This window comes from Myripristis murdjan, chromosome 21 (genome assembly GCF_902150065.1).
Source record: "Myripristis murdjan chromosome 21, fMyrMur1.1, whole genome shotgun sequence".
Classification (NCBI taxonomy): domain Eukaryota; kingdom Metazoa; phylum Chordata; class Actinopteri; order Holocentriformes; family Holocentridae; genus Myripristis; species Myripristis murdjan.
Window position 1 is genome coordinate 7439110 of NC_044000.1, and position 60948 is coordinate 7500057.

General features: G+C 42.4%; 1 protein-coding gene across 2 annotated transcripts; it reads left to right on the forward strand.

The window, feature by feature from the left end:
• The first annotated feature begins 32726 nt into the window (after positions 1-32726).
• Positions 32727-60271, forward strand: wars2 (tryptophanyl tRNA synthetase 2, mitochondrial). Of its 2 annotated transcripts, XR_003930307.1 has the most exons (7): positions 32727-32848; positions 46432-46692; positions 51080-51160; positions 53327-53409; positions 55089-55207; positions 58704-59403; positions 59456-60271. XR_003930307.1 is itself a non-coding variant. In XM_030081372.1 (6 exons), the coding sequence occupies exons 1-6, from the start codon at positions 32744-32746 to the stop codon at positions 59150-59152; spliced, it is 1098 nt and encodes a 365-aa protein (XP_029937232.1). In that variant the 5' UTR covers positions 32727-32743; the 3' UTR covers positions 59153-60271. The 2 variants fall into 2 exon arrangements, 1 of the variants encoding a protein (XP_029937232.1); XM_030081372.1 differs by having other exon boundaries at positions 58704-60271.
• The last annotated feature ends 677 nt before the right edge of the window (positions 60272-60948 follow it).

A 60948-nucleotide genomic window follows, 5' to 3' on the forward strand; every position in this document is an offset into this window, starting at 1 on the left:
CCAATCGCCACATTTTACCCACAAAAGCCTTTATGTTCTCTTTAAGAAAGAGACCTCACAAATCATCACAGTCTTACCACAATAAATGGTCTAATCAAAGCGCTTGTCAACAAGCAAATCAGCCTAATTTGACCTTCCAGTTTCATCAGACGTTTTATTTCACCACAAATAAACATAGAAATCGCAGCAGAAAGTCTTTTGCTAGTATGGCTTCACAGTGGTCGAGATGAAATGCCTGCCCATGTACCTTTGGGCAAAGCAAACACCTGTGTGTGTGTGTGTCTGTGTGTGTGTGTGTGTGTGTGTGTGTGTGTGTGTGTGTGTGTGTGTGTCTGGGAAAAGTTTTTTATTCACATGAAACAGGTAATATAATGACCTACATTGTCTCAGGTATTACAGTTAAAATGTATGATTTATATAATTTTCAACTTAAAATTGAGCTGCATCTAAACCATTACAAAATAACCAAAACAGTAGCACCACTGAATTGGAATACATCAAAGCTAAAACACCATTTTCGACTACAAGGAACCGTCTCGATATCCAAATATTTTTGCGACTGGGAATATTGCCAAATGGAAATATTGGATAGAGGGTAAAAGTTGAAATTTAAAACATAGCAGGTTGTTTCTTTATGGATCAAAAGTACAGTATTTTTCCAGTTATTTATAAGGCATTTTTCGCTGGCGCTCTTATCCAGATGGGTTTTGGCTAAGGCTTCCACTTCCTCACTCAGACTTTAGCAGGATGTTTTCATGGACACATTGGCTCTTGCTGGGATCAAACCTGCAATCCCTCTGTCATGGGACAGCCAATCAAACCACCAGGCCCAACACCAGGCTCTGAAACGACAGCTGACTGATATGTCTTGCACAGGCTGACTTGACTTGACTTGCGTTGGATTGGGTTTGAAATGATTAGGCCTCTCATGTGTTGACCAGATCTGTGATTTTGACTTGATGCCCGCTGTGTGGCGGGAGGGATATTATTCATTGAGTTGGTATTTATGGGCGGAAGGAAGGCGGCTTTGATAGAGCGGTTCTCGAGCGTTCACGGAGATGAGATGTACTCATGTCCCCAACCTCTTGCCTCTTCCCCTCTTCATCTTTATCTTTATTCCCCATCAAACAGTGTTGGAAACTCCCCTCTCTGAAGCTCTGATCTGATGTCTGATGTATGTGCATATGTGTGTGTGTGTGTGTGTGTGTGTGTGTGTGTGTGTGTGTGTGTGTGTGTGTGCGTGTGAGTGTGTGTGGGAAAACCCAAGAAAAGAGAAATACAGATGCAAAATGCTCCAAAAGAACTTCTATTAAAATGTTATAGGGCTCAAAAATCCCATTGAACTGCTTCATAAAACTCTAACAACCCTTTTGGACCATCCAATACGACAAGTTATCAGAGATCCAAGACGTGAAGAGTGAATGAGCAAGACTTCCAACTTGGTCAAATTCAAATGAACCCACAGAGTATTGACCTTATGCGCCCTCATTTTTTCAAACTTACTTCACACCAGTATTGCATCATCGTAATGACGGCGTCCACATTAGTTTTCCTAAAAGCAGCAGCACTGCTCTGATGTAATGACTTGAAATTGGGCGAAGTGAAATGGTCTCTTCTCGGGAAAATATTCTGCGGGGAAAAATTTACTTTACATTTACTTTACACAGTCTGGTATCAGTACTGGATTTCTGTCTCTCCATTCACGTCCATTGTGCAGGGAAACAGCTCCCAAAATAAAACTTTTGGTGTACAAATGAACACGAAGGGAAGAGAATATGCCAGTATATAAAAAAAAGCAAGTCTTGAAACCTGTTTTTTATTTTTATGTGTAATTTCATTGTTTGTGATTATACTATACTAATTGTTTCTTCCTGCTGAAAGTTTACAATGAAGTTTCCTGCAGACATCACCTGATCTACTTTCCAATCCAAATAGGAAAATAACAAGAACTTAGCTCATTAATTTAAAAAAAAAAAAAAAGGAATACTGACACTGGTTGTATTTTCAGCTTTGTTTGCATTCTTTTGACTACAACAGTGTTATATTGGGAACTGTCCTGTGGAAGTGAATGGAGACACACATACAGTATTGTGGATTATCAGTCTAGGGGAGCACATAGCCACTAATGAGGATTTTTCACCACCATGTGGACTCATGTAACACCCAGGTGCTGATGGCCAAAAGCTGACGGATTTGGAAACCTTACAGCTCGTTTGCTACTCATTGCACTGGAAATGGAAGCAGCGGACTGGTGGCGTTGGTGTTGCCTAGAAACATAACATGGATAGAGGTGCTTTCTCAGCACCTTCATCTCTGCGTCCTGAATTTCACATTACTGTCACATTACGCCAGTCACAAGTTTAATGCCGAGTTGGCGCTTTGAAAAGGGGATGGATCCAGTCACGAATCAATCATCTGTTGCTGTTACTGTTGCTGTTGTTGTCGCCGCTGAAATTGAACTCAAATATGTATGCCACATAGAAGTCAGACAAAGAGCCAGCGCTGTCTGCATGCCAGTTGTTGTCTGTTATGGAGCCAACTCTTCAGGGGTTCTTCTCAGTGGGAGTCAGCGCTGCCACGGAAAGCTTTAGGGGGAAGTACTGAGGTCTTCACACTGTTCACAGCGTGACTCTTTTAACTACAGATGTAGCCATCATACCAGTTCCACATTTTACTGCATGCACTGCATGGAGCATAGTTACGGCTAGACTGCAGCGCTGCCCTCGAGAGGAATTGTTTGGAAGGGCAAGTTCTGTCCGCTTTCCGGCCATTAGAAGGTGCAAGAAATAATATGGTAAACAGCTGACGGCTTACATTTCACCATATTATTTCTGTTAATGTGAATATAGATGGTTGCATGTGCCAGCTTTCTGATGTTAGCCCAGACCTCTCCTCAGATCTTCTCTTTATCTTTTTCTCTATCGGAGTCTGAGGTTTTTATGGCCAAGCTCACAAAAGTGTCAGACACTGCAAAACTGCCAGAAAAACTTCATATCTCTACATTTTTCCCTGTCTGTTATTTTACTGTGCTGTTTTTTTCCCCCTCTGAATACCACTCCTGCTGCTGTAACTGGCTTTTTCTGTATGGCTCTCTCCTCTCTCTCTTTATCTTTCTCTCTCTCTGCCTCTCACTCACTCTCTCACTTGCACAAACACACCAGCATCCATACATCTGTACAGCAGGTTAAGTATCGGCCTGCGCTGCAACATGTGGAACATCAATCTGCCTTAGAAGTCTGTCCGACATGTGTGAGTAAGCTGTATCGGGTGGTGTAATGTGTGTGCGTGTATGTTTGTGAATATTATTAGGAGAGTGCATGCATCTGTGTGTGTGTGTGTGTGTGTGTGTGTTACTGAAAGGGAGAGAGGAAAAAGAGGATCGAGATTGTGTAAATTTCATTGTGATGGAGTGTGTCAAGACAATAGTCTGTCACCTCAGAACAGGCTACCTGATACACGAGTGTCACCACTACTTAGATCTTGGTTGAGACAGAAATTTTTGGAAATTTTGATCACATAACCACTTTTCCTCAACAAAATCTAGGGATTTTAATAGTCGAGGCATCATAATACAGCTATTTATTTTGTAACATTTTGTGAATCCATAAATATAATAGGCTGCTATTAACATAAGTTAATACAGTTTTTTTCAATTGCTTACACACTAAGAACATACACTTAAACCAATGTGACAAAACTTTAACTCATTGTAACTAAACCTTAAACACAGCGTGGCCATACCTTAGACACATGTGCTGCTTTGAACTGTGTTTCCAATTCTGTAACACACTTCCTCCTGAACACTAGACACTATTTCATACAGAAGACACCTCGCTCAAAAATGAAATCATGTGGTTTCCACTGGGGAAACACTTATGTTCAAAATACAAAACACATCGGGTAATTAGAAAACCCGAGACACACACATGAGAGCACTTACTTAGAAAACTGAACACCAACCAGTCAGGGCCTAAGCTCTACAAACAGACCCCAGGTCAGCCATGTTGACTACTTTGCAAGCATGGAGGCGGTGAGAGAAAGAGGCACAGGAGGACATTGTATGTGATGTGGATGAGATTTGGTGGCCATGTGTAGTTTGATTTGGTTGTATTGTTTTTTTTTTGTTTTTTTTTGCTTTACATACTATGTATGATATTTATGTTTGTCAACTCAGAAACCATGGTATCAAAACAGTAAATACATAGGCCTAATGAGAGGCTCTGTGCCCAAAATAACACATTTTGTTTGCAAAAGGCTCCATGACAAAACATTTCAAACAGCAAACGCACATATTGGGCTCTAGTTTCCCGGCGCAGCGCGGGGTGGCGCAGTGAGGCGAACCCCGCGCAGAGCTAGTTTCGACCGGCGAAACGGGAGAGGCGGACAGTTTCCAAGTTTCGCAGGCCGATGTGCGCCGAGATGGGAGTGGCGGCGCAGCGGGGGGAGGTGCCGACAGATTCGGCTTGGCGCAGTGACAGTTTCGTGCCAAAAGGCTTCGCCGAGGTGCGCCAAAAGCTCGCCATCTGAAACCAGGTCTACGTTCAGCGCAAGGCGGAGCGGGGCTGGCGCAGTGGAAGTTTGGCTGGCTGGCGCACATCACCAAAACCTCACAATCAGCACAAACGGTGCCAATCTCCTTTGATCTGACATCAGCTGTGACGGGACAGTTGATATGGAGATATATGTATGTGCTGATTGTGATCGTAGCATTGAATAGTGGTTTTTTCGGTATTTATTGCATCGTTCATGTGCCTGACATTCCGGAAGCCTGCCTGTGAGGTTTTGGTGACGTGTCCGCACTGCGCGCTGGTCTCCGCTCCGCGCCGGTCTCCTGGGCTCCGCTGTGGCAGTAGACCTCCCTGTCAGTTGTGTAAACTTTCATTACGCCTTCACGCAGCGCATTTTAAAGGCGAGGACAGGGGCTCATTTGATTGGTTACATGTGAATCGGCTGTGTCAAACCCACTCCACGCCTTCTCTCCTCACTTGCGCCGGTAGGAGGGACGGCGGAGTACTTGCGCCACCGAGAACGGCGTGCCAAACTTGGAAAATCCGCCTGGCCACACCCAGTTGGCGAAGCGCATCTGCGCTACGCCCCCGCCTCGCCAGGTCTGCGAAACTAGAGCCCAATGTCACCGCCCAATACAACTTGCAGTCAGGTGAGTAAATCCAGCCACTCACTCACTTCATACTCAACACCAAAATGCAACATGCAGTTTTCAGTCTGAGCAGGTTCAACCTTACTTTATCCGGTGTGTATTGCAGTCATATTTTTTTGATAATTTACATAGTTATTGTAAAGCAAGTAGCAAAAGCCAATATTTCCCTCAAACAACTCAACTTCTGCCCAAATTAGTAGATTCCTTCAATCAGCTCTACTGTACTGTAACACAGTTGACAACACAATACAAAATACAGCTACCAGTTTGAACAAGGCTCTCCTGTGTGCTACACATTCAAATGTGAACTCACAGTAAAGAATTGCATCCAAACTCAGAAAGACTTTGAAGTGAAATTTTACTGTATTGATGGCAAATACTGAAATACTGTAATTCACATACAGTATTACACAGAAAAACTCAAAGGAATTGAAAAAAAAAAATAGAATACAATTTATAGGCCCCTTTTTTGTAGGTGCATACTGATTGATTGGTGATTGGTGATTTGTGGAAAGGGTAGTGATGCAGGTGCACTAGTGATTTCACAGTGATGCAGGTCATTTCTATCAGCTGTGAGCAGATGTTTTGCTTTTGACTACCACAGTGAAGTCAATGGAGTCAGGGCCATGTAAATGACACGTGAGAGGTGTTGTGCAAAAGAGCCTGAAAAATGTGTGAATCCAATGAAAAGGTATGAACACATTTGCAAAAGAAAACTTCTGCTGTGGTTTGGAGGTGAAGATGACCTTTCTTATTTATTTTCATTTTTTGGTTATTTTGGAAACAGTTGTTACTGTGAAAAAGATGCTTGATTTCTATTTTGAGCTTTGCAGAATTCTTTTTGAAGAAATAAATGAAAAGCAGTAAAAAAAAATGCAGTGTTTTGTGTTAAGTATGTTATTGTGTTGCTGCTGGCGTGAAAGTGTGTTCATATGATGGAAATGTGTATCCTTTTGTCATCAGAGTTCCGTTTTGACAAAGGATTTTTAAGTTTTGATGACAGTGTTTCAGTTTGCCATAAATGTGAATGGTTTATTTCCAGGTGTTGTGTCTTATTTGCGTTGTGTTTAGAGTTTTGGCACAGTGAGCAAAGCATTTGCAAAATGAGTTCAACTAATTGAAAAAAACTGTAATAATCCATTAATTAACCCCCAGCTGTCTTGTTTTCTAGTTCAAATTATTTTGTTTTGCCAGGAACTGGGCCAGTTTAAAATAATGTGACATAAACTGATTAACTGTGATATATGCTTGTTATTATTCAGATTCAGGAAAGAGAAAAAACACACCCACTTACATTCTTACATATAAATGTAGATACAGAGACAGAGAATTTTGTTAGCTGAACAGATACAGATACAGAAAATAACATCTCCACACATCCCTAGTAAATATGAAAATATCCAGCATGTTCTATGCTCTAATACTTTATTATGGATTAATTACTTGTCCTTACCTATGGTGAGTCTCATGATATTATAGTTCCCTGCACATGTATGGACTTCACAGGCTCTGGATCAGAAACATCTCTCTCTCCTAGTCATTTCTCTGTCAGCACAAAGGCGTCAAATTAACAAGTTGGCACATAATGCAAGCCAGGGGGAGGCCAGTCCCTACTCCGCTCTACTCTACATCCACACTGATGCATTTTTGTTTCAAAATGGCATTTCAAAAATAAACAGATCTGTTTCCACATGAGTGATTTAGCACCGTATCAAGAAATAATCAGGAGATATAAGCCATCCATTCCCTTGGTGGTGAAGTGGAATGTGAACCCACTGGCCGACAAGCGGCTCTGGTTAGAAATCAAAGGACCTAGCAGGACTGCAGCCGCAGGAAGCCATGGCAGTGGGGAAGGAGTACACACACAAGAGGGATGAAATCACAAAAGGAATGTAGGCCTAGCTGTAATATTTTGCTTTGTCATGCGTTGTCAATGCTCTGTCTGCGTTATTGTATCACAGTGTCTCCGTATCTGCCCGTCCACACACTGCATATCCAAAAGTCTCTGGTTCGAATATGCAGGAGTGGTGTGGAGGCTCGGCCCAAACGGAGCAAAAGTTATGCGTTTTAAAACCAAAAACGCATCTGTGTGGATGCAGCCTCTGTCAGCACAAAGGTGTCAAATTAACAAGTTGGTGCATAATGCGAGCCAGAGGGGAGGTCAGTCCCAGCTCATTTACACTGCTAAGGAGGGAAAACCACCGTGAGAACCTTGCCCTGCCCCCCCACCTCCCTCCTCTCTGAAGAAAGCAAAAGGAAAAAAAAGTCTACCTCTCCTCTCTGAACCCCCCTCTCCCTGTCCCCGAGGGGCGGCCACCCCAATGAAATGAGGAGAAATCGGGGAGATTGAAGCTGGCACCTCACACTCAGATGGATCTCTGAGGGGAGGAGGCCCAGCCCCGGGCGGTCCGTTGCCAGCCATGGTGAGGGATTGTGGGGGAAAGGAGATCTGGCAGCTCCACTTCCTCTTGGCTCGGCAGTGGAAGCCAAATTAGCGAGAGAGCAGAGCCTTGCCTCATCTTTCTCCCCCCTCTCATCTCTCTCCTTACACTCTTTCTATCTCCTACCGCTCTCTCTCTCTCTCTCTCTCTCTCTCTCTCTCTCTCTCTCTCTCTCTCTCTCCTCTGTCAGCCCCCCTCCCATCCACCCTCTGTCTGTTTCTTCTGGATTACAGTGCAGGATGCAGAAAGCAGAAATAAGATCCAGATGACAGCTAACCACAGACGATAGGAGAGGAGAGGGAGACAACCAAAAGCACCAGGCCTGATAATCTGTGTGTGTGCACGATCATGTGTGTGTGTGTGTATGTGCGTGTAGAGCCATTGGACTCTCTAGATGGCGCCTAGGGTCCCTAGGTTTTTTTTTTTGAAGGTTCAGACACCTTTCATATTTCATTCTTCACTGATCTGATGTGTAAATATATCATCAAAATTATAAATATAGTACATTGTATATATATAAAAAAAGTTTGCTAATTTTTTAGGATTTTTTTGTTTTTGATTGTTTTTTACTAATGTTCCGGTAGTTTTTTGCTAAATTGCTAACTTGATTTAACATGGGGAAAAAGGAAATTAACAAATTAGCAAAAAGCTGACAAGAAAAAAAAGAAGGAAACTACAAGAAAAGCACTGAAATACTATATATTTAAAATACGATAAAGTTACAACAAAATATAATTAATTAATTAATTAATTAATTAATTAATTAATAATTCTCCCAAATTACTAAAAATAAAAAGAACTATTGTAAATTTCAGTTCACTGGGTGAAATAAAACCTTTCACGTTTTTTCAGCTTTTGGAGCTGTGTTGTTCTGTTCGTGGTAAAACACAGGGTCCCTTGAATGATTTTTTGCCCAAGGCCCCCAAATGTCTAGGAGCAGCACTGCATGTGTGTGGACAGGCTGGATCCCAGTTGGTGGAGGAGCTCGGACGGCGTTCCGTTCGCCGGGCTCAGTCTGGTTGGCACGCTGGCCGGGTGGTGCTGACAGGTGGGCCCTGTGCACCGAGCTGTGGAGCTGTGGAGCTGTGGACAGCTTCCAGAGGGAACCTGTGGCCTCTGGACTGTATCTCTCAGTACCACCTCAACCCCACCACCCCCCTCCTCCCTTTCCCTCTCCCTCTCTTCTTGTCTCTCACTGTTTCATACTGTCTATCTATTACTATTTTTTCTCTCTCGCTGCCCCTAGTTTCTCTCAGTCTCTATCTTTGCTCTTGATTCCTCTGCCTTTCTATCTATTGCTCGCTCAATTTCATTTCCATTCTTTCCCTCAGCATTTAATATGTAATTTTCTCCCTCGTTCTCCTTCATTTCCTTAATTTAATTCTGTCCTTTTTAAAGTTTGTGTCTGTTTGTATTTAATATGTTTTTGTTCCACTGACTAGCTCATGGCACATATTCGATTGCATTCTATTCTACTGGGAGTCGTTTTTTAAAATATTTTTTGCTTTCGGCTTAATGCTATTAAATTGTAATTATTTCTCCTTTTTGCTGCAAAACCTTCCGAGCCTCTTGAAAAGTACTAATAAAATGTAGTGCCATTATTTTTTATTATTCAGTTGAGTTAAACTGAAGCAGTAGATGTTATTAGTGTTAGGCGGAAAATTGGGAGATGGTGGCTCATGAGAGTCAAACGAGCTGAGCTGGAGCACATGTACGATTCCATGCAGCCAGCGTTCTCGTCTGAGGAGACTAAGTTTGCAGAGTTAAGTGTCAAAGTGTGCACCAATGAAGGCCGAGCACAATTTCTCCTCCCAGACTTTTGTCCTAAACCCCAAGGAGTGAGAAGTCTTGATATCCCAAAGCCGATTAATCATGCGATCATGGCAAGTGATCCATCTCTGATTAATTTGGATTTGGAGCTTCCTGTGTTGAGTGAGTTCCTCCGTCTATCCACCAATCCGAGCTCTCTGACACCCGTGCTGATAGACGTGCACCTGTGACATCACTGGTAATGATGAGTGATTGGTGGACTTTATTCCTAAGTACACACAACAAAAAATCAGGGTCCTACATGCTCTGCTTCTCACACACACACACACAGGATACACACACATACACACTCTAACCAGAGGAGAAAGTGTCCTCAGTGTGTGGGTCCAGGGGTGTTATAATTCAACATAAATAAACGCCAAAGCACTGCAGCAACACTCTGAACAAGAATCAAATGGCCTGTCTCAGCCATCACACCAAGAAAACTATTAAGACCTCTTTTGACATGTGTGCGTGTGTGTGTGTGTGTGCGTGTGTGTGCGTGTGCATGTACGTCTGCGTGTGTGTGTGTGTGTGTGTGTGTGTGTGTGTGTGTGTGTGTGTGTGTGTGTGTGTGTGTATGTGTGTGCGCGTGTGTGTGTGTGCGTGTGTCTGCCTGCACTGTATTAATTAATTAGTAGTAGTAGTAGTAGTAGAAGGGTGTTTTTTATTTTACAATTTTTCGTTTACTGTAATTTAATTGAAATTTCTTTTACTTATTTTTCTGGTAATGTGTTTCACATTTTCTGGTAAATTATTTTGATTGTTTTCTTGAAAAAATGCAAATGCATTTATGTGGAATTTTCTGGATTTTTTTTTTTATTATTTCTTATTTATTTAGTTTGTAGTTTTCTTGTAACTTTTTGCTGGTTTCTTGTTAATTTTCAGGTCATTTGTTGCTCATTTGCTCATCACCTTTTTTTCCCCATGTTTTTGAAAGCTTGTGAATCTGGTGAATTTGCTCAAGGGGTAAAGTAATAGGTTTGCTCTTTAGTGTGCTACTTTGAGTAAACTGCATTACATTCAGGAAAAAAAAGTGATCTGCCATGTTAATGCAGGAAAAATGAATGAAGGAGGTCTTCCACTTTGGCTACTGGTGCACATGATATAGAAAGGTAAGCGTGGCGATGACAGAGATGAGGGGATTCCAGAGAGAGAGAGAATGGGAGGGAGACTCCGAGGCTCGATGGGACTCGGGCTGCAGTACAGCTCACAGCAGGACTTTGGTCAGGCCTCAAATGGAGAAACCATGCAGTCCTATTCCACACGCACATATTCACATGTTCAAACACACACACACTCCTGCATATAAACATGAACGCTCTGCACACTCTCAAATCCACTTGTACGCACAAGAACACATGCTGGCATGCAGAGGTGCACACACACAAACACACACACACAAACATGCACATGCTAAAGGACCATACCAGTGATTCTGAACGTCTGGCCTGTTAACTACAGTTAACCCACAATTTCCCTACATTTTACATTGCAACAGACCATTTAGAAAACCATGTGGCCGTACTAAAGATTTCACAACATATAATCAAAATCCTCAATTTTCAAATGTGAATTTTTGGTTGAAACATCCACCATATAATGTTCTGCTTCTGTGGCTGACAAGGTCATCAACATTCACAAACCACAGAACTGATAATTTGTTGTGTAAAGCAAACATTTCCTTAGGGACTATTTTCTGGTGGTGGGATCATTTCACTCCTGCCAATGTCAAGTCATCAAAACACAACAGTGCTGCTGCTTTTAGGAAAACTAATGTGGACGACGTTATTACAGTGATGGAGTTCTGGTGTGAAGAAAGTCTGAAGTCTCTGAAAGCTCATTTTCATTTCATAGGGCGATAAATTCTTTTCAGTCTTTAGGGCATGCAGGATCGTCTCGCTTATGCAAGTGAAGGTAGTGAGTGTCTGCTGAAGGACCTGCAAGTGGCCGGGACGGGCTCAACCTGTCTTCCCATCCCATCTTACCCTCTCCCCTTCTTCCTCTCTTTTGATCTCACTCTCCAACATATAACTTTTAAGTCTGTGATTAATGCTGATTGACCCCTCGCTCGGTCACTCTATCTGTCTCAAGCGTACCGCAGATGAGCTCAGAGGAGTGTTAAGGTTTGGATAATGATTGGCACCAACATATAACAATTTTAAAGCGACCATAAATAGTGATGGACCAATCTCTCTCTCACTGTCTTCTGTTCTCCCCCCAAGTATATAAGAGTTTTAAGGCTATGATAAATACTGATCTGGCTCGCTTCCTCCCTCTCACTGTGCACATAGCAAAGCAGTCCCGCTCCTCTCTGCGGGTCTGGTTTCAATTTCTGGAAAATGAAGAGGTTGTGAGAAGGAGAGAGGAAAAACTCTTGCCTTGTAAATCCATTATTGTTCAGGATATATCAGAAATCCAGCTTTAATAGCACTGTTTGTTTAGGATCTACTCTCAATCCCCCACTACATAATCCTATTCGCGGACCAAGGCTTAGCTGCACAAATAAACACGGTAATGGATCCCCTCACATATAGCAAGAGAAGAGGCAAAGAATGAGGCACCCTTCGGCCCAATCTTTTCCAGATGGCACCAATAGATCACATTATTTACATCGGCTGTGTTCGGGTTCCCAAGGCAACACTGTTCTGCTTTACAATCGGTGGTTCGGTGACCCGAATCCATTTTTTTTCCCCGGGCCTTGATTAGCGCAGGATCCGAGGAAGACGGATCGCTTTTGCGGACGCTACTGATGCGCAGATGTGGTGTCACTCCAACGCACCTTCTCGAGAGGATAAACCTCCCATCTCCTCCCATCTCCCACCTCCTCCCATATGGGTCTCCTTATGATATTCAATCCTCTAGCCGGGCACGCATTATGCACTGATCACCGTGCATCGTTTCCATTAGCGTAGCTCGCTCCCCTTCATTCACCCGTGAGCTGCGGTACGATCGTTGGGACTCATTACCCCTCGGCTCTCTCAGTGCGGTTACGGATGGTTAGCTTTGTTCATGACCCTTAATTGTTTCTCCTTGTCTTTTCTGCTCAGAGATGAGCAGCCGGGTGGATGAGGCTCATGAACTCTCTCTGGGGCTACTACATCATCTCTCCACCAGGCGGAGACCTCTACACAGGGAAAAGCTCTGCTGATTATGCACCGGTTGATGTTTGAGACTCAAGCCTGGACCTCTCTAATCAGAATCAACATTGTGCCTTTTGCCAAGGACAGTAAATGCACAGGTATTTGTGTTTGTGTTTGTGGTGCAGAGACAAGAACATGCAGACACACGGTACAGGGACATCAGGACCTCACAGTATAAGGGGTCAATAAAGGACATACAACAGACAGATAAGTTTTCATTGCTGTTTGCAGCGAGGGGATTCCCACAGGGACTTCAGTTGCCAACAGTATCTCTTGCTTGTTTATCAAGGGTTTAGCCTCGTCGGCTGCGGGGTCTGGATGCAGCAGCTACAAAACCATAAAAACAGCACGAAGGTCTCTCAGCCTCGTGAGAATTGATCAAAGCTGTCGTATTTTCCCTTTCCATCTGAACTGGAAAGGTAGCAGTCGATGTGGGTTGCCATGGCTGTGGATTTCTCTCTTTCTCTGCCAAAGTCCACTGTCTTCTTCTTCCTCCTCTTCCTGGCCGGGAGTCAGCTCGCCTCATGCATCTTTCCATTCCGGGTGGAGAGGGAGACGAGCCTGGCGTTGGATTCTGACATGACGGGGGAGGAGAAGAAGAAAGAAAAAACAGAGGAGGTCTGAGGATGCTAAGACCTGGTAGTCCTCCAGACAGTCTGTGTTTTATGACCACTGTTTGTATCCATGTAGCTGCCAGGTACTGTGTGTATTAGTGTGTGTGTGTGTGTGTGTGTGTGTGTGTGTGTGTGTGTGTGTGTGTAAGATACAGTTACATCAATATGGGTTTTTAAATACAGGTGCCAGTATTCTCAGACTGAATTTTTATGTAGCCAATGTTTTTGTGACCATTGAACATTTTATACCATTTTCAACCCAAAAACTTTTCCCCTGCAGAACTTTATTCTTCTCTTCTGTCATTCTCCACTAAAAAGCCAGACTACTGAAATTCTTGTAGATTTAGCAGCTCTTTAAAGGACCATGCCAGTGATTTTTAAGGTTTGGCACATTTACCATAATTTCCCCGCATTTAACATTGCAACAAACCATTTTGCAAATCATGGGGGGGTACTAAAAATTTCACCACACATGCCTCAATTTAACATTTGAATTTTTGGTTGAAACACCCACCTTATAATGTTCTGCTTCTGTTTCATTCTACCCAATTTCAAGTACCTCAAGTCATTAAAACACGACAAAACGTCTCCTTTTAGGAATGCTAACAATGACAATTTATTATGTTGATGGATTACTGGTGTGAAGAAAGTCTGAAATCTCTGAAAGTTCATTTTCATATTGTAGTGGAAAGAATGGAAAGCAGTGGCTGGATCAAATGGAGGAATAGTGATATTGGAGTTCTAAAAAGCGACTGCTTGCTTTGGGAAATGATTAGCAGAAACGTGATGTTCACATAGATCATACTAAACATGCAAAATCACTGGTATGGTCCTTTAAAACGAGCCCACCACTCACCCACCGCGCATATTCAGTGAGAGGAGAACCTCTGGAATTCATTACTGCTTTGAAGTAAATAATTAATTTACAAAAAATACAGTTTTATGTATGCAGTTTTTATGCACATATGGCCAAGGAGGAACTTTGAATCATTTCCATAGTGGACGACGTGACTGACAGTATTTTAAAAAGTTGAACGGTGTGAGTTGACAACGTCATTTCTGTTGACGTGATCCTACACATCCAAGTTAAATTACTTAAAATTATGCTGATAATGCAGGATAGATGCAGGATTTTTCCCTATGGATGTCAACGGACAAAGATGCTCTTAATTTTAATCCATGCTGAGATTAACTTTACTCATCCCTGAGGAAAAATTAGGTCATTTTAAGGATATAAATTCATTCAATACAAAACATATGACGATGAAAACGAAAGGTGCAGCGTCTTAGGGCCTTGAAATAACTCGCCGCACATCAACCACTGACAGATTTACAGAATAACATATGTTTGCCGTTTTCAGATATACAAATTTACAGTCCAGCGCATGAGCAAATGTGCATCACTGGCGACTTTGCAGCTGGAGCTGTGCAGCCTTCGACAAAGAACATGATGAGCCAGCAGAGGCGCTGAAACTCCCTGGTCAGTCCAAATTCTACCACACGTGCCCCCCCGACACCCCCCCTCCCCACACACACACCCTCTCTCTCGCTCCCAAAATGCACGCCTGGAAAAATGTACTCCAACTGCATGAGTCCAAATCCTGGCTCGGCCTTTGCCGTCATATTTCTCCCTCTCCACATGTTCCTGTCTTTGCTGCAATAAAAACTAATAAAACATCGTGGAGAAGTGGCTGCCCACTGTCCGAAAAAAAAAAAAAAAAAAAAGTTTTTGTTTTTTTTAAACAAAACAATGTCCAGTTACTACACATTATTCATGCTGTAGCTTCCTGACAAGGATAAATCACTCTCTTTAATGACAGATTCAGTGCATGAATCAGAGAAATATATGAAGTGGCACTGAGCTGTTTTGAACGAACAGAGGTTGAAGAAGAGGAGGACGAAGCTGGAAATGTAATTATAATTAACATCGAAGCGGCGGGTGGGTGGGCGGCAGGGCTGGCCGGCGAGTTTGGACAGTAAGCAGAGGCTCGTCAGTCGGCCCCCGGATAGTTGCGGGTGCGAATCCCTTGTTGCCGTTGAACACAGCTGTATAAACCGGGCCGAGGAATGCGGCGGGTGGTAGAGACGTTTGAAATGGTGGGAGAACGCTGTCATTAGGAGGAGAAAGGCCGTGATTTTTGAGGATGTGGGCTCCTCGGCGGGCGGGCCCTCCTGGACGGGGCAACAGCGGGGAAGGCTGGACAGATGTGAGGGATCCGTTTTCTCGGCTCTTTCTCAGAGGAAATGCGATCCTCATCCCGTCGCTCATTAAGAGGCAAAAGGCAAATGTTTGTTTCGTCTGTTTCGTTTGGCTCTTTTTCCGGCCGGTTTGGTCTCGGCTATTCTGTAGCTTGTGTTACGGCGTGCCGCCGGTTGCAGCGGGCGTACAGTAAACCAGCATATCACACAAGCAGGTGCTTAAAACCTTCCACATGTTTCCTCATACAGTGCTATTGTTTCACTTAATTATGTACAATTGTTAGATCTCCCTCTTTTTTCCTGGCGGCTAACATGACTTTCCAAACAATTTCATGATGAGCCATTTGCCTGGCACAGATTAGACATCCAGCTACTGCAACCAAGCACATATTGTGATGATTGCTTAACTGGATGAGATTAACTGGATGAGATACCTTGTCAAGACCCACAGAATGTAATAAATTCCCTTTACTGTCCGAAAATGTTTTTTGTAAATATCTAAGATGTAAAACCACCAAATAATAATGAATTCCAAAATTATTTTAGGATTTATTTCTTGAAAGAGCAATTCAACTATGAAAAATGAGTGAAAATGTGAAAGTAATTAAGAAAATACAATAAAAATGTACAATAAAAAGTAAAGCATTGTTAAATATATCAGCCTAAATAAAACTGTAAAAAAAAAAAAAAATCTAAATTTACATTAATATCTAACAATATTTTGGCAAAAAATAAAAAGTGTGAATTAAATAATAGAATGAGAAAATGATGCGGTAACATTTTCAACTTTTTTGTACTGAAGGTCAGAGATAATATGTACCTCTTAAGTTATATCCATGGGGGAAATTAGGTCACCTTTAATTTAGATTGTATTTTTAAGTATACTGGTGTAACATTTGGTAAAATGATTAGGTACGGAGCAAAACTACAACCGCGCACCGACTTTAAGCATCTAGAGCCTGTTGGTGTGGTGTTCATTCAAACTAACCTAACCTCGAAGCCCTGAACTCATTATCTCATTAATATCAGTGACAATGTCAGAGCTGCTGACTGTGCTCTCACAGCACGCACACACACACACACACACACACACACAGGACTCTCAGCAGCACCACAGAGCCACCACTAATGATCATCCGAATCAGTCTGCTGTGTTTATAGTTCGCTTTAAAAACCTGTTAATCCATCGGTGGCCATATTTAGCCGTATGAAGACGGGATCCAGCTGGCATGTCCGGGGGCCACGCTAAGCTTAATTATTCAAGAGAGAACTGTAAAACAAGTGGCTGTAAAACAAAGCCAGAAAAAGAAGGGGAAAAAAGAGGCAAAAAGCAGGCAGCGACAGACTCGCGTGTCTCAGAGTCATCTATTGTGTGGGCTCTAATTACACTGCTAATTACATGCCGGTGCTTGACTCTCTGTTTTGGCACTGGCAGTTGTTTGGACCGTCTCATTTTGGTGGTGGAGTGTTTGAGGAACGACGGGAAAGCAGCAAGCAGGCTTACCTTCAAGAAGGAGGCAGAGAGGGCAAGAAGAGGGAGAGCAAGACAAAGAAAGAAACAGAGGGCAGAGAGGGAAGAAAACGAGAGAAGAGAGCGAGAAAGGCTCCATTCACACTTGTCACTTTTCCGTATCAGTTTTTTTCCCCCTCATATGCCACACAGATCAACTGAAAATCTAACTGGATTCCTTTTTTTTTTTTTCATTTCTGATCTGGACCGCATGAATATGTTGTGCAAAAATTAAATCCTGATTTGTCAGTGTTGCCACAACAACAAGGATATCTTACATCATTCATTCATCCGAGTCATGGTTTTGTGCAGCTTTTGTGCACAGCATTAACGCGGTGGACAGCGAGACACAGCAACGCAGAGACAGTGAAAACACCAACTTGAGTCAGTCTTAAGAAGCTTAGGTACAACAACTAATGTGGCAGCTTTTAATTTAAAAAAAAAAAAAAAGGTTTATTGTCACTCCAGTGGTCACATCCAGATGAAATATGGGCTGCAGCGTGGCCTCAACGTGTAGCATGAAGCTCTGCAGTGTGAACGCTGCCCGAGAGCGAAGACAAGGCGAGAGGAAATCAGAGCACGTTCCTGGTGGATGAGCTACAACTTCACAGCTTAAGAGCATCTATAAGTCACACCACCACGTCTTAATGATGCGTCTGTCTGCTCATCAACATGTGTGTGTGGACACACATCTGTCTGCTGCCATGACAACAGGGCAAGACTCCTCTGAGCTTGATTTCACATGTCACCGCAAGAGAAACGACTTGCCATACTGATAAATGCTCTGCAAACTATTAGTTCTTGATGAATAGATACCTCTCTGCTAGTGTATATGACACTATTATTTTAATATGAAAGCTGAATGGAGCCTCATACAAAAGATAGGAGCATGTGTGAGCTACAGTGGCAGCCATCATGTTAACACTAGCACCAGACTAATATGCTGTATCAACTCACTTTTCTTAACATTTCCTCTTATAAGTTTGGAGAATACATGTGTTGCAAAAAAAAAAAAAAAAAAAAAAAAAAAAAAGGATCCAGTGTATTGGCACTGTAAGGTGAGGACCTTTCTAAAACTTAAAATAAATAAATAAATAAAAAGTTCTGATTTCACTTGTTTTCTTTCAACAATTAGCAACACAAAACAAATGTTCATGAATATGCATTGTCCCTATTAAATAAACCAATAAATAAATAAATAAATAAAACAAACAAAAAGAAAAAACAAAATTAAAATAAAAGTATTAGAAAAATAGCCAAACTGACAAAAAAGATCAAAACTCATGAAAAGCAAAACAAACATACAACCATATTTATTGTAATCTTATATTTTTAAATTCTATTACAAGAACAATCACCACAAAGTATAAAAAAAAACTACAAGAACATTACCAAAAATCACAATAAATGAAAAATAAAAACAGCCACAGTGAATTTTGTTCAGAGGAATAAAATCTTTATGGTTGTTAATTTTTTGGACCTTCATTGATTTATTCATGGTAAAACAAAGGGCTCCCACCAGATGTTTTTTTTTTTTTTTTTTTTTTGCATAGGGCCCCAAAAGTTCTAGGGACGGCACTGCATGCAGGAGCAGAAACCGTCATCATGTCATTTTCAAACCTCATTTTTCTGGAAAATATGAGAAAAGTTCTGCCCGTGGGACGAGATAAATCCACTTGTGTTCACGGCAGTTTTTTGTTTTTCTTTTCAGTTTTTTCGCTCCTATCAAGAGAGGATTCCCTTCATTCAACGAGAGTCCTGAAACGGGGCGATTTGCATTGGAAACCAAGGAAGATGACCTCACCCTTGCTGGCGGAGCGTTTCACCAACTTGGAGCAAAGTGACATTTCTGAGCGGCGGTGCTGCTCGATGGAGCTGGATACTCGCTGCAGTGTGTAAATAGCGGGACCTCTGCTCTGCCTCCATCTGCACGTTGCTCGGGGCTTCATGAACCTGATCCTGACTGTGGCGCTTCATGCTCGTTAGTGTGTTTTGCTGCTCCAGCAGGATTTGACCCAGCATCCATCTGGGCCAGATCCCTGAGGCCTGGGCTGCAGATGGGGAGCACACACACACACACACACACACACACACACACTCTCCAACTGATACTAGACATACAGTTGTGCTCTAAAACACAGACCCACTCGTGCACAGGACCGACTCCATTTTTCTGCATTTTTTATTTTTTTATTTTTTTATTTTTTTTGCCTTCGCCACAGAGAATGTGAGGCGATTAGGCTGAAATGAAATGCAAATTAAAATGAGCTGGTTTGTTCGAGACATGGAGGAGGTTCCAGCCATATGACTTCAGTAAAACAATCTCCCATCCCACACACTGAAGACCCAACGTGCTGACAGCAGTGATGGGGCCCTGGACCAGATATTACACATCTATTACACATAGGAGCGCATACTGACACACATTCACACACACACGCATCAGTGTAGCTGATCCTCCCTCACTAACACGAACACAAGCCAAACACACATACTCATGAAACAAGGATAGAGTAAGATGGCCCGGCTTTTGTATTAAATGAATCTTAAACTCTTGATGTGTGCATGTATTTTACAGTAAGACATTCTCCAAGCAGATGTAACGGCGCTCAAGACGCTGGTTAAACAGCCTCCTCCGGTAGAGTCACTATCCTCTGTTTAATTCGAGGCAGTGTCTGTCTGCGTCCCAACTCGGGGGCCTCCCGCTTTGAAGGTCGCATTTCAAGACGGCGTACGTCATCGTCGCATCGACAAGGCCGTCCCAAACCAGTGTCTTCTTTTAGCAGAATTTGGAGAACGCCGCAGCCGTATCATTTGCCACCCTCCCTATCCAAAATCCATTTTGCAGTTGTCATCTTGGAACGCTGCTGCGGTGGTAAGTGAAAAAGAGACTGCGGAATACATACAAATGTAATACACATGGAAGTGCAAACTGCGTAGAACATTGCCTGTTTTAATTTAGAATAAATGCGAAATTGTAACCTCATCTCATATTTTCATTAGCGAAGGTTAAATAAAGTCGTGATTTAAACAGCTTCAGCAACGACCTCTTTTCAAACATCATCGTACAATTAACGAATAACAAGTATCAGCCTTTTTATCCTGTGAGGTTATCCTAGGGGAAACCCTCCCTCCTTTGACTATGTGCCTTTCAAACAAGCACAGAGAGAGGAGAATCGGTCTCTTGTGTGAGAAATTGGTTGAAGTTACCAATGAGCTATGTGCCTCATTGCGAAATGCAAAACCTCAGGGAGATAGAAATGTAATCGAATTGGCTGGAATCTCGGCTTCGACTGTAACTGCTTGAACTTAGCCGAGACGGTCGCCCAGAGGTGGTGGCTGTGATTTTGGAGCAGGTGTTGACTCTGTTTTTGAGCTTCTTCTTTTGGACTGTGAGAGAGAGGAACCAGCAAATGGATGAGAAGGTTTTCATGTTTTCAATGAAGGAATTGTACAACATGTTGAGGATATTTCTGCTTACCCAAAAGGAGTTGAGCTCCCTCCGGAAATACCTGGACTAGATCACAGTAGTGAGCTATAGAGGGCCACACACATTATGCTAAAATGTGAATCTGCGTATTTTGCCGCGGGGCATCGATGACGCGATGAGTGTATGACGTGTGTATTGGCACACAGTTATAGGACATACAGTAGCTGTAATGTACTTGCTCTTCCAGGTAGAGTTTCTCATTTTGAGTGTAATGTAACCTCTAAAGGGTTGTTGTGGTCTGAAAATTTCTTTTCAGTTGATGCAAGGATGTAGTAGAAGTGGCTACAGTGTCTTATTTGTGTCTGAGGGTGGTGATCTTTCAAGGAAAAAATAACATTTTGTGGGGTTAATGTGCCTTGTATGTCATAGTTTAGCCCCCTTTTTATTCAAAGGATCAGTGATTGTCGATGTTTGGCCTGTTTACTACATTTTTCTCCACCTTTTACATTGCAACAATTTTGCAAATCATGCAGGGGTACTAAGGAGCTCACAACAATTTAATCCCCTGATTTTCAATTTTTTTTCAATGTTTGGTTGAAACACCCGCCGTATGATGTTCTGCTTCTGGGTCGAACAAAGATGTCGCCATTTAGAAACCACAGACCTGATAACTGGCTGTGCCAAGCAAATGTTTCCCGGGGCACTATTTTTCCACCCAGTTTCAAGTCATCAAAACACAACAGTGCTGCTGCTTTGAGGAAACCTCATGTGGACGACTTTATTATGTTGATGGAACACTGGTGTGAGGAAAGTTTGAAGTCTGAAAGTTCATTTCATGTCAAATAGGAATGAATGGAAACCAATGACTAGATAAAAGGTTAAATGAAATATATACATTTTGTCAATGTTCAAAATGGTATGGTCCTTGTTAGATGATTAGCTACCTGAGACACTTTTCTGAGTTGGACTGCATGTGGCACACTTTACCTTTAAAGACTGGGAAAACCAGAAAGATACTCCCTTGGTTTCCATGAATTTGTCTCTGGATATACATGAAGAACGCAATGTGCTGCCTTGGGTTGGTTGGGTCTTTTTAAGTGAGTGACACTGAAATCAAATCAGTGATTTTTATCAAGTCATTGATTTTATTACCCTAACCCCGACCAACCAGTAGCTCCTGTGGGTCAGCAGGTAGCTGGTGCGGGTTCGCCCAGAGGTTTGGGGTTTGATTCCCAGCCAAGTCATATCAAAAATACAGAAAAATAATATGCAGTGCCTCCTTGCTTGACTTATGTGAACCTCTTTCAGCTCCCTGGGCTGGGGCCGGGTGGCAGTCACGGCGGTTTTGAAATAAAATGAAACTTTAGTGATTTCTGTGGGAAAAAGGGGTCGAAAGCCTCTCCCGTAACCAACAACATCCATGTGCACTGTGGATGTGCCCTTGAACAAACTGCTAAGCCTCTGCCTGGTGCAGCAACTCCCTGCCACTCACTCTAGATCACAATGTCCCCCTTTCTCCCTCAAAAGGCCTAATTGCGCCCAGCTTTGAGAAGGGGCAGCCTCCTTGGTGTTAGTTTGTCAGAGATGTGCAACCAAAGCCCTCAAATAGAAAATGTTTCACATCTGTACACTCAGCAAATACCATCGACCTCTCCGACTCTTTCCTGCTTTTATATGAGAGTAAATTAGGTGTTATAATGTTGCGGCTGTTTTTAGTGGCTGCTGAGAACACACGTACACGTGCACTTGCACGCACACGCACACACACACACACACACACACAAACACATGCATGTTTGTACACACCGACCGGATTGCTGACATTTGGGCTGACAGCTTTTTTCAGTGTTCTGACTCTTAATCAGTCATCAGGTTCAAGGGGAGGCAGGCGATGCAGGCGCACATACACACATGCAAACACACACACATACACACACACGTAGGTAATGCTGCCGTCATTCCCTTGCCCTCAGATATGTGCTAACACAGAGTAACGATAGCCTGAACCAATAAATGATTTAATCATCAAAGAGCGGCGGTCCAGGCCAAAGTAAACCCCGAGTCCAAGTGTGACCTCGTTCTCTGGCTTACTCGTGTGTGAATACCGTGTGTGTACGTGTGTGTTAAGTACACATCAGAGTGTGTATGTATGTGGGTATGAATGTATTTTCAGGCTTACATGCATAAGCAACAGTGTGTATTTGTGTATGTTAGCACACTTAGATATATGTGTACATGCACCCCTGCATATGTGTACATTTATGTGTGTATGTGTGTGAGTTCACAAGCGTGTACATGTATTTGAGAGTGTGACTCCATGTGTGTGTGTGTGTCATTTGTTTATGTGTGTGCCTGCAGTCCAGCTCCGCTAATGAAACCATGATAGACTAAAGTGCTTGCACTCTGTCTCTTTTTAACCATCCAAACCCTCATTAAAACCAGAAAAACACCCATGAAAACAAGAAAAAAAAAACAAGAGATTTAGTGGGAAACAATGCAGTAAAGAAAAAAAAAAGAGAGAAAGGAGCACAGACTTACCATCCAAACCGAGTTCCTCTGCACGACCGTAGGGGGAGAAAGTTCCATTCGAGCGACAGACGTGATTTTCACGTCACATTAATGGATGAGGGAAAAGATGAGCAAATAACGTGACTCTGGGCGCAGCGCAATCGCAAGGAATTACAGCGCGAGGATAAAGAGGAGAAACTGTCACCCAAATTGAGTTTGTCTGCGTGACTTCTAGTTTCTTTGGTGGGCTGCTGGAGGAGGGGGGTCACAACCAAGGAGACAGTCATTATTTTCACTTCCCGGGGAATTAATGAGCGCTGTCAGGCTGACTAATGGCCGGGTCTCTGCTGTGGTGGAATCAGGAGAAAGTCTCCATCCACCGTTGTCAGTCATCTTCTGCTGGACCTCAGCACTGATGGATAGCAGGTCTGGGTCTGATTATATGCTACACTGGCATCCACTCATCCCCCGATCCCTTTGTTATTTTGGAAACGGGTAATAAACACACATATAGCAGATGCACAGTAAATGCACACTCACATACATGTACACACACACACACACACACACACACACACACACCCAGTCTGCAGTCTTCATCCGTTCTGACACTTCCCTGTGGCCTCTGTTTCGATCACAGCCTGCGTGACCAAAACTCCCTGAGTGCCTGGTTCCCAGAAAACTACACAAAGTATCCCATTACATTATTTAAAGGGATACTTCACCCAAAATGCATGATTTTTTTTTTTTTTTTTGTATCAAGTACCCGCCGTGTTCTGCCTTACACCCCCGACAGAGAGAGCTTTACTTGCAGCTCATGTTCCCAAAACGCCAGCCATCTGTGATCCAGTGGAAAAAAAAAAACAAAAAAAAAAACTGGGACTGTAATTCAAAATGTGATTCCTAATTCTGCATAAAAAGCACTTCGGCGTGCGTGGTTGTGAAGCCTGCATGCACATCACCGTCCTGTGAAACGCACGCTTCGTGACGCAGCGTGTGAGCGAGTGTGAGCTTTTTAAGTGGAACATTTCATATCATTTTGCTGTTTTTCAAATCATAAAATCACGGACCCAATTTGCTCCACTGGATCAGGGATGGCTTGTGTTTTGGTAATGTAAGTTGACCATGAAGGCTTGTGAGGAAAACTTTCCTCATCGGGGATTGAAGGCAGCACGCAGTGAGAAACTGATACAGAAATGATGCATTATAGGTGAAATATCCCTTTAACACTAACATAAAGCTTTTTTCCTATGTGGTAAATCGATACCATTCAGACTAAGTGGATATGTGCATATTCTGTTGCTTTTGATTACGCTATGGTGAACAACCTTTAAATGGACGGAATACTAAAATTTGCAGTTTTTCATTAAAATGCTTTTTAATTTTTGTCACTGAGTGTAGATATCACCGTGAATCTGCACGAATCTGAAGTCCTTTGTAGGCAGAGAGGCTTGTTGGTTGGTTTCTCCTGAGTCAAACCAGCGGTTTTGTTGGGGTCGAATCAGAAACTGCTTTCATATGTAAGAGTGGGCCGATCCAATCAGAACAGCACCTCAGTTTTACCTCGTCCTGCCTCTTCATCTGCAGCTGTTGGTTCAACATGTGGTTGAAAATGTGTTCAAGAGCATTTTTTCTACTGGGAGCAGGGACTCATGCCTGATTTTGTGCTGTTTCTGTATATATATATATATATATATGTATAATTCTCTCATCTGCTATAAACCTCCAAAGAGGAAGTTTTCTGAAGTTTTTGGATCATCATCATCATCATGGTCTCGTTTGTTTATGACAATTAGACCAAAGGTATTACAGTTAATTTAATATGATGTAATGCTTTATGAAGACTAGATGTAATTCCTTAATATTAGTAGCAGTATTAACATTATTATGCATGGATAAGCACAGGAAGGGTCCTGTCTGTCCATTGTAATTCTATGTTCCAGTCGGGCTTCAGACAGATAACCCCCTCCCCACCCCAAACCCCAACCCCCCCAGCTCCTGTCCTGTCAGCACTACAGCAGGCAATGAGACAAGGTGCTGAAACAGCCCCTTCCCTGAGGAACCCCACAACTCCCGCTGCAGACCCACACCCTCCCACCTTCTCTCTCACACTTGCACACACACACACACACAAACACACAGATTGCATGCATGTATGCACATCTGCACAGGTTGTCTCTTCTTGACCAGAAAACACACATTTGACTGTGACAGACAGGAGGACAGGCACTGTCTGCAGTGAGAGAGGGAGTGAGACAGGAAGGCGAGATCAGGACTGCAACTGTAATCACATGCTGTTCTAATGATTTTGTTAGTGCAGTGGGGTTTTAAAGTATCAATAATACTCTTGGCATGGACTGAAAATACGTATGCATGAATTATTTACATTGCTCATGTCCACAGTGTGAGCATGCATTGATGTGAACTTGGTGTGAACATGATTTACTGAAACCGAACGATTTCATCTGTGAAGCATGAAAATTTAATTTAAGACTTCAAATCCACCGACGCTGATGTTGAGTGCCAAAAATGTTTTGTTTATTGTGAAATAAACATTTCTTTGCATTGTTCTACTCGAACTGTGTATTTCTGTTACCGCTGACTTGTAATTGTAGCACCGTCCTCTCCAGCCAAAGCCACTCAGGGGAATGTTACATGTGAAAGAGTTTCTCAGAGAACTGAGGAGACGCATGAACTGGCTTTTGGTTAGCAGACTAACCAGATGCCTGCTGGAAGCATTAAGTCATTCATAGCCACTAATTCAAGATTCACATCAAGTGTCGATTGATGAAATTAACATAATGAATCCCTGTACGTGTATACAATGTGTGTGCAGTATACAAGATCAGATAAAATAGCCTATAGGTTTTAATAAATAATGCGATGCATCTGGTGCTCCAACAGCTGCTGCCAGCTTCGGGCCAAGATGGACTTTTCATCGCGATTTATCATCAGTGTGGGAAAAGTGAAACTAGAAACGTGATTTTGTTGTCTGACAGCAAGAATTCGGTTTTCCTTCATTCCCAGCAGTGGGCAGTGTGACCTCGGACAGACAGCAGAATGATAAGTTGTTTGGCCTGATGCATGTCCGTGTCACTGAGGCGCTGAAAAAAGTTGAAGTCAGTGTTTTATGTAGCTCGTCCCGCCCCATCACACGAGTGTCTGCGTGCCTTTGCAGCTTCATGGCTCCAGCTTCCACTGAAAATGACTGGTCGCCTACTGTTTGGTCGCCTGTCATGTCAATAATAGTGCTGCCGTGTTATTTACTTTCCATCTACCTGTCACTGTTGTTGAGAGAGCGAACATGCATGTAGAGAGTGTCTGGAAACTCTTGTGGGAAGGGAGTTTTTCTCTCAGAACAGAATATTGTTTTTTTAAGATAAGATAATTTATTTATTAGTCCCACAGTGGAGAAATTTCAAGCATTACAGCAGCAAAGTGGATAGCAAAATATGAAGCAAAATTTACATTATAAACAGTATAAACAGATAATAAATATATAAACACTATAAACAAGGCATATAGAAAAAAAATAGAAAAATGAACAATTTAAACAACAACAACAACAACAAATAGAAATATGAACAATTTAAACAACAAATGAAATGAAATGGAATGAAATCCATAAATCTCAGCCCCTATCAAAGAAACATCCCTGAGTCATTGGTATTGATCAGCAGCCCAGTACGCACACGAGGCCACATTTTCGTTTTGTGCTGCGAGGCAGGAAAAACGCACGTCTTTCCCCTTTAACTTCAAAAACCTTGGTGCTCTGTCAGCGGCGTCCAGAATGTACAAGAGCGCATCTTTTCCGTTGGAAATACTGAGAGAAAGAAGTCAGAGCTTCCCGCTGGTCATGTCACCTTCCAGCTCACAGAGACTCTCCTGTCTGACTGACTGGACTGTACAGCTGCTGCGCTACTGTGGACACACACTGACTCACACTGTCTGCACTGCCTCCACACACACACACACACTTGGACAGACACACAGGTGAACACAGATGTGGATACATGAGTGAATATGCATACACACCCACGCATGCACACACGTGCCAAGTACACACGCATACACATGGATGTTGGCAAGAGTACGTGTTCACATGCACACACTGCTTGCATATATGACACACACACACCTTCACTCACAGTGTTAAAGCACAAAGGATGTGTGCACAGGCATAGAAATGCACACATGTAGACAGAAATGTGCACGACACACTCTCTCTCTCTCTCTGACACACACACACACACATTACAGACATTTGTAATGAAATCCAGACTCTCCTCAGGGAAGCAAACATTGCTTTACACAAAATACTTTGTCCCGAATGTTTATTATGCTTGCCGAGGCTTCCCTCTATGAAAACAACAGGCTGGTAGGGAGTGTTGCTGCAGGCTGTGTGCGGCCGCCCTGACAGCCGAGGCTGCGCCGGCACTTCAATAACCGTCAGAATCACCGCCTTCACAGCAGAGGGCTTCATATTTTTCAACCCTCTAGCCAAAGTGCTATCTGTCCGCCCATCTATTCATCCAGCCAGCCTTAACTTGCCGTCCGTCTACCCGTCCATCCATCCGTCCGTCCGTCCACTTGGGTGGCTGACGTCCTGCGGACTCTGCAGGCCTGAGAATGTCAGAGGGGAAGGCCTGTCTTTCAGCGTCAGGTCCCAGCCATGCTGATCCACGCCGAGGCCCGTGCACACAGCCCAGACACCCCTCCACACCACCCCCACCCCCACCTTTGGCCCCTGACCCCCTCCTTCCCATCATCCCCTGCCTGGCTGTATTATGACAGGTGGAGTGTCGGTTGCCACCAGCTGGCCTGTCCTACCAGAATCTCTCCTCAGCTCAGGAGGGGGAGTCAAGAGGGCGGGCGGAGAGACGAGGACGCTGATTTGTATTTGTCTGTATGGGAGCGGGAGAGGGTGTGAGTGTGTGTGTGTGTGTGTGTGTGTTTGTGAGCCAGAATGATTAAAGTGATCGTGAAGAGGGAGGAAGACAGAGGGGGACAAGGCAGAAGAGGAGGAGGAGGAGGGGGACAAGGAGACGGTGGAGATGCAGAAAGGTGATGAGGATCAAAAAAAAAAAAAAAAAAAAAAATGCAGCACCCACATGGTGAAAGGACAGACAGACGGTGATGAAAGGACGAGGCGTCACTCGTCGACTTGGCAGCCTCTCTCTCCTCTCAGCAGGCCGCCGCAAGGACCAACAGCCCTCTGGAGATTTGTCTGGTTCCCACTCCTCCAGAAACATCTTCTCTGCCTTCTTCCTTTCTGCCTCTCCTCCACAGCTGCTAATTGGATGCTCAAGTTGTTTATCTTAACGCTGCCTTACGCAAGATTTGTTTGTAAAAAAATTCACCCGCCTTATGAGGTTACATCACAATGCAACAGAGAAGAGTGTATTTGCATTAACTGAGAGGCTGTGCATCCACCCTGTACGCTCCAGTGAAATTCGGGTGTCTAGTCTCAGCGGTGCCACAGAATCTTCTCTGAACAGGGGAAGTGGAGAAATCAAACATGAAGCAAAACTGAACTTTGGTAGAGTGTTGGGTTCTATAGTTCCCTGGGTGTGACACACTTTTAGAGCATAAACAAACACAAATAAAGCAGATTATGCCAATATAGAAAACATTACCCATTTTTCTCCATGGAATTACAATTATTTGTGACAGTACAGGTTATTTCTGCCTTGGGCAAGGTTACTGTGCAGAAGATTCCTGCAGACACGACCTGCCGGATCTACTTTCCATTTCAAAAAGTTAAATAACAAGAGAAGAGACATTTCTTTTTTTTCAAAAATGGGTACAAGGACTTGCTTTATATATATATATATAATCTGCTTTACTCATGTTTGTTTCTTTGCTGTGTTAGTGTTATTTTAGAGGCTGTTTTGCTATGAAAGTGAATGGAGAGATAGAAATGCAGTATTGTGGATTATCAGCCCAGAGGAGCACAGAGCAACTAATGAGGCGATTTCACCACCATGTGGACTCATAAACAACCAGGGAACTAGACAACCCAACACTCTAGCAAAGTTCAGTTTTTCTTTAAAAAGTCATGATCTATGACACTTTCATGTACACAAAAATTTCCTTTGCTAATTCATATAAAACAATAATGATTCAGCAGCCAGTTCATGAAAGCTTTTACATTTCTGGTCGGAATTTACAAGGGAAAAAACTCTAAAAATGCAGGAAGTGATGCATTTTATGCTCCCTGCCCATGTTAAACATTTACATAGACATTGATTTTTTAGATGTTAGACTTCAAGGTGCTGTTTTTTTGATAGTGGTCGCATAAGAACACCATGATCAAATTCATGTTGATAATTACAGTGCCACTAGTGCTGTGTTTTCAAGCTGGGACCTCCTGAAATTCATTTTAACAGCATCATGTAAACAACATCACTTTGTGCATAGAATCTCTGTGGGTAAATTTATAAGATTTGTTTTTGTTTTCACTGTGGTCTCTAGAGGTGAAAAAACACTTGCTACTGTACTTGCTATATATATATATATATACACACACACACACACACACACACACATATATATATATATATATATATGAAAGACCAGAGGATTGTGGAACATATGTCTTTTGTGAACTAAGCTTAAGCTACAAGTAAATATATAGATAAACTCTTTTTTTGCCATTTAGTAGTCTGACTACTTGATAGTTTCATGTCCTGAATTTGCAGAATAATCAGAATAAGGAAACAGTGAGGTTGAAAAAGTTATTGTGACAGTCCTGTTACGAATGGTTTTTTTTCCTTCAATTTTATGGATGACTTTTGTAGCCTAAATTTGCCCTGAAAAATGTATCCATCTACAGCAGATGCAAAATTGATTGGATTTAGATATGCCTCTGCAACTTTCACTGTACATTTCTCACTGCATCATAAATTTTGGTGCAGGGAGAATATTTACATCATTTTGGTGCATACTTTGATCCAAAATCTTCCACTTCCACAAGCACTTATATTTTTAGCTGTGAGCCTCTAGCCCTGCCAGCGTTGTTGCCATGCACCACTCACCGAGCCACACACTTGCATTTTACTGTGAAAGTCACAGAAACAAACAGCAGCACAATCCCACACACCTCAACTCAGGGAAAGGAATTTCTTTGCGACTAAGACAGAGGAGGAGGCACAGAAAAGGAAGAGAAGGAAGGAGGCACAGGAGGACCAAACCGCTACTGGGTGGCCAGGAAACAGGAGCTGAAGGCTGCGATGTACACACACACACACACACACACACACACACGCATGCACTACACACAAAACACACACCACGGAGCGAACACAGAAAAGCCATCACCCAGCAGACGTTCACCGCCCCGCCAGCCGGATCACCCGGCACCCAGACGTGAGAGAACATTCCCACAAAGGTCTCCAAAATCTGATGCACCAAAGAGCTGCAGCCTCAGCGCCTCGGGAAATAATAATGAATATGGAATGATAGCCTATATTTGTGCTGCAAATGCAACCAGATGCAAAAAGTAGGGGGAAAAAAAATCAGGAGCAGATGTCGGTAACTTACAGCAGGGGCAGAAACAAGAGGTGTCGGGGACTGTGAACGCCGAGTGTGCCCTCCAAACTTTTGTAACCCTACCCGGCCTACAGTATAATCATGTGTATGTATATATATCGCCACTTTGTAATGAGGGAAGCTATGGAATAGAGGCCTAGTGAGTTCTGCAGCTGCTCCCCGGGAATGCTTAGTTGTTAAGGACCCAGCCAGACCAGACACAACACCATCCAATTAACATGGAGACCTCAGACAAAGAGGAAACCGCACATGTTTGACACGTTTCTATAGCCTACAAACATACAGTGCAGGCCGCTGCTTTGCAATTCAGGAATGAAAATGCTGGATCGTGTCTGGTTTTCACTTGTAAGGCCCAGTGGCTGACTCTGTCTCTGCGAAGGAGTTAAAGCGGTGATCTGCGAGAGCCTTTTTTAACCCAATTTTGGTGACATCTTGGATGCTAAACGCTCATCGCTGTGGTGTTGTTGCACTGCGCGTCCCAGACATCGCCTGTCAATCACACAGCGCGGGCGGGACTGTGACCGGGTTTTTTTTGCTTGGATTGTCTGTCAGTGAGGTTTGAGTGTCTGTAGGCTGAGCTCCTCTCTCTGTCCGTTCAGCCATGCTGCTGTCACTGCACCATGTTCTTCTTCTCTTTAGTGTTTTTTTTTTTTTTTTTTTTATCTTTATTGACAATGTACATTAACATTTGCATTAGTGTACAGACCTGCAATCCTCTGACACATAAAACACATCACTTCCTTTGTGCAAGAGGGTTTTTCTCAGAGAACAGTAGCCACACACAAAATGTTTACAGCAGCAAATGTAATAGCTCTCGTGGATCAGTGTTGTTTTATATGAGTGGTTCTCAATCAGTGGGTCACGGTCCAAAAGTGGACCATAGGTTGATTCTGCATGAACTGGAAAAAAAACTTGATTGTGAAATATATATATATATATATATGATACAGTTCTTCAGGAAACTAGATAGCTCCCAACATGATCCAATGCAACTATGAATATATAAATAAAATAAATATATTCAACATGGTTTTGTTTAAACTGAAGGTGACATAATGTAAAACAGCAAGCGATGGCCAGCCTGTAGTTCAGAAAAAGTCTCTTCTTTTTATCCTTTTCAGCAGAGCAACTAAATATTTTATTGTGCTGTTTTTATTTGGCCTTTTAAGTTATTATTGCTGTTTAGACAAAAGAATCATCAGGCTTGAATTAATTGCTACTTGCTGTTGCAATGACTTTTTTTTTTTTTTTTTTTCTTTTTTTTTAATTTTATTGTGTTTTCAGCCTTCATTGCATTTTATTGCCTAATTTGTGTCAAAACAGTGCACGAAAGCATTGTGGATTACTGCACTTTTCATTTTGTGTAATAAAACTGAATTGAATTGAACTGAAAATTGAATTGACTAAGAACAAATGTGGACCGTGAAGTTCAACCAGTAGAGAGCCACTGTTTTATACCAGTTACCTGTGCAGATGAGTGAGACAGACAGCTTATGAAAATCTCACAAGTTACTACTTCTTATGTAAAATTTCAAAAAACGTAATTAAAAAAATTGAATCGTTTTTACACAACATTAAAATTATGTTGAGACAGCATGTTGGGAGCATGTCACTTCTACGCTTTAACAAATATCTGGTGGGAACATGATGCTGAGGTGGCACATGATGCAGGGAGAGATTTGCTCCAAAGTGTAAAGCGGAGGCGTCCTCCCTGCTCTGTGGGCCGGGGTGCTAACGTGGTTGTGGCTTCCTGGGTTTGGATCTGGCCCAGGACCTTTGTCGCATGTCACCCCCCCCCCACACCCTCCCTTTCTCTCTCTCTCCACTTTGTCTAATAACGGTAAACATGCCAGAGAGCCTGAAATAAAGTGTAAACCACTGGGATAACAGTCAGGGAGGGAGAGGTTTATCTGACGGGAGGGGGGAGGAGATGGAATGCTTTAAACAGTTTTGTATGCTCACTGGCACACCATGAAGTCACCGCTGTTTCAGACTAGAAAGCCAAAACTTTTGGATTAAAGTCAGCATTTGTGAACAAAATGAAAACTTTAACAATAAAGTAAAATAGAAAGTAGTGAATAATAATGAAATTTTGAGATTACCACTAAACATTTCAATTGTAAAATGGCCATTTCAAACTTAAACTGGAATGTAAGAACTTTTTTTTTTTTTTGGGATTCCATATACTACCATAGTAAGTACACACATTTTGAAAAGGACGTTTCTTTGTTACATTGTACACTCATCTGTACCTCGCCTGGGTCTCCTGCAGACGCTGCACAATAAACATACACACAGTCTTTGCTTCCTGCCTCGAAAAACGCGAACTGCGTCTCTTTTGGCCCTCCCGAGCCACCGTGCTGTTAGGTCATCATTCAAGATGGCGCTCCCCGTCCGCACACAGTGGAAGTACCTCCTCACATTCATTCAAAAGCACAGTTCTCCGAAAAGGTTGTTCAGCGCTGGAACGTGTGCGGGAAAACAGGTACGGAGTGCGTCAGAAACTAAACCTCCAAACCTGGGAAGCTGTCGTTTTGTGTCTCGGGGCGAACGGAGCCCAGCCTGGCAGCCTGTGTCGACACTGCTACAGAAAACACTGTTTACTGTGTCCTTTCCATGTTACTGCTCACTCCTCCACACATTACTCTGTTATAAGCTGGGGAGAGGTGGAGGAAAGTGTGGCCACGTAACGCCATGTCGTTGCTGAAGAGTGTTTGGTTTCGTTTTTAGGCGACGTTAGTCAAAAGCAGTGGAGCTCATAGGAAGTAGTGGCCTCGTCCTGCTGTTGAGCTGTGTTGTCATGTTACATTAAACCCACCCAGCGTCTTTTAGTGGAGCTGTGACTGGAGGAGGGAAAGGTGGCTTGATTTGGTTGATATGAGAGGCTGTTTACCTGACTGGAGGCTGTATTATACCCTCCTGTTTGTGTATCATCACTACAGTCTTAATTTGAATGTATACAACTATTTACACAGTGGGATAACTTTTAAAATGAATCGTCTAAGTGCTGCTGAACGTCTGTCATGAACACTGACTCAGTCCTGAGATGCTTTGGCTGAGTATGTAAACATCAAATATGTCATGCCTGGCCAGCCGAGCCTGTGCGACATGTGGAAATGCTTACAGACTAGACGCTTACAGCAACAAGGGTGACTGAGTTTACTGCTTTAAGATAAATGTGTTACTGCAGCACCGATTCGCCTCTAGAAGTCTGGATAAATATATTGTAGCGCCCCAAAAAGTCCATCTACTATTTATTGCAAACATATGGGTCCCAAATCACAAGTATACAGAAGTGTGACATGATGGATTATAGTCTTCTTCAGGGCCACACAATTAATACAACACAATATCACAACACTGACAGCTGCACAAATGGTTAGTAAACTGGCTTATTCTGATGATGGACACAAATTGTGTGTTGTGTTGGAGAAAACTATTAATTTTATTGAAAGTAGCATGCCATTTTTCTCCAACTGCATATTTTTGTACGTTTTTGAAAGGTCTATTGGTTTATTGTTGTCCACAGTATAGGCTAGGGCCTTTCTTAAAAACTTAGCATTGGACTGGAAATACTGATTATACTGCCCTCGGCCATAATATACATCTTAATTTGGTGGAATTCCCCTTTAACTGCAGTTTCTGCTGTCATGTAGCCTAGTGCACAGTACATATCTTGTCATTCATCTAAGGTAGAGCTGGAATGTGGTTTTAGCTTGTGCTCTTTCCGAGGGGCATTTATTATTGTATAAATATGTATATACTCCAAAATAGAATAAGTTTTAATGTGTTTATTTGTGAGAAAAAAATGCCATCGACTAAAAATAAGGACTTCATAGATTGAGACCTTAATGTCTTTATTGTTTTCTTGAGACAAGAATGAGAAAAGTGCAAGATTTTGGTGCAAGTACGAAAGGAAGACAGATAAGAGACAGGTTATACGCGTTTGCTGCATGTGTTTCTTTTGGTAGTTTAATTACTTTGAATTTATGACACAATCTCACACATTGGCACACAAATTCATATTATTTTATATCTTGTTTTTTTAATTTTATGCCAGGCCCAGGACCATGTTTAATAATTTTATTTTCTATACAATCAATTAATCAATCAAGAGGGAACCACATTTTAATTTCATTATACAACCTGTAGTATAATGACCAATAAACTTCCTTGTATCCTTGTATTCCCCCAGTTTATCCTGCTAACTATTATTGAAGTCTCCTTTCACTCCTAAATGTTGGATTAGTTCAGTTCTTTCTTGAATCATATGTCTTGTAATTAGTACATTACAACATAAAATTACATCATGGAATATCATGTGGAGTTTGATGTCTGGCTTTCAATCAGGGATTTTCAAACTTTTTCATGACTGTCATGAAACCCTGGATCCCCACTTGGTGTCATTTTACAACTCTGATATGAAAACATATTTTGGTTTGTTTTAATGGTGGAATTGTCTAGGTGTCATATTTGTCTAATAAATTCAAAGAAAGGTGAAATTAAATCACCTCATATCATAGCCATGTCCGGTTAATTAACCCTTTAAAACCTGAGCGAGTTCACTTGATTTATTTAAAAAAAAAAAAAAAAAAAAAAGGGGGAAAGGATGATTAGAAAGTTAGCAAAAGATTACTGAAACATTAGTGAAAAATTTAGCAAAAAAGAAAACACCAGAAAATTAGCAAAAAATAAATTTAAAAATCCCATTATGTTAAATATAAATTATATTTATAGTTATTAAAAACACATTAAAGGTCAGATCATTGATGATTGAATCGACATCAGATGTCTTGTGTGAAAGTGGTTGCGAAATTCACAACATGCATGTAAATTAAAGGGGAATTAAAGTGTTGCTCGTTTTGCGGCGGACCCCTGGGAGGGGATGAAAACCACGGGGCTAAACGATGTTTTGTTCTTTCTTAATCTTCACTTCCTTTCGGCTCTTGTCAGAACAGGATTTTTTTTCCCCTGCTGGCCACAATGACACAAGGTAATTAAAGCCACATTTCTAGAGGCAGAGTTCATTCAGGGGAGCCGCAGTGTCCCCCCTGATGTTGAAAGTAAGGTTCGGATGTGACAGCACAACAGGCATCAGAGGTGACTTCCAGAGAGATGCACGGACCTTTTTTTTCTTAGCGTTTATATAAAATACATCATAACATTTCCCTCCCGGCTTTGCATGTCACATCACATCCTCAACTGTCCTCGAGTGTCGCAGCGTTCATATTTCCTACTCCAACGTCCTGCTGTCAGCCTACAGTTTCTTACTTTATGAACACATCTTTGGTGCATTTCCCTGGTAGCCTTGCATGTGACATCACTTCCTTAATAGTCGTCCCTGAATGTGGCAGCTTTTATATTTCAGTGGATTTAAGAAACACGCCTACTATAACTCAACTTAAGGTTTCCTATCACGGCACGGCTGCTTGGGAGAAGCAAATGGGGTGTTAAGGCAAACAACGAGTCCCCTGGCACACGTAAGAATAACTAGTATGTTTCAGTACAAGGATGCTAATTATTGAGCTGTTCTTGCGTTATGGTGCAGTTAAAAACCTCACCCATCTGCCCAAACCCCTCTTGCCGGTTGATGTACGAGCTGCACGGTGTAATGACTGCCGCGTGCTGTTTGAGCAACGGTATGCGCGTCCACCGCCGGCCCGTCTGTGTTTTGTTAAGGCCGGGTCCCGGGAGATGCCGGAGAGGTGTGCACGTCGACAGAGGAGAGGGGAGGCGGAGGCGGAGGACTCAAAAAGCATCACAGCAGTGCTTCATTACCAGCAATAACATCAGAAATGAAGTGTTGGTTTTCATTTGTTTAAATTTTCTCCAAATGTGGAAGGCCGAGCGCAAACACCAGCGCGCTCACAATGCCCTGAGGTGTGATGTGCGTCAACCAAGACACTTTTTTTTTTTTTTTGAGCTTTTTCTACCTCTGGAAAATGTGTGCTAAAAAAGTCGCTGAACCTCAGCGGACTGATAGAAAGCTGAAGTGTAACCTTTGTCATGTGATGTGAACTTTGAAAGAAACAATGCGAGTCAGCTGTGCTGGATTTTCCATGGCTTCTCTGTATGTAATTAATATGGAGATAAGTGCTGTTATGGGGGAAAAACATATTTAATATCTCTAGCATATCTGAAAGCATCTGAAAATGACACTGGCTCATGGGGACAGGAGAATTACCCAGATGGGATGTTTTTGCCGCAGTCCATCTGTTGGCTTGACTGTTTGTTAGCAGGGTATCTCAAAAAGTCAATGCGTTTGCACAAAACTTTGAGGAAAGTTTATTCATGGGCCAAGAAAGAGCTGATTTGACTTTTCATGCTGATTGGTTAAAAGGGGGCGCGGTGTTGGGCGTGGCCTCTCATGAAAAGACGCTTGACTTCCAAATGGATTCATGTAACACGGCCAAACTTGGTGGAAAGCTCGATCGTGGGGCTGGTAAGCATTTCACACCGACAGGCCAAAAAGGAGTGCGGTGGTGGGCGTGGCCTGTCACAGGAAGAGGCAGAACTCCAGCAACAGAAATAAAATACAAGAAACTGACCACAAAGATTTATACAAAAAAGACATTTATAGAAAAAAATCACCAAAAATTGAAACTAAAAGAGATAAAGACACCACATGTATAAATATTTCCTTGTAGTTTAAACGTGTAAATATAATAATTATAAATGTCGTTTTATGTTGGTTTTTTTTTATGTTAATTTTGTCTGGTCTTTGTAAAACACTGTAAAACTTCCCCCCCCCCCCCCCAGTAATTAGTTTCAGTTGTTTTCCTGGTATTTATCCTCAAATTTTTGGTTAATTTTGTGGTAATCTGATGATGATTTTCTTGTAATTTACTGTTACATATGTCATGTTTTTGGAGTAGATAAAGTGAATCTGCTTGGGTGTCAAATGACCGGAAATGTACTTTTCGAGCAGAAATGACTTTCCTGCCAGAGGAGGGAGACAAACCGTACAGAACCGGAAAGTTCCGCTCTGCATGTTTAACTTTGTCAATAAAAAAGTTTCGTGTTCAAGGTGCTGTTGAACCGCATCGAGATCTGAGCTGCTGCAGTGTCAAGTTTGAATTTGAATTTTGGATCCATGGCATAAGGTTGCAGACTCTGGCGTGTTACGGTGAACGCAGCCTCGCTCGAGCTGTAAATGTGGCTGTTAAAAAGCAGCCGCGGTGCAGCCCGTCCAGCCCTCCCTCGTCTGTGGTCTTCTTAATGGCCGATATCAGTCATTTCAGCCGAGGGCTCCAGGAAAGAGGAAGTGACTCCTAATTCGCCTCTCTGTTCTCCTCGGCTCCAAATCCACTCACTCGGGTGTCAGCTAAAACCATTAGAGCAGCTCCCACGCCACATGGGAGAGGGGAACGAGAACGAGGAAACATGGCCTCCCGTTTGAGGATGTTCATTAACTGCCCTATTTATTTTCAACTGTCAGAAAAGCCCCCTAATTCTCAGCCGTCCCCCCTGTGTAATTAGGTCTGTCGTAGTCCTTTTCTAGGCCGGGCCTTTGCTCAAATACTTTGCACACAACCCATTTCTTGAAGCAAATCTCAGCATTTAAAAAAAAAAAAAAAAAAAGCAGTTTTTACTAAGCTGAATTACAGAATAGGTCTGTGATACATCCACTTTGACGCATGGGGAAGCTTCGTTGTTTTCCCATGTGTGAGTCCGTGCAGCGTCATTTGCTGAATGGCTGACGTTTTTAATTAAAATGTGCCAAGTATCTGCTATCGTTTTTTTTTTTTTTTTTTTTTTTTTTGATCCCACACTCAACCCAGCAGACACTGCCTGTGCATGAGGAAATTACTGCAGTCCTCAGAGAGACTGACTGTTACTGGCAGAGGCTTGCCCTGAGTGTTACCATAATTACACATTGATAAATTTATGAAGTGTGTGCCGGTTATTTTTTGCTGTGTTGCGACTTTCATGTGTTTTCAGATATTATTAGTTCCCCCTCTTCAGCCGCTTGTTTCCCGTATGCGAAGTAAAATTAAACATCTCCATTGTCAACGAGGAGGAACGAGAAAGTGGAACAATTTAAAGCAGTTTGGAGGGTCCCACGGTAGGGATGCAAGTAGCACTGGCATGAATGTGTTTATCTAATAGTGAAATGAGTTAAATATGAATTAAGCTACTCTTCATTTTTCCAATTGCACCCAGCTGGCCTACATGTGACATATTGCGGGTTGGCTGCCATCAAAGCTTAACTATTTTGGCCAGGTTTTTAATGGGCCTGCACTTGCAGAACACTTAAGTTAGTCATAACATTGAACTGATTAGGCCTGTGTGGAAAAGTATGATTAATAAAATTTCTTTAAAGGAAGTTTTAACCCTGATAGATTTGCATGCTTAGGTGGATGTGACCATATAAACTAATGACAATTGGCATCTGAGGTGAAAAATGCACCACCTGACCATTTAAGAAGAGCAAGGCAAAGAAACAGAATTTTGTTGTCAGAAAATCGGTGCTGTTTGTGGTTCTATCCCCTCAATCCGCCTGTAGCCTCTTAGATTCTGCTTCCACAGAATTATGTTGTCATAACTCTTGTTAGTGTTTTATGTTTTTATCTTCCTGTAAGTGATGGCACTGTTTACGCCCAATCTGTATCTCGCTGATTTTATATGTCAGTCAGTACTTATCAAGATGCTGATGCTGGAAGTCTTTTTCAGCTACTCAGCAAACATTTAGACGCTGAGTAAATGTTGATATGATGCCTTGCACCAGTGTTGAAAACTTGTGTAAATATAGTGCTGAAACGAAATTTAAGACAGTGTCTGTAGTCATTCGGAACCACGACGTGCATCACTTTGTGAAATCTGGAACCACATATCTTTATATCTTTGCAAAGAAATATGTAAATATATATATAGCATTTTTTTTTTTTTTTTTTGCTGTGCCATAATGTCACGTTGTGAAACATTTTGTTTGGGTTTTCATTGAGCTTGGTCAGCACTTGCATGTCAGCGTCCATCAAACACTTGTTGGTAATACTTGCATCTGAAGTGCATGGCTTACTGTAATCATATATGGTATCAAAGTTATCTGTCCTTGTCACTTCAGATCAACCAGTAAAGTCAGTGAAGTTTCTTGTTTCTAATGAGCAAGATTACAGTTTCCTGTCTTGAGTGGGTGCTGCTACTCTTGGTTATCTCACCACAGGCCGTCATGAAGTCTGGATCCTTCAGAAGCTGCAGCCTGTTAGGGCCTGAGGCCGGGGCCTGCCTCCCCTGCCTGGTTATTTTTGGAGCGCCGTCGGGCCCTGTCTGCGGGGAGCGCTGTTTTTGAAGGGCCTCCAGTCCCATTAATCAGCCGGGGGACCCCACGGCGCGAGCGGGCCCCGAGCCCTGGCCCGCCACACTGCAGCGTTCTGTTCCTCTACCCCCGCTCTCCGCACAGTGTGAAGCTCAGAGGAACCTCATCAATCTCACCTGTCCCACACGTCAACCGCAGATTTAATCAAACGCTCCTTTTGGGCCTCCCCTCTCCCGCCCCTCTCTGTACCCCAGACACCCTCTCAGGGAGGGGAAAAAAAAAAAGAAAAAACTTGCCGAAGCCTTGACTGGGCCATAGTCACTCTTTCTTTAACACTGTGCCTCCTCCATCACTTTCTCTTTTTGCTTTCTTGCCCTCCATTTTTCCATCCCTCTATTGCTCCGTTTTCCTGCCTGTGTGCATGTGTGTGTATTCACGGTGGTGCATGTGTGTTTTTTTTTTGTGGTCCTTTTGCACTTTGTTTCAAGCTGTGGCGTGTTCCGATGTTGGCTCAACACGCACACACCCGCTTTAAAGGAGCGGGGAACACAGTAAAGCCCATTTCCTGTTCGATACCTCACTGAAGTGGAGCTCTGTTGGGCGCCTGCGTTAACAGGTCCCAAAGTGAGAGGAAGAGAAAGATGGGGAGAGGGGGGGCAGAGGTGGGGGGAGGACATTTCAAGGTGCATTTCAGCATGATGCCAGTGTTAATGGGGTGCGTGGGGCGACTAGGACAGAAGAGGAACACTGGTCTCTGTGTTGGACGCCCAGCAGGAGGGCGAATGGGGAGGGGGACCCTGTGCAGCCGGGCGGACGGGAACAGCGAGGGGGGACGGTCCGCCATCCACAAGCCCATCTCGGTGCTCCCCAGGTGTGGTTGGATCTGGAGATCTTCCCTGGGCCCACAAAGAGCCGATGGTCATTCACAGCAGGGTGAGCAGCGGTGCCCCCGGAGGTGGTTTTCAGAAGTGTTGAAATTGGCATGGCGAAATGGTGGTGACCGTAGGGCCCACTCATCAGGCCCCTTGGTGAGAGGGATGTCAGTGGGGCACTCCAGGACTCCCAGGCTCTGATATGATGTATGAGCCCTGAAAAGCAGCCCAGAACAGGTCCGAGAAGAGAAATGCGCTGTTTCACACGTCCTAGCTCACCCAAAACCATGCGTATGATTAATGGCATTGGCTGGTGGTAAGATGTAGGCCGAGACTTACTGGAAGCCGAAACAACTCAGCTGAGAATGGAGGTCGATAATGGTGGGTCCCACGTCTATACTTTAGCTCTCCCCTCACGCCGCAGGTTTGGGGACTGCTATGAATGCAACCATTTCTTTTAGTGACAACTTTGGAGGATCGGGGTCCATTGAGAGAAAACCATCAACTGTTGAGCAGGAGGAAAGAAAAATTCCTGTGCGCTCTCTGTCCAGGCAGGACGTGAGATTCAGTTCAAGACTATTTGTCATTTTTATGCATTCCTGTGGAAGGATGTCATTTCATTGTGTCTTGCATTCAGTTAACAGATATGTCCAACATTCATCATTCATATCCTACCACGCAGCGGTTCCAGGAGTTTGGAAGACTTTGAAGAGAAAAGAGAAACGTGTTTCCGTGGAACCGCTGAGCTAGATCTCCTCTGGAATTGTGAGAAACCTGACGTCAATTCCAAGAGAAGAAGACCGTCTTTCTGGTCTGCAAATGAAGTGAATCAACTGTATTTGACCATTGTTTTCCACTTAGCACGGCTCAGTACGGCTTGTCCTGCAGTGAAGACATAGTCATGTTACTGTTGTTTGGATGGGCTGTCTGATAGTTTTCCTTTAGCTTACTTTCCACTGATGCTGGCCCTTGATGTGAGCTGTCAAATTCAAATGGACAGACACCTTCACAGCTTCACTGATGTTGATGTAGGCAAAGACCACTACACGTGTGGACACATATGACCTCTGTCCTATGAATATCACCGCACATACACACACACATAGGCACACAGACAAATGAACACATATTCCTGGACAGGGTCTGCAAGTGTGAAAACATGGCCTTTAAGTGTATGTAACCTTCTAGCTGTTGGCGTTAATGTCACACACACATGGTGTGTAATGTATTCACCATATGGCAGAAGTGGATGAAGAAAGCTTTCGTCACTTTACTGACGCTGTAGTACGACAGCGTTGCGCCTGTCATTATAAAATATGAGGAGAGAACACCCAACGTTCCTGCGTCTGCTACGTGTCATCAGCCGGCAGCCAACGACTGGGAGACAGAGATGGAAAGACAGGAAAGTGAAGAGACGTGATGGGATGTAAGCGAGGAAGAGTACTTGCAAGGAGGAGGGGCGCAGCTTCTCATGGTGTCTTTACTGTATTGGCTAATGTGACAAGAAGAGATAATATTTAGTTTGATGATGATGTTGCTGTTGTTCCTACCTTTGCTGTGTCAGCTTTCCGTCTGTCTGTATAAAAAAAAAAAAAAGATGGAAAAGAAATATGAAAAGGAGTGGCCTTCAGCTCCTCTTTGGGAAAAAGTCCAGTATTGCACTTTGCATGTGTGTTCTGAGTACGGCGTCCACATGTTTTCTCCTTATTTTGTGATGTTGTTTAGGCCTTCACAAAATGCATATTTAACCCTTTGAAACCTGGATCGGCATCAGATTTCTTTTGTTTAAAGGTGCCTTTCACAAACATTTAACTTTTTGAAACCTGAGCAAACAACAACAAAAAAAAAAAAAAAAAAAGGGGGAAAAATGCAGTGAGCAACTTGGCAAGAAATGCAAAATTTGGCTTTGGGTTATTTTTTGTTTTGTTTCTTTCTTTGTTGTTGCTTAATTTCAGGTCATTTCGTTAATTTTTGGGTCCTTTTCATGCAGCCTTTTACTTAGTGCCAATCTTCTCCGAAAATAAGCAGGCATATTTTATAACTCCAGTATCGTTTTTGCCTAGTTTTATCCAGCCATTGGTTTCCATTCATCCCAGTATTTTATGAAAATTAACTTTCAGAGACTTCAAACTCCCATCACCATAAAAAAGTTGTCCACATTAGTTTTCCCAAAAGCAGCAGCACTGTTGTGTTTTGATGACTTGAAAATTGTTACGGCCTCCCCGCCAGGAAATAGTCCCTGGGGAAACATTTGCTTTACACAGCCAATTATCAGCCAGTGTGGTTTATGAATGGTGACGAGTTTGTTAGCTACAGAAGCAGAACATTTCAAGGTGGGAATTTCAATCAAAAGTTCATATTTGAAAACTGAAGGATTTTGAATACATGTTGTGAAATCTGTAGTACCTCCACATGATTGGCAAAATGGTTTGTTGCAAATTAAAATGTAAGTAAATTCTTGCAAATGGGCCAAACATGTAAAATCACTGGTATGGCTTTTTTGTAAAATTACTGGTATGTTTTTTTTGTTTGTTTTGTTTTGGTTTGGTTTGGTTTTTTTGTAAAATCACTGGCATGACTTTTTAAAATGTAGTTTTAAATCCTTGAAAATATTCCAGCCACTTTAAATGCTCTTGATTTATCTTACCGAGGATTTAACCAGCCACAAGGAAGAGTCATTTTATGTTTGCAAGATATGAAATCAAGTACTCTGCAAGCACTAAAATGTTCAAATGAATTCAGTTTCTAGACTGCACAGGTTTAACATAGTCCATGGTGAAAATATGTTGGATGACAATATTTTATTACTGTTGGCTTTGCAGTGCAGTATTCATTACAAACATGAATTACTTTACAGCATACGCTGTCTCCACTGTCATCATGCAGTCGTTGATTTACTTCCCTGTGTAACCTGTTTTCTCTTCCTCCAACTATAGAGGCACATGCTAAAAGACGCTTGACTTTTCCCTGACCAAAAGTAACACAGAGGTGTCGGCCACAGTGATGTGATGCCTGATAGCCCTGATTGCCCAGTGGCTAGTTAGCTCTGGCGTTGACTCTCATTTGACGCTCGATTGGCTCAAATGACACCATTACCATGTCTGCATGGCTAATGGCTTCCCCTGGGGGCCAGAGTAGAGGGGGAACATGCGTTTGGCGTGTCAGCTCGAGGTGAGAACACACATGAGCCAGACTCGGGGCCCCGTCCGCACCCAAATCAATCCTGACACCTCTTAAGAGGCCCTTAGCATCAATGGCACTCCAACGCAATTACCCCCTCGGTAATGACATAAGCACCCAGTTCCTTCCTGCCTCCCTCTCGCCGGGTAACGACCTGCTCCCTCAGGCCTGTCGATGCAGACCCTGTGGACAACGCTGGCCTCAGAACAGTTGTCATCTGATCCCTGAAGGCTGTGAGACAGAGGAGCTTTGGGACCATACTGGTCACAGAGCGGCTGTTATCGGATCCCAGGGGATGAGCGGAGCTGTCCTTCACTCAGATTGAATGTGATGTGGCTCAGTTAGCTGTCAAGATAACAGATTTTGCAGCAGCGCACCGAGAAAGCATATCCTCTGAAAACTTTGGCTTCTTGGGATTAGTTATGATAACCTTGAAAAGTGCGACCGGAAACATAAGATCGCCAGTCTGGTTGAGGTGACAACACAGAGACTGTGGGTTTTTTGGGGGTGATGTTTTAAAACAGTCTCCTCTGTTGAAATGTCAACCCACTAAAACGCCTTGGTGAACTGAAATAAGTCGTGTCTCATCATAACGTTGGAGAGCTTTTTCTTTGGAAACAATAACCGTCAAAACATCAACCTCAAGTCTTACAGTTCCTGACAGCTGGTTGAAAAATGGAATTTCACAAAAATTCTGTTGGTGAATATTGTTTTCCTGCACTTTCCTGTCACTGCTAAGAGCTACAGCCTTCCACGGGGCATTATACTGTGAAATAGGACTGGGCGATGTGGGCAGAATCAGATATCACATTATTACTGACTCAATTGACGACATTGTAGTAATGACTATCGGTGCTTTCACAAAATGTTTACTGAAGAAGATTTTTGATAAACAATCAGTATGAAGATCTGACCAAGCAGGCAGAGGCAAATTACAGAACAGCTTGAAGAGTATAATAACTTTAATATGGTAAATGCCATCCCTTTTACTTTAATGCAGGCCTCAAAACCAGAAAAAGACAACACGTCTATCATATCATGATATAATGTTATCCAAAATCCCTCTATCTTGTCCCGCATTTCCCTAGAAATATGTCAGTAGTGGGTGACGAAAAACAAAACATCTAGTGTCTTGCCATCTTTTTCTTTTATTTTAGGGAATCTGCGTGCATCTGAAAAAATGTACACGACATGTAACAGAAAACTATCACACTCAACTTTGGCCTAACTTGTTGGAGAGAGAATTCACTCCTGAATTCGCTCCCGAAAAAGGCCAAATGTAGATTTACATGATATAGATTTTATGGCAGTAATGTAAAACAAGAAATGGCTAAAGATTCTGAAGAAACTTTAAATGTTCTTGTCTAGTGTTGAAAGTGTGGACATGTCCCCTTTGCAATCAGTAAATTAGAAGGGGCCGCTGTGTGAAGTCAGGAGTCACTCGGTGTAACACTTGAGGTTGTACACTTGTATATGCGCTTGTAGAACATCCTCTAATTGATGAGCAGGAAACAAATCCAAAAGCGATCTTTGTTTTCTGCTCTGTAGAAGCCCTAATCTACTGTGTAATGGCATGAATGAAGAAGCCCTTGTTTGGGAGGCCAGTGTGGTTTCAGGTCCCATGACGTGCCGCTCCGCTTGCCCTCTAATTGTATCATGTGGTGCTTGGTGCCATTGGCAGTGGCTTCGACCCTGTTCCAGCAGACCAAAGTGAATGCCAAGGTTCAGCGGCCAGCGCCAGAAGAAATGAGCTGGGTCGGCGCAGCCAGGCCTAGCAGAAAGAGAAACACAATATTTGCCCAAGGATCCAAACGCGAAGAGTGATCTCTCTTTATTAGAGGGGGGGCGAAGACCCGCTGCTGTCCCAGCTCCAGCTCCTTAAAATAAGGCCTTTGTCTGAATGTTTCTGATATGCTAGACTGCGTGGTTTATGGTGTATCTGATCCTCTCTTTCTCTGGCTCAGACTCCCCATCTCCCATTTTCACTGTCCTTCTCATTGTGGTAACATGCGCCTTGATGTTGGCCGGACGAATGATAAGTGTTATTGTTGGCCAGCGGGGTGATGCATTCTTTGCTCTGGCCGCGTTCAGGAGAGAACAGAGGTGCTAGCCATGGAGTTAGCATCTCAGTAATACAAGCATAACCAGTGCTGGCCTGCAACCTGCCAATAGTTTAAGGCTGACACTTCAGTCTCTGCAGGCTGTTTTCTAGCTGTGACTTTCTCACCTTTTCACCTTCACCCTCTCTCTCCTTCCAGTGGGTGGTCTATTTTTGCTTATTCGTCTCAGCCTGATTTTCTCTGTGGGGTCCTTCTCTTCTCTTCTCTTCTCTTCTCTTCTCTTCTCTTCTCTTCTCTTCTCTTCTCTTCTAGAAGAGTCCTCTATCTTACCTTTTTGTTAAATGCACTACCTGTGGCATTTTCATGACAATAAATTACATATTGCACATTGAGTTTGAGCCATAAACACAACACATATACGTCCAGACTCAGTTTTGCTGGAAATCTGTTGGATTACTTTATGGATTTCTTAGTTATCTTACCTTTTCTACATTATGTTGGACCCTCTTGTATAATTCTTTTGTGTCTGTCATTTGGATGTTTTTTTTTCGCCTCATGGCGTAAGACGTGTCAGTGATTCCATAGAGTTATTGATACAGTATTTTTTTTTTACCTGCTTTTTCCATGTTTAATCTTTTGTACAGAAATGCAAGTCAACTAAAGGTAAAACTCATCCTGCTCCGTCTCACCCCATCTCCAGGAGCCTCCAGGAGGTGGGCGCATCTTCTCGGGGATCCAGCCGACTGGCGTGCCCCACCTGGGGAACTACCTGGGGGCTCTGGAGAACTGGGTGGCCCTGCAGAGCCAGTATCCTTCAGTGCTCTACAGCGTCGTGGACCTGCACTCCATCACCCAGCCTCAGGACCCGGCTCAGCTCAGGGTCAACATACTGGACATGGTGGCCAGCCTGCTGGCCTGTGGCATCGACCCAGAGAGGTCTATACTGTTCCAGCAGTCTCAGGTGGGCAGCAAGGAGTGGAGGGATGGATGGATGAGTGTGTGGCTGGAAGAATGAAAAGGGACCTGAGAGGATGGATGAATGGAAGGTGCTGTGTTCAATTCAAAATAGGAAATAGTTTATTAATTACAGCCTCCACTGCATGCCAGTTGTCCAGCTCTGAAACACCAAAGAAGAAGCATGGATGTTCTATCAAAGACATTTGGCCATGTCAAGCAGTTAGTTAGCATCAAATGAGAATATCTGATATGTTTATCCTTTTATTGCACAGGTGGTTTGATCATTTAAGGGCTTGTCATGCTGGAAAATTATGTTTAGTTATGTAAGGTAACTGATAACTCTTGGAAGCCATGGAACTAGGAAATCAATTTTAATTATTGCATAATGGATGGGGATGTAGTCAGATTCATCTTATGTCATCAGTCATAAATGGATGGACAGGGTGACTTGTACTCCTAGAAAAACGAAAACATTATTTGTACACTTACACCTTTAGCCCTCTTATATAATGATAATTTATGTATCATAATTTTCATTTTTACTAAAAAAAAAAAAAAAATGATGTAAATTTTGGTTGGGACTGTGCTTAACAAACATGTTTTCTTGAATTTGGAGATTACAATTTGTAGGGCAGGGCATCTCTGTAGCACCAAATTACTTAAAAATGTGTGATATTTCGTCACACATTTTACCTTTTTCAAAAAATTTGTGACTCCTGCCATCTGGACATTGCTCTTGGCCATATTTTGATGAATTTTTTCAGCCCTGCCGCACTTTCAGCATATTGGATATGTGTCGTTTGTCGGTATCTTGCATAAATACATATGCTTGTGTGTGTGTGTGTGTGTATGTGTGTTAGTATGTGAGTTTAAGTGGATGAGTGCATGTGTCTCTGTCCAGGCTTGTCATAAAGACAGTCGGTCATCTCTGACTGTTTATTTTACTGCTGTCGACTCTCTAATGTTTATCCAGAGCTGGCCGGCCCAAAATGCTTATTTGATTGCTCCCAATTCTTATCTCGGCTGTGCGCCCTGCAAATTCACAAGGACTAGGAAAACACACACAACCATAAACCACCATTAACTCGAGCCCGGGCACATGGAGGAGCCAAGAGGGATAATGATAGATTTAGCGTATGCAGCACTTCAACAGATCCCGGTTTTGTGGGGTTAAATTCAACAGTAAGGAAGGAAAGAGAAATCAGAACAGCTGTTTGGTTTTCCCTTGATGCTGAGGAAAAGTGTGGTGCTGTGTTTTTTTTTTTTTTTTTCCTTCGCCAGTTTCAGGCTGTCCTGTGTGGGAGTGTGTGGGTGGGTGTGTGTGAGAGAGAGAGAGAGGAGTGCGAGAGATCGTTGAGGTGATGCCACATGTATTACGATATTTCAGCCCATCTGTGTTTCTTTGGTCTACACTCGCAGGCGCGCACACACAAACACGCACTTGTCCGGCCCTATTTTTGTTCCAGTTTAGCTTCATGCCACATAACTTGGCAGCGAGGAGGCCCTCCTGTTGAACATGCCTGCTCCACATGTAAAAATATAACGGCTGCCCAAAGAAAACACTTCATTGAAACAAAAAAAGAAAAAAAAGCGCAAATTCGCAATAGCTGCGAGCAAGTACGCGTCCATACATTCACACACACACACAACCTCAAAAACACTTGACCGCCATGGCAAATTCAGGTTCAGGTTCTATGACAGATGTGTGGGTCTGTGTTTGTGTGTCTTTCTGCAAAGTTTGGCCGTGTCACGTGAATCCGTTAAGAACGTATCGAGGGCAGTTCAGAGGAGAGGCGGCTCGAGTCATTTCCTGTTTCTGTGTCATGTGGGTGTCCCGCCCCGCTAGAGACGAGTGGCCCAATCACATCCACCCATCCACACCACACCTTTTGGGGTCATTTTATCATTCTTTTTTCTTGCAATATAATTTTAAATATAATTATTTGGTATTTTTTTTTTTTTTACGTGTTTTGTTTTTTTTTTTCTGGTAATTTTTTGCTAATTGTATGATCATTTTCTTGTTTTTTTTTGTGTGTGTTTGTTCATTTTTTTTACTTTCTTCCTCATTTTGTTACTTTCTTCCTCCAGTTTTTGAGGTCATTTTTTTCTAATTTGATCATCACCTTTTTCCCATGCTGTCGAAAGAAATCAAGGGAGTTTTCTCAGGGTTCAAAGAGTAAATTGAGCTTTCCAAAAAAAAAAAAAAAAAGTATGTGATTGGTTTTGTGGTTGTGGGGGTCTCGTGTTGTGGAGTTGCGTTGCCTCATCTGCCAAGTGGACCCGACGACTCTGATTGTAGCAGTATAGTGTTTTCCAAGTTTTATCCGAGGAATATCTTGGAGAAAAGTGGATTTACTGTGCAGGACCAACTGCTCTTCTTTATGGTGAAAATCTCTGCTCTATCAGCCTGTGGAATTATTGCCATGTCTGTGTGATAAGACCCTATCAATCAAGTGCCTATATAATCCATAACATTAGTGTTTTTTGTCATCACTGCACTTTCTCAAACACACATGCCATCCGCTGCAATCTGAATGGATGCCGTGTTCTTCATAAGCTTCTAAAAATTGGGGTTTTATTGCACCTCGGACCATATCCATCCCTCACTACACACACACATACAGACTCCCATCACTCTGCACTGTCATCAACATCTGTCCCGTCTCCCCTCTAGCTGCAGTTTGTAATGAATACCGCTCCCCTACATGCGGAGCTAAAATCCTAGTTTATGTCCGTGCTCTCTGGCGTTGACGTCACGCTCCCCAGAATCCTTTTCAAGCACTGAGAGATGATGGTGATATCGCCCAGTGCCCATAAACTTTAATTCTCTGAAGCAGAAGGATTTTGTGCTCTTTTTTTTTTTCTTTTCTCCAGGCGAAATATCTTGGCAAATGCCCACGCTGCCCTTGTCCTGCTCTGCTCAAGCTCCATTTTTGAGGACGGGGACATGGTTTGAGCGCGATGCAAAACACACGGGGGGAGTTGGTTGGAAGATAGTTAAAGATAAATAAGACATTCTGTAAATCTTGACTTTTTCATGTACGACTATATGTTATACTTAATTTGGTCAGCTTGACAAATCCTCAATAATTTATAGTGCAGTAAAACAATTGAAAGACATTGTCAGGAATAAAATGTTGCATGGGTTTGTGGATTTATTTCCATTGTTGTAAATGAGCTCCATGGTGGAGCTATAAATACAGGGGGAGGGAATGGAGCTCTGTACACTTGTATGTTTTGGGTCATAAACAAACTGTTGCATGTTGTGTTACAACAACAGCAACAGATATAGAACAGGCAGGGAGGACTCTGAACTGAGCGGGAAACAGACTAGAAACTATGAACATAACAACAGGCTCCATGCAAAAACATCCACCAAGACATGCGACCTGATATCACAGCACAGACACAGGTAAATTCAGCAGCAGTCAACTCACCAGTGAGGTAACAGGAAAGGAGAAAATGAAAGACATGAATAATTCAATTACTGATTAAAATAAGTAAATAAATGGCTAAATAAAAAGTGTGATTGCAAACAACTGAATATTGAGCATGGTAGAGGAAAATATATTAGAAGCATTTATAAATGTGGCAAATATCTGATGGGCTCGGGATATATGTTTAGGGTCTCAAGCCAATAAACCATCATACGAAAAAAATAGGGCTGAAAACTAAAGTCCACGAGCACCGAAGTAAAATGTAAAACTTAATATGTTAGTTTGCCAGTGCCATACATGCACACACACAACACACACACGGAGAGTGAAGTACTGCATGGTACTGATGTCGTCACACCTGTGCTACACAGCACACCTGTCGGAGAGTGGAGCACGGAGTTTGGAGTGAGGGACAAACAGAGGGAGGCAGCAGGCTCACAGAGGCAGTACTCATTACTGCCACTTGGAGGTGGTAGGGAGTCACCTGCAGCTCCTTAAGAGTCCTCTACCTGTCTGTGTGTCCATGAACGTCTCTTTAGCTGTAGGTGTTTAAAAGAGGAGTGTGTTCTGGTGCTGCTGCAGTGACCACTGGAGTTAATACATTCACTACATACATGTCATCTGAGAGTGGCACTCACACGTCTCCAGCCACATCTGCACTGTTTCATGCTCTGGGGAGGGTGGCCGATATGGTTTATGCATGGATGTATTCTTTTTACGGGATGTGCTGGATATTCCATGTCTTACTGCCTGTCATCGCACAGAGGCGGATGAGTTGGCAAGGAAGTAGTGACTCCTCAAGTTATATGTGGTTCGTTTCACACAGAAAACACCACCGTCCCATTATCCAATAAAGGGATAATGGGCCGGTGTCCATGAGAGGTTCATGTCACCTCTCACCTTTCTGTGTGTGTGTGTGTGTGTGTGTGTGTGTGTGTGTGTGTTCCTGTGCAGGTGTCTGAGCACGCTGAGCTCTCCTGGATCCTGGGCTGTCTCACCAGCATGCCTCGCCTCAGACACCTGCCACAGTGGAAGGTGGGATTACATTTTATTTTTTCTATCCATCTATCTATCTATCTATCTATCTATCTATCTATCTATCTATCTACTTTAAAAAAGCCTTGAATTGATTTAACTTTTGTTCAGTATTAGGCTTACTAAATGCTTTAATAATGTTAATTGAATATTAATGTAGTAACGCTGAATAGTTTATCGTAAAAATAGTGAATCATAACGTGTAGGAAAGGATAACAATGGCTCTCTGTTTTTTTTTTTTTTTTAATTAACCATTTGTTAACAGTTAACTGTCACTATTTTGGTTAAAAAGGTTTTGGTTAGTGACAAGCAAATTAATTTTGGGGTTGTTTTTAGTTCATATGAAGATATCTTCATTTGAATATTTGAAACTAAAACTCAATGTTAGGGATTGTGAATACAAGTACAACTGAGAGGTTGATATTCATGGGCAACACTTGAGATTTAATGGTAACTATGAATGGAATAAGTGCATTATCCTGCTGCCTCAAGTACACACACACACACACACACACACACTACATTTTGAATATTGTATCAGTACTTTAAATTGTTGCATTTCTGATTTGTTGTATTAATTTTTAATCTCATTTGCTCATCTCTGTCTTTTGTTATCTTTGCTGCAGTGTTCAGATTAATTTGTTTATTCATTTAATGTTTTCTACATGTTACAATTAGAATCAGTTACATTAATTGCACCAAAATAGTCCATCTTTAAAAGACCATTTATTTGATGCTGTACACACGTTTGCCCTTTACTCACAACAGAAACATCAGTTGTTTCTTTGTCATGACCATCAAAAAAATCTATATTTATTTTTTTTAAAAAACTTAAATATTTTAAAATAATTTATTAATCATCTCTCCGCAGCACATTTAAGTTAGAGTATCTCATTCTGAAGCCAACACCTCAAAATGTTTTTGTTGGCTCTCTGCTGTAATTCACTATCTGACTCCTTCTCCATTGCAGTTCATTTGACAGATATTGTGATTGCGATATAATTCACCATTTTAGTGATAATTTAGTGATAATAAGATAAAAGATATTAAAATGACGGTGATGTGATGTTTGCTGGGGTCTGTACCAAACAGACATGTTTTCTTACCTCTGGACAGTCCAATTTGTCTCCTGCAGTTTGCAAGTTTGATATTTCAATATTTAGCATTCATCCTCAATTGATCTTGTTAGAAGTCAAACATTACTTACTGCACCTTTAAAGATGCACACAAAACATGGACAAAAAGGATTATTATGTTAGTTATGGAAAGTGTAAGCTCTGTCATTCTGAATTAAGATTTTTTTTTAAAGTGATTGATCTGAAATTGAATTGATCCTGACCGCCCTATCCACTTGTGGTCAGATCTTCTTTCAGGTCGCCAAATGGTTGAACATTATTAAACAGCAAATGACAAGCAACAAAAAAACTTTTAAACTCCTGCTGTTGTATGATTTTATTTCCTGTCTACTGTTTCCAGTGATAATTAATTCTACCGGCAGTTTTTTAATCAAGCATACACCAATCTCAAGATTAAGAATGATTAATAGATACTTAAATAACAAATTACGCACTCTTTAGCTATTACTGAAAGTATTTATCTAGTCCATGTACTCTTGAGTGAATCTCCTAATGCTCCAGATTCATATTGACTCAATTATCGCCACGTCCGCGCTTAGCTTCAGTTTAATAGTTGCGAATCAAGATCGTTCCTTTTTCCACTCTCCTGAATTTCCTCAGTTTATCCAGCATCCCTATTGTTTGTTTTATTGTTTGTTTCTCAGAACCGTCTATTCCACCTGCCAGATTTTTCAAACGTCTTATAATTACAGTTATTTTCCCGGCCACATGCCGTTTTAATACACGAGGAGAGGGAATGAAAGGGCCAGCGGTTCTATGCTCCCAGTTTCGGGTTGCTACACAGGGCACACCTTTTGTTTACCCAACAGATGAGTTCACGTCAAACGCGGTGGAAAACGTCCCGTGAACTCATCCATGTCCCATGTCTGAGAATCCCTGACTCGGAAAAGTGAAAATGCCTCTTGGTGTTGTTTTTTGGCCCCTTGTTTCTTTAATCCTGGCTCATTCTTTGTGTCTTTCCTTCCCTCCTACGTTCCTGATTTTCCTTTTTCGTCTCCCCACCCCCACCCCCTCTCATCTTTTCCCCCAGATGAAGAGCAAACTAAAGAATGAAGGCAGTGTGGGTCTCTACACGTATCCTGTCCTCCAGGCTGCTGATATTCTCCTGTACAAGTGAGATCCATGCCATGCATGTCTGTGTGATCATGTGTCTACTAACGTTTTTGTGTTTGTCGCTGAACCCTTGCATCTCTTTGTGCGAAACATCAATCTTTCCAGGGTTCCCCGTTGTTTCTGTCTGTGATTAAGCTTTGCCTTGTTATAGCGTTTCAAAGCAACTGCTTGGCTGGAACTACTTTGTATAATTTGTTAGATCATCAGTGTGTTCTTCATCGTGTTATTGTGTTTTAACTCACTGTGTGTGTTGTTGGTTGTAGGTCTGCGCTGCCACCACTTTATTACCGCTGGTATCAACAATGAGTGATAAACTGTATTGCCAAATATGAAGTCCCGCTCTAAACCCTTTCTCTTGATGGAGCTTCTTAGTTTGGATTCATTTGTCGTTTGAAATCTACTTTATTTATCCCCATGGACGAAACTGAAGCGAAACAACAAAACAGCACACTTTCACCATACACATTGAAAAGAGATAATTAGATAAATGAGTGAAATTAATAAATACAGAAAAATCCCCCCCAAATATTTCATTCTGCTTAAGACCAAGTTCGTAAATTGGAAATAAATTCTGTGAGAATGAAGCACAGGCAGTGCGTGTTGCATAAACAACATGAAAGTGCTGAATGAGGGAATCATCCCTCTCACATTTACTGTTTACCAGTCTAACAGCTTCAGGGATAAAAAGCAAACTGTCTCCTTTTTGCACTGCGAGAACATGCTTTTTGGAGAGTCTGTTTAGAGTTTATCTTTGCAAGGGGGCTCTGAGTTTCACCAGTCATTTTTGAACTAATATTGACAACTCACTGCGGCTGGTTCCTGTCTTTTGGACTGAGAGATGTAAACAAGCAAATAAAAGAACATGAATAAAGAAGATCAAGAGAATCAATAAATGATTTAGGTTCATTATGTTTTCAGTGTTGTTCCCTCATATGTTTACCCCCTGACAATTTCAACATTTTCTCCGTTAATAATTGTGATACTTTTTTGGAGAAATGATCATTTCCTTTGTCTTTGTCACATTTAAAACTAGGAGTGACTTATCGCAGCGATCTACAGATTCTCTCAGTGAGTGGCACTGTCATCTGCAGATTTTACCATATGGTGTTTTTTATAGTCAAAACGAATATCATCTGTATGTAAAAATAAATTGCCCTGTATTCGACTTTTCAGTATTTTCCTCCGGTAGAGATGTCTATCTGTCTTTACATAAGAGGGAGAAAATCAAGATGCTTCGTTTGAATTTCCGACATGCTCCACGTATCTCTCCACGTATCGGAGAAACACTCCGATAGGACGTTCGGTTGATGTTCCAGCATCGGCATATTTGGTATATCTTGTATTATTTCCAAAGAGAACATGAAAACTTTGGCGACACATTTCTGAACTAATATCGAGGATACCCTGTCATCACTGGAGCCCGCAATTCAGTTGTCAAGATCTCATTTCCTGTAAGAAAAGGGTCAGGTCTAGGCAAGAAAACCTGATGTCTGATGTTGTTCAGACTGCGCTAAAGAACACATTATTGGATTGTTTTTTCATCAAGCAGCTAAACCGTTGCAGGATTCGGCTCCAGCTGAAACAAATGTGTCCAGTTGGTCCTCACATCTTGCAGCACGTTTTGATGAAGGACTTTGATCGCGCTTTGTGTGTAAGACAGTTTGTTGTTTGTCGCTCAGGTCCACTCACGTGCCTGTCGGCGAGGACCAGGTCCAGCACTTGGAGCTGGCCCAGGACCTCGCTCGCGTCTTCAACAACCAGTACGGAGACCTGTTCCCTGAACCACGTGCCCTGCTCAGTAAGAACACACACACTCACACACACCTACGCTTACACACACTTAGAGACTGAAGCTGCAGATAGCTGTTACTCTACACCAGTGTTCAGCATCTTTAAAATTTTTCCATTTTTGTGCAAAAATGGCAGGTATTCAGTGTTTCCCCAAAATTATATTCTTGTGGAACAGCATTTAGACCATCATGGGACATTCTCCATTTAAAGCCAGACTAATGACATCCATTTAGGGTTTGCATCTTGTTCAAGGAAAAATCCTCCCTTGGAGCCTCTTGTACGGTGATGTATTATCAATGTGCACGACTCTTTGCAATCCAGTAGTTATTTTTTCATTACTTTGGTGTACTCAGTTTCCCTTAACCTGCCTCGTCTACTTCTCACTCAGATAGTCGACGTCCTATTTTTCCAGCTTTGGGTTTCGCATGTCTGTAGAAAGAGCAACAGAGATAGTCAAGTTCCAGTTCCAGTTGAGAAAAAGTGATAGTTGCACACATCACTCCGATCATAACCTGCATTATATTTGCATGCATATATTTCTCCGTGTATGGTTGTTGAAAGTAAGTGCAAAATACTTACTCTAGAAATAAACTTCTGAGGGACTGTTGACGGTTCATAGGCCTATTTTAGGTCACTGAAACATTTTCTGCTGTTAAACTCTACTAGTCGAGCTGGAAAAGGCGTAATGTATTTGGCCAGTTATCCATCCAATAAAAAATATGACACCAATAAATAAATAAATAAATAAAACAGAAATGGCCAAGAAATGCTCAATACATCACTAGTAACTGTTTCTTAGGAGTGTTAAAGGGTTTTCGGATGGATTTTAACCCTGAAGGCACGGTGATCCACTACATTGATGACGGGGATAAATTAGGCCTTCACATAAGGAATTAGTTCATAAAAGACATTATTGAAATAGTATTATAAAATATGCAAAGAAAATAAAAAGTCACTGCAGGTTTTTGCAAACTGGTTTCATGTAGCTCTGGTCAGGCAAGAACTTCCTTTGTCTGAAAACGCAACCTTTTCTTTCTGCTTCGACGTTCCGTCTGCATAAAAATGGAATTTTTGGTCGCAAAAAACAACTTTTCGAAAACACACTTCAGAGTGGAAAGTTTTTTTTTGTTTGTTTGTTTGTTTCATGAAAACGAAACAGTTATGTAACGCTGATGTCACCTGTGTGACTTTGCTTTTTTGCTCATGCTCATATCGCTAAGACGGATGTTTTTTTGCGTTCTCGTGTGGGGGGAGGTATTTTTGAAAATTCTCTCGTGTGGGTGGGGTTTTTTTTTTCTCAAGTGGAAAAATAAAGTTGCGTTTTCAAAATAATCTGTGACCATGTGGTCATGGCCCAACCCTGGCACATAAAACACAGTCATGCCCTTAAACACTCCATGGATCTTGCAAGCGCATGTTCTCCCCCCCGCTGCAGCCACACACACGCCTATTCATGCCATCCCACGAACACACACACACACACACATATACATAGACTCTATGCACATGATGCTTGCCCGGATGAGTTTACAGATGAACACATGGTCAGCATGTTCGGCTAAGAGCCCCCATACTCTCACACACACACCCCTCCCCTCAGTTTCATTCTCCTTCATTATTGGTATCATAAAAGGCCAAGACGTAGCCAGTCATGTGTGCAGTGCAGCTTTGATTAAAGAACTGTTTCCTTCCTCATATATCTGAATAATAGAGTGATAATAGATTTGGGGGGATGCCCTCAAGATGACTTCAGAGATGGGGTTGTGTGTGTGTGTGTGTGTGTGTGTGTGTGTGTGAGCAGTGGGGGGGGGGCAGCAGATTTTGGCTCAGACTAGTTGTTCCTGTCCTCATTTTTCCTTTCTGACTTGGCTTAGCTCCTCGGCTCTGGGATCAGGACGCCACAGCGAGGCTGCCAATCACCATCCATCTCTTTGAAACCCAATCAGAGACATCCTCTTATTAATTTGCTTGAAATAAAGAAGTCCCAAGCGAGATAGAGGGGACAGAGTGGAGATTTGACCGGGGTAGTGCGGGCACACTGGAATGATGTGGGCCGCTCGCGGGGATAGAAAATGAGTGATCGTTCGCAAGATGGTGGAAGGATGGGGGTCGATAAATAAGCGAGGAAAGGAAACCGCCAAATCCCACTCAACTGTCCCAGAGTGCTCATCGCCTCACACTGCAGGGGGCGGCTTCACACTGGGGCATCCACACACACTGCTAATAAAACAATAATTCTTCACTGGAACACTGATGCATCATTGATCCCTGTAGAAATGAGGGAGCCGATATTTATTAATCAGACCCATCAAATGTCTGCCTCTTGTAGATGTGCAGATAAAGGTTGGAGGCACAGGGGAGGTCATGAATCAGATGCAGACCTTCACTCCTACATGGACCTTTTTACACCGACATGCATCATCAGTGTGCAACACATTTGAATATGAGGAATCCCCAAATGCTGCACATCTGCGCTGCCTGAACTTACTGCCTGAACTTTACTGCATCGAATCATTTTGTAAGCTGGAGTCTTAAGATGAGTCATGACTTTAATAGGAAGCCATTAGGTCACAATCACATAGGAAGCTTTTTTGAATCTGGTCCGACTTCTCAAACTGATTACGGTAAAGGAGGCATGTTACTGGGCGTGGTCTGAAAAGCATGCTTCCTAAAGCACTCGCAGAACACCATCAAACTGTGCTGATTTAGACAGAGCCGCCTTGCCGATTTCTTTACAAAACTTAGTACAATGTTTACAACTGAAATGCACCTGAATGTGTGTATCTCTTGATGAAATTTGTAATGTGGAATGAAAGAAATCAATTTACAAAAAAAAAAAAAATACAGAACTGCCATGTCTTAGCTTGAGCCACACCATACATGAGTGGGAAGACGGCTCTGAAAACAGGCAGCGTCTAGGTTTGGATCAAATTATAAAACTCAGGCCTTGCAGCTTTTCAAAAATGGACTCGAAGTGTGGAAATCTGAAAAGGCCGGCCTGGCATTGTAGTGTGGATAGGAACAAGTGAACTTTCTGAAAATGACAACATAAGATGGCTGTGTGATCTAGCAAATCCTTTGCATTTGGCGTTATTGGATGTAAGTGACTTATAGGCGCCCACATGAACAATAGGGATCCTTGGCGGCTTTTGGAAAACGATGTGAAAATTCTAGTGTGATGTAAAATGGAAGGCCAAAACTGTATTTTTGGACTCACCCATCGTGGTGTGGACGTTATAGGTTGTTGTCAGACTTTGAGAATGATGTAATGCTCCTTGCACTCTTTGAGCTCTTACGTTCTCAGTCCTTTGCATTTGAGCCTGAGAAAAAAAGTGCCCCATCTGATCATGGCCAAATGTTTTATTTTCATTCCAAGAGTCATTTTGCAAGAATAGGTCTCAATTCAAAGGTTGCATATTATTTGGAATAAAAGCTATCACATATTTTTTGGAGGCGTTTCTCACATCACACTCATGTTTTTCTCAACCTGATTTGTTCCACAGGCTCCACACGAAAAGTCAAATCCCTGCGCGAGCCCACTGCCAAAATGTCCAAGTCAGACCCCCAGAAGATGGCCACAATTAACATCACAGACTCGCCCGACGACATCGCCCTCAAGATCCGCCGCGCCGTCACCGACTTCACCTCCGAGGTCACCTTTGACCCCGAGACGCGGCCGGGCGTGTCCAACCTGGTGACGATCCACTCTGCCATGGCGATGATCACCGTGGAGGAGGCAGTGTCCCAGGCCAAGGGGATGGACACAGGAGCCTATAAGAAGCTAGTAACTGAGGCCTTGATCCACAGGTTGACACCCATCAGAGAGGAGATAGAGAGGCTGCGGGCCGACAGGGCTCACCTGGAGGGAGTGTTGGCCCGTGGGACCCACAGGGCCCGAGAACTGGCGGCCCCGGTGCTCAGAGAGGTCCGACATCGAGTGGGGTTCTGCTGACAGAGGCAGCTGGCTGGGACTTTAAAGGGATACTTGTCTCAAAACAATACAATAATTAATTACATTTTATGATTTTAAAACAGCAACACATTGTCAAAAGTTCAGTTCAAAAATCTCACACTGATCATGCTGTACAATCCAAGTCTCTGGTATCCAGTTCTATGCTCAGAATGTACCAAACACACCGATTTTCACTCACATCTGTTGAGTGCCTGTCCAAGTTGCTTGTCCAATGAAATGAATGCACTTGTGTGTGCACCCTTCATGAACAGATTTTACAGAAATGATGCATTCAGGGTGAAGAATCCTTTAAAGTTACTTCACTCTGTAAGCCCTCATCCTCTACTCCAAATTGCTGCTGGTATCCCATGCTGCCGTTGGTGACCTGCATTGTCACACGATGTAAAGGCCTACCCACAACACAGTACAAGTGCAATAAGTGCATGAGCAGTGCATCTGAAGAAAATGACTTCAAAGTTTGATTTGTGTAAAAGTGGACATCATTTAATAGTACTTTTGGATATAATTCTTGTTATGAAATCTAAACCCAAGTTGTGACTGTCTACCTATGACTCAAAACACACAAAAGTTCTTATTCCTGCTGGCCTTTTTATGGACCAGTGCAGAGCATCACTTTTTCCAAAAGTCATGACCAGCAGTATTTTATATATTGCGTTGGTTCTTTACTGCTAGCTTATTTTATACTGGGTAATTTGTCATTTATTGGCCCAAAGGCAAATTCAGTTTGCAGGACAGGGCACAGGGCACAGTGCACATCACATGCAACAACATACACAGCGGTAGACAAAAAAAATACAACATATTCTCAGAATAATTGTCCCATCTGTTGATCTCTGGCCCTGCTGCAGGAAAAACAGCCCACCTCTGTTGCTTCATAACGTCCCCCATGTATCATAGCTTTAAGGGGCAGAGGGGTGAAACTGGCTTGAAATCAGAGGCAAAGACTCACTGCAACTCTCTGAACACTGATATTAACTCTGGTGTTTGATGAAGTGCTTGTACATATTTTTTTGTTCTCATGCTTTTTGTATTCAGAGCAAGTACTTTTTTGTTTCAATAATTTGAATAATAAACATGCACATGTGATCTTTGTTTTGATCAACTTGCAGTTTCGATTTTTTTTATCCCTTCCCCCTGCCTCTTCAATCACACACTCACATACACACTTACACACATGCACAAGAGCATGAACACAAGCTTATACGTGCTTACTTTATGCACACACTCACACTAATATACTAGAACAGTCTTGTACACTCTGAATAAACACATTCTCATCTTATGCATGTTGTAAACACACACACTTGGATATGCACATGCATGCACGCAGGCCACTTTCCACACACTGTAAGAAAATGCATATCTTTCTTGTTCTCCCTGCAGAACAGTGAAACAGAGCAGTATTGTGTTAGCCTATAGGAGCTGTCCCAGTGGTAAAATCCCTATAATATTACAGCGACTTATTGTGTGTCCTAGTAGTGAGTCTGAATGGAAATATCAGTATTTGGGTATCCCTATAATATTCCTATGAGGGCTTAACACTTCCACTTGTTCTGAGCGCATAATTTCACACACTTGTTTTCTATGGTATCACTATGATTATCTTACAGTCCACAGTAACTTATAGCGCGTCTGTGCACTAAAACTGACTTTAACGTACTTACTGGTGTTTTATCACAGTCTATGCCTGTAATATTCCTATAATATTCCTATAGGGACTCACACTTCCAATTGCTCCATGCACTCAGTACGTTACACACACACACACACACACA

Coding starts and splice junctions, on each gene's coding strand:
- wars2 (XM_030081372.1), top strand. CDS start 32,744: ATGGCGCTCCCCGTCCGCACACAGTGGAAGTACCTCCTCACATTCATT. Junction 46,693..51,079: donor TACTGTTCCAGCAGTCTCAG/GTGGGCAGCAAG, acceptor GTTCCTGTGCAG/GTGTCTGAGCACGCTGAGCT. Junction 51,161..53,326: donor GACACCTGCCACAGTGGAAG/GTGGGATTACAT, acceptor CTTTTCCCCCAG/ATGAAGAGCAAACTAAAGAA.